This window comes from Bos indicus x Bos taurus, chromosome 14, assembly GCF_003369695.1.
Source record: "Bos indicus x Bos taurus breed Angus x Brahman F1 hybrid chromosome 14, Bos_hybrid_MaternalHap_v2.0, whole genome shotgun sequence".
In the NCBI taxonomy this organism is placed as follows: Eukaryota; Metazoa; Chordata; class Mammalia; order Artiodactyla; family Bovidae; genus Bos; species Bos indicus x Bos taurus.
The window spans coordinates 9,315,630-9,387,718 of record NC_040089.1 but is presented as its reverse complement, the minus strand read 5'-3'; positions in this window follow the sequence as shown (position 1 = coordinate 9,387,718).

Below are 72,089 nucleotides of genomic sequence, written 5' to 3'. Positions count from 1 at the left end.
ATTTATAGCTGAAGGTCAAGTGCTCCATGGATATTGAGATATCTTCTAAAGTGTAGAACAGTGGCAAACTTTGGAAGAAGCAATGAATGAGGGTGGATTTGTGGAGAGCAGAAAATGTTAACTTCATAGTGAAGTCAAAGCCACTAAGTTCTGCTCACCCTCACAATGCTGTGGGACTGGTGGACATGACCAGTTTTCTCGTCATGTGGAATCAATCACAAAGCACTATTCAGCTCTGGTGCAAAAGGAAACAAAAGTAATAAAAGCAATTAGTATTTAACTGCCATCTATGTGCTAGACACTATACTAAACATTTTTTAAAAATTGATCAGTTCATTTAATTCGTTACAAAATCTCATGAGACAGTCACCATTATTTTCTCCAGTTTCAGAAGAGGAAATTACAGACGAACAAGATTTACAGACACCCCAGTTTACACAGACTGTGAGTGGTCAAGCCAGGATTTGAATCTACAGTATCTACCTGCACTGCCGAAACTCTTAACTTCATGGTGTAGCTTCCCTTCCACTGAAAGTACCCTGGGTTTGTTGTCAAAGTTCTAGGCTTGTATTTTAACCCAGAGCTCTTAGAACAAGTGACTTAAAACTCCCTTTGCCTCAGTCTCATGTTTTATGACTAGGGGATGAGAGACAGCATAAAATAGGCCCTTAAACTCTCTGGATCTCAACTTTCTTTTTAAAACATTTGTTTTAAAACATCCCTAACTTTAAGAAGCTCACAGTTCAGTACAGAAGTAGACTTGTATACAGACAGGATGATATAAAGGTTACAAAGGAGTGGCCAATGGTTCCTGGTTTGGGAAGGAAGTCAAGGCTTCAAAGAAAAAAGGATCATTCAGATTCATTGGCTTTTGACCCCAGGTTGACTGCTTTGAATTCCATATTCACCTTTCTGATTCTAATAAATTTTCTATTTCTGTTATAACATAGGACCACAGGCACTCACCTCAATTTATCTTAATGACTTGGCTAATAATAAAAATAATATCAGCAACATTTATGTTGTTTAATAAAAAGTTAGACTTGGTAGGGCATAAGCAGAAAGAAGGTATATGCTTTTTTACTTCAACCCTTTAAAACTGCTCTATTGAATTGTTCATCCCTGCCCTTCGATAAAATCTGGGAGAATCAAATAACATAGATTTCCAATTACATTAAGCACTGTGCCTTAGTGCTCTCAGCTTCAAGATAAGATTAATTTCTCCTGGATAATTTCCAAAAGAGTTCTTGGGGAAGATACACAGGGTGATATCAGCGTAAGCTGTGTTCCTCATGAAAGAGTGGATGGCGTTCCAATTCTGATTGGCTCATTACGGGCACTGCCATGCATATTCCCTGTGAGTTATGGCTACAGTGTACACACCAGCAGAAACCAGAGTCATTATGTGCAACCAATGAAGTTTTCAGCTTCCCATCAGTTCTTCTCCTCCAGGGAGCTCAGCTGGAGCATGTCCTGTTTTCCCTGAGACTTCTTTTGCCTTTGTCCTGAAGCACCTCCCCTTCCACACTCCCAAACCACAGGCTCTTCCCCAGTCCCACCTGTTCATCTAGGCATAGGGCACATTTGAGTCAGGAGACACCCTCATGGTTATGTTACCATCACTGACATGTGGGGCAAGACAGAAAAGTAAGCATGTTTCACAAGAAGGAAAGGGAACATGGGTCTCCTTACCCCTTTGCAAGGAAACATTCACCTCCCTGAACTGTGGGCTCCACTTAGGATGACGCCAAAATGATTGCAATATGGGCCCTATATACGGGAGCCTTAATTCTGGGTTTCTTAACTGATTCTTTTGTATAATTTGTGAAAGAAGCATAGTTTTTTTTATAATTTTGCTCACTTGGAAATTAAAACAAAATCACCAATATGTAAGAGCTCTGGAGTAGTGATACAGAACTCAATTTATGGGCCAAATGATAGCATCTAGTCAATTCAAATCATATCACAGACTTAGATTATGTAAGAAAAGCAAAATGAAGTCCTCCATTTGCCTCAAGAAGTGTCGTTGTAAGGTACTAGTCTCTCTTTTGTTTTTTAAAACATGTTTGTTTGAAATAAATGAGCTGTGTTCACAGCTCTTCTCTGTTCCTTTTTTCCTAACGGCACCACCTGTTTCCTTTACATTCTATTCATGTTTTTTCAAGATAGGTGTTTTGGAGGGATCGCAATTGTTCTCCCCACCCACCTCCCCCAAATCCCCACATCCATCTCACACAAATGCAGATGACCAAATTCTAATGAGGTCTTCCCCAATGGCTCAGTAGGTAAAGAATCTGCCTGCAATGCAAGAGATGAAAGAGATGCGGGTTCGATCCCTGGGTTAGGAAGATCTCCTGGAGGAAGAAATGGCAACCCACTCCAGTATTCTTGCCTGGAAAATCTCATGGACAGAGGAAGCTGGTGGATGGGGCTGTAAGTCCATGGGATTGCAAACAGTTAGATAAAACTGAGCAGCTGAGCACACACACAGATTCTAATGAATAGTGACTTTGTAATCGATTTCCAACCCCTAAGTAGTAGAGACAGCACAGTCTGAAAAACAGAATGTGACAGTAAAATGTCTCCAAAAATGAAGAAGGGCACTTGTGGTTTCCATAAGGAAACAGACCTGTTCAAGATGCCCATGAGCCTCCCCTAATCACCAGAATCCACTTGATGTTCTGCTTGGGAGGACTGTCACTTCATCTTGCTCCAAGAAGTGTCATTGCAAGGTGCCAGTCCCTCTTGTTCTTTCTTTGAAGCCTTTGTTTCTCTTAAGGAGGGTAGTGTCACCTCATGAAATTAATCTCAGCATCAAGCCTATTCCTTATACCTTAATCAACGTGAGGTTTATTATCAGATATCTGGGGTCACAACCTTCTTCACAATTCCCTGTGCTATGGCATGTAAAACTGGGAAGGCACATTAAAGACAACCAAATCTTGATTATTTATTTCATAGGTGAGGAAATAAGGGTCCAGAGAACTTGTATTCTTTTTTTTTTTGGCTGTGCTGGGTCTTCACTGTGGCATGTGGACTTCTCTCGTGTGGCTCACCGGCTTAGTTGTGCCACGGCATGTGGGATCTTAGATCCCCAACCAGGGATCAAACCCACATCTCCTGTACTAGAAGGCAGATTCTTCCCCGGACCACCAGGGAAGTCCCAAGAATTTGTATTATTTCTTCAACCTCATTTCTCACCAGTCCTCCTGATTACTAAACATATGTTCCATCCATGTGAAATCATTGGTTTTTATCTTGGTCTATCTTACTCTAAGCCTTTGCATATGTTATTTCCACTGCTAGGAATGCTTGTCCCTACTTCTGCTTTCTCTATCAACTGTGTAACTGAAATTTCTCTTTCAGGTCTGAGCTTAGATTTCACTTGCTATGACATTCTTTTCCTGACACCCTTCTCTATTTGCCTAACTTAGGTGCCCTCTTAAATGCTGCAGGGCTTTAAGAATACACCCCCACAAATGCACCTCCCACTGTACAACTGTGTACTGGGACGGCTTATTCACGTCTTTGGTTTTCACACTAGACCATGGGCAAGGCTGTATCCTGCTTGCCTAGCACAGAGCATGATCATAGCAGGCTTTGACTCAACATATGGAATACTAACGGAAAAATCCAGAAACAGAACTCGGGGATCCTGCCTCCTTGTTCAGAATGACACTTTCTTCTCAGGACATTGAGAGTCTAATAGACTCAATATCTAAAGCTTGAAAGTGGAGTTTCATCTTCCCTTTTAACACAGCGTTCTGCACATGGGATATTCTTGAATGCCAGTATCCTGATTAGAGTTTTCATGGGTAGCATTGCATTACTATGAAAGCAAGATTGGGGAATGGATAGTTACAGAAAGCAATACATAATAGGTGACTTCAGAGGTGAGCTTGAATAATGTCTTCCCTTTTATGGCTGAGTAATATCCCACTGTATATTGTATCACGCTTTCTTTATCTGTTCCTCTGTTGATGGACATTTAGGCTGCTTCCATGTCCTGGCTATTGTAAACAGTGCTGCAATGAACATTGGAGTGCATGTGTCTTTTCACATCATAGTTTTCTCGGGTTATATGCCCAGTAGTGGGATTGCTGGGTCCGTGATGTGTTGCAGGATATAATTGGAGACTGGCGTCTAGAGAGAAAGCCACATTGGAGGTAGTTGTGGAAGGATGGCCAGCATCAGACCATAAAGGGATCTGATCAGCATGTTAAGGGAGTGGGAACAAAGATATTGCCACATTGCTTGCAGCAATACCATAGAAATGGGACTAACCCTGTAGAGGTCTCACCGTGAACCAGAAAGCGGTAGAACCAGGGTGTGACTGCAAGTAGACTGGCCTCAAAAATCATATCCTCAGCCCTGTACTGAACTATATCATTCAGTGTTGAAACCTGGCAAACCCAATCTAGTGGCAATGTCAGATGAAGTGCCCTCTCAGAGCCTTTGTTTCAATATTTAATCTATTTACCCAGATGCCAGTGTTTTCTCCAATAGCTGTTGGGGAAAATGTTGCAGTCAGAGATTGCCACCTGTTAATTACTGCACAAAAACAGCAGGGTCCAAAGTCATTATTGTGTGTCGTGGATAATTACTGCCACACAATTGTGAGGCTTCCTCTTGGCTCCTTTTCTACACAATTGTGAGAGCCTCGATCTTGAGCAGGTGATGACGATTTACAAGAATAATAATAAATGCCAGTGGGAGCACAGGTAATTAAGAGCTGTAGGCTGCAGACAATGTACTCTGAACAACCAGGAGGAACTGCGACAGCTTCCATCCAGTTTAGACTGCATCTGAAAAGACTGACCAGCAATCTGGTTAAGTTGGTTGCCTTAATATATAAAGAAGGAGGCAGATGTTTAGATCAGGGTGAGTAAATTAGTAAATGCCATTCCCGATATGGGAAATGGGCTTTCTTTCTGGCTGGGCATGCAGACGTGAAATGAGCATGACTTGGAACAAGAGACTGAGGTGAATGTAACACCATAAACCAACAGCTGATAGACATAATGAGGATGGCTAGAGACATCTGCCTTGCTGGAATGAAAGCTAAAAACCAAAATTAAAAAAAGATTTCCAAAATTCATTTAGGAACTTGGCATATTAGTGATCTAGATAGAATGAGCCATTCAGAATTTCATGTCCAAATTCAGACCTGATTGCGACCAATATTTTGGACTTATGCATTTTTTTTCTTTTTTATTGAAGTATACTTGATTTATTATATTAATTCAGGTGTATAACATAGTGATCCAATGTTTTATAGATAGTATGCATGCAAGTGTGCTAAAGCAAGTGTGCTAAGTCACTTCAGTTGTCTGTGTGACCCCATGGACTTTCGGCCACCAGGCTCCTCTGTCCATGGGGTCCTCCAGGCAAGAGTACTGGAGTGGGCTGCCATTTCCTTCTCCAATAGATAGTATGCTGCTGCTAAGTCACTTCAGTCGTGTACGACTCTGTGCGACCCCATAGACGGCAGCCCTCCAGGCTCCCAGTCCCTGGGATTCTCCAGGCAAGAACACTGGAGTGGGTTGCCATTTCCTTCTCCAGTGCATGAAAGTGAAAAGTGAAAGTGAAATCGCTCAGTCGTGTCCGACCCTCAGTGACCCAATGGACTGCAGCCTTCCAGGCTCCTCCATCCATGGGATTCTCCAGGCAAGAACACTGGAGTGGGTTGCCATTTCCTTCTCCAGTGCATGAAAGTGAAAAGTGAAAGTGAAGTCGCTCAGTCGTGTCTGACCCTCATCGACCCAATGGACTGCAGCCTTCCAGGCTCCTCCTTCCAAGGGATTCTCCAGGCAAGAGTACTGGAGTGGGGTGCCATTGCCTTCTCCAATAGATAGTATAGATGAGTATAAATTACACTCATCTGAAAAATAAAATGTGCATCTATAAACTGAGTATTATTTATACTCATATTAACTTATTATAAAATGTTGGCTACACTCCCTGTGCTATACATTACGTCTTTGTATCTTACTCATTTTATACCTAGTAGTCTGTACCTCTTAATCCTCTTCACCTATCTTGCCCCTCCCTCCAACCCATCCCCACTAGAAACCACTAGTTTGTTCTCTTGTCTCTGTGAGTCTGTTGCTCTTTTGTCATATTCGTTTATCTGTTTTATTTTCAGATTTCACATATAAGGGGAAACATACAGTACCTAACTATATGACTTATATCCAAGTTATTGCAAATGGCAAAAATTCATTCTTTTTTATGGCTAATATTCCATTGTATATACATACCACTTTGCTTGATCCATTCATCTGTTTATGGACACAGGTTTCTGCTATGTTTTCGCTATCATAAATAATACTGCCATTAATACTGGGTTGCATATGTCCATTTCTTCTCAGTTATCCAATTTGCTTGCATATAACTGTCCATAGTATTCGCTTATGACTGTACATCTTTTTGGTTTATAGTGTAATTTAAGTCACTGCAGATGGTGACTGCAGCCATGAAATTAAAAGACGCTTTCTCCTTGGGAGAAAAGTTATGACCAACCTAGACAGCATATTAAAAAGCAGAGACATTACTTTACCAACAAAGGTCCATCTAGTCAAAGCTATGGTTTTTCCAGTAGTCATGTATGGAAGTGAGAGTTGGACTATAAAGAAAGCTGAGTTGCTGAAGAATTGAAACTTTTGAACTGTGGTGTTGGAAAAGACTCTTGAGAGTCCCTTGGACTGCAAGGAGATACAACCAGTCCATCCTAAAGGAAATCAGTCCTGAGTGTTCATTGGAAGGACTGATGTTGAAGCTGAAACTCCAATACTTTGGCCACCTGATGCGAAGAACTAACTCATTGGAAAAGACCCTGATGCTGGGAAAGATTGAAGGCAGGAGGAGAAGGGAATACAAAGGATGAGATGGTGGATGGCATCACCGACTCGATGGACATGAGTTTGAGTAAGCTCCAGGAGTTGGTGATAGACAGGGAAGCCTAACATGCTGCAGTCCACGGGGTCGCAAAGAGTCGGATACGACTGAGCAACTGAACTGAACTAAACTGATTTCTTTGTTGGGCCCCTGTAGCCACTATTAAAGGTGGAATATTGATGAATCCAATTTTTACCATTAAATTATCTATTTCTCTAATTCTGTCAGTTTTTACTTTGTGTATTTAGCAAAAGTAACAGGTATATTTTATAAAATATATATTTTATAAATCTATTTCATCTGCATTTCCTTATTTAATCTTAGCAACAAAGTTGTGAGGATGATATTTTTTCTCTATTTAATGGGTGAGAAAAGGAGTGTTCCTACAATTCATACAAGTATAAACAGCAGCACCAAGACTCAAATCCAGGGACCTCCCTGGTGGTCCAGTAGGTGAGAATCCACCTTGCAATGCAGGGGACCCAGGTTTAATCTCTTGGGGGGGAACTGAGACCCCACAACACCACAGAGCAACTAAGCCTGTGCACCAAAACTAGAGTCCCTGCAAGGCAACAAAGACCCAACACAGCCAAATAAGTGAATGTTTTTTTAAAAAATACTCAAATCCAGCCTTGGCTATTTTCCACTCTTATATCATCCTCTCAACATCACACCCAGCCAACCTATTAACTGGCTGAAAACCTAAGAGTAAGCCAAACATAAAATGATCCAGCTGACAGCAGCCCAGATTACTGACCCACAAACTTATAAGCTACATTAACGATTGTTTAGTCTCTGAGTCACTAACTTTGGGGATGGGCTGAGACACAGAAACAGCTGATACTGTACTCTTGTTTATTGCCTACCTTCCCTGCATCCAAATGTCACATTCTGTTTATTTCTATACTTACATTATTTTTTTAGATTTCAGAACTATCTGTTAGTAGCATGTTTACTGCAAGTCAACGAAAAATGTTTTCCAGCTTTGTTGAGATGTAATTGACATATGTGTGTGTGCATACACAGTCACTAAATCATGTCAGACTCTTTGCAACCCCATGGACAGTAGCCTGCAGACTCCTCTGTCCATGGGATTTCGCAGGCAAAATTACTGGAGTGGGTTGCCATTTCCTTCTCCAGGGGATCTTCCTGACCCAGGGGTTGAACCCTTGTCTCCTGTGACTTCTGCAAATGACAGGCAGATTCTTTACCACAGAGCTTCAGTTGAAAGTCCAATTTACATATAATGTGTAAATTTAAAGTGTACAATATGATGATTCAATACATGTATATATTGTGAAATAATTGCGACAATAAAGTTAATTAATACATCAGCTCTGGTGGCTCAGACATCTGCCTGCAATGCAGGAGACCCGGGTTCAATCCCTGGGCTGGGAAGATCCGCTGGAGAAAGAAATGGCAGTGTACTCCAGTACTCTTGCTTGGAAAATCCATGGACAGAGGAGCCTTGTAGGCTATAGTCCATGCGGTCACAAAGAGTCAGACATGACTGAGTGACTTCACTTCATTTCACATATTAATATCTACCATTTGTGTGTATACAGTGAAAACATTTAAGATCTATTCTCTTAACAACTCGTAAGTATATAATACAATATTGTTAGCTATAGTCACTGTGCTATACATTAGTCGTGTGCTGTGTGTGTGTGCTTAGTTGCTTAGTTGTGTCCTACTCTTTGAGACCCTTTGGACAGTAGCCTACCAGGCTCCTCTGCCCATGGGGTTTTTCAGGCAAGAATAGTGGAGTAGGTTGCCATTTTCCTCCTCCAGGGGATCTTCCTGACCCAGAGGTTGATCTCACACCTCCTGTATTTCCTGCATTGCAGGTAAATTCTTTACCCACTGAGCTATAGGGGAAGCCCTGTACATTAGTTCCCCAGGACTTACTCATCTTTGTCCCCTTTGACCAATATCTCTCCCTTTTCCTTAGCTCCCAGCCTTTGGGAGGCCACCAACATTCTACTTGCTTTTTTTATGAGTTTGATTTTTTAATATTTTACATGTTACTGAGATCATACAGTGTTTGTCTTTCTGTCTGATGTATTTCCCTTAACACCTCAAACTCCATTCATGCTGTTGCAAGTGGCAGAATTTCCTTCTTTTAATGCTTGAATAATATTCCTTTGAATGGACACTTTCTAAAACTGTTCATCTGTTGACTGATACTTAGGTTGCATGCATGGCTTGGTTACTATGAGTGAGGCTGCAAGGTACATTGGAGAACAGATATCTCTTTGAGGTATCAATTTCATTTCCTTTGACTATGTACCCAGGAGTGGGATTGCTGGATCATATGGTAGTAAAACGAAAGTGAAAGTCACTCAGTCATGCCTGACTCTTTGTGAACCCCATGGACTGTATAGTTCTCCAGGCCAGAATACTGGAGTGGGTAGCTTTCCCCTTCTCCAGAGGATCTTCTCAACCCAGAGATTGAACCCGGGTCTCTTGCATTAGAGGCAGATTCTTTACCAGCTGAGCCACAAGGGAAGCCCTATGGTAGTAAATGTCAGGGGTAATTTGATTAAAAGGAATGCCAGGGTTTTCTTAGTCCTGTGTCTCTTCATTCAGTTATTTTGTCTGCTTAGTCCCTCTTAGCATGTCAGTTTGCAACTCTGCTACTGCACATGATTAACATACAGATGATTCATTTTGTTACAAGTTTTAAAAACATTTATTTCTGACCAGTAGTGGCTAGTTTGAGTGTTTGCTCCTACATTTCAAGCATTCCAGGAAATATTGCTGCCTGGTAAGGGGAGAAATGAATTCAGTAGGTCTGTTGTTTTCATTTCTCTCCACAATTATTTTATTCTTTCTTTGGGTTTTTTTTTCTTTCTTTTCTTTCTCTCTCTCTCTTTTTTATTTTTTTGAGGAATGGGGATAGCAACCAAACCTGAAGTAGCTAACAGTAGTTCAATTCAGTATATTCCTACAAAAAGATTGTTGTTTACTTATCTCTACATTGCAGGTGCTAAGTACAATTTTGTTTTTCCAAGAACTTCATGAAAGTGACTTTCCCTGGTTAGCCAAGAAACTTTTAAAATAATTTAAAACAGTTTCAAACTTAATGTCATCCTTTGTAATGTGGGTGGCTAGGAAAAAGTAGAGAGTGTTTTCTAAACTATGGATTCATTGATTATATTTTTTCTGTTTGAACTTCTCATTTCTAGCCAGGTCAGATAGCTTGATGGGGAGCCTGCTATCAAATGCTTTATCCCCAGATTTTCATCAAACCAGTGAATGAACTAGTCTGTGATGAAAACAACAAAAAAGATAGAGAAGGAAAAGAAACTGACAAGATCATTTCGGGGTAACCACTTACTGCCCCCAAATTAAAAAACTTAAGAAATACAATTTAGTTCAATTTTAAATTTGTTTTCTAAAAGAAAGGATTTTTTTTTAATTGTTAAACATTGCTTTAGTCTGCCTTCTCCACAACTAACAATGTAAGTACACCTTAGTTTGGCCAAGTCCACATAATAATTATTTTCAGACTAGGGTGTATAGTGTGTAATTGACACTGACATATATGTACAAATTATGAATTAATAATTGCACATTGTTGTTACTGTTTAGCTGTTAGGTAGTATCTGACCTAGCAGACAAGAATATTGGAGTGAATTGCCATTTCCTACTCCAGGAAATCTTCCTAACACAGGGATTGAACTCATGTCTTCTGCCTTGGCAGGTGAATTCTTTACCACTGAGCACATTAATTACACATACTATTATATATATATACACACACACACACACATATATACATATGTATGTATGTGTGCTCTTATCCACTTAGTTGTGTCTGACTCTTTGTGATCCCATTGACTGTAGCCCGCCAGGCTCCTCTGGCCATGGGATTCTCCAGGCAAGAATACTGGAGTGGGTTGCCATGCCCTCCTCTGGGGGATCTTCCCGACCCAAGGGATCAAACTCAGGTCTCCCAGATTACAGGTGGATTCTTTACCATCTGAGCCACCAGAGAAAACAGGGTCCCAGAGCAGGGAGGGAGTGGAGAAGAAATCCCTGGCCATTTCTCCCACCTCCTGTTGGAAAAACCAGAAGTCAGCCAGTGAGGGTACTCACAATGGCACCTTCCTCAAGGGTCAGCTCCTGGGGGCTGAGAAGATGTGGAGGCAATCCAGCTGGGCAGTGCTGGAACAGCAGCTGCCCAGTGCTAGAGCGACTTTGAGGAGATACCCCGTGACCAAGGGCAGAGAAGTCCCAGCAAGACAGTAGGAGGGGCAAAATTGTGTTTAGACTCAAACCCCATACCTACCAGAGACACTCAGAGGTCTCAAACAAGCCTTGTGCGCACCAGGAGACCCCACAGAGACTGAGCCAGAATTGTGTTTCAGTGTCTCCTGTGGAGGTACAGGTCAGCAGTGGCCTGCCGCAGGGGCAGGGGCTCTGGGTACAGTATACCTGATTATGGCATAAGCCCTCTTGGAGGAGGTCGCCATTAACCCCACCTGTGAGCCACTAGAACTTACACAGAACTGGGCAAACAGACTCCTGGAGGGCACAAACAAAACTTTATGTGCACCAGGACCCAGGAGAAAGGAGCAGTGACCCCACAAGGGACTGACCAGACTTGCCAGTGTCCAGGCATCCCTAGAGGAGGTGTGAGTTGGTGGTGGCCTGTAGGGGACCTTTTGAAGGAAGTCACCATTATCTTCATTACCTCCACCATAGTTTGGCCTCAGGTCAAATAACAGGGAGGGAACACAGTTCTGCCCATCAACTGAAAATTGGATGAAAGATTTACTGACACGGCCCCGCCCATCAGAACAAGGCCCAGTTTCCCCCTCAGTCAGTTTCTCCATCAGGAAGCTTCCATAAGCCTCTTATCCTTCTCCATCAGAGGACAGACAGAATGAAAATCACAAACATAGAAAGCTAACCAATCTGATCACATGGACCACAGCCTTGTCTTAATGAAACTATGAGTCATGTTGTGAAGGGCCACCCAAGACGGCAGTGGAGAGTTCTGACAAAACGTGGTCCACTGGAGAAAGGAATGGCAAACCACTTCAGTATTCTTGCCTTGAGAACCCCATGAACAGCATGAAAAGGTAAGAAGATACGACACTGAAAAATGAATTCCCCAGGTTGGTAGGTGCCCAATATGCTACTGGAGATCAGTGGAGAAATAACTCCAGAAAGAATGAAGAGATGGAGCCAAAGCAAAAACAACACCCAGTTGTGGATGTGACTGGTGATGGAAGTAAAGTCAAATGCTGTAAAGAGCAATATTGATAGGAACTTGGAATGTTAGGTCCATGAATCAAGGCAAATTGGAAGTGGTTAAACAGGAGATGGCAAGAGTGAACACTGACAGTTTAGGAATCAGTGAATTAAAATGGACTAGAATGGGTGAATTTAGTGCAGATAACCATTATATCTACTACTGTGGGCAAAAATCCCTTAGAAGAAATGGAGTAGCCATCATAATCAATAAAAGAGTCCAAAATGCAGTACTTAGATGCTATCTCAAAAATGACAGAATGATCTCTGTTCGTTTCTAAGGCAAACCATTCAATATCACGGTAATTGAAGTCTATGTCCCGACCAGTAATGCTGAAGAAGCTGAAGTTGAGTGGTTCTATGAAGACCTACAAGACCTCTAGAACTAACACCCCCAAAAAGATGTCCCTTTCATTAGAGGGAACTGGAATGCAAAAGTAGAAAGTCAAGAAACACCTGGAGTAATAGGCAAATTTGGCCTTGGATTACAGAATGAAGCAGGGCAAAGGCTAATAGTTTTCCCAAGAGAACATGCTGGTCATAGCAAACACCCTTTTCCAACAACACAAGAGAAGACTCTACACATGGACATCACCAGATAGTCAACACTGAAATCAGGTTGATTATATTCTTTGAAGCCAAAGATGGAGAAGCTCTATACAGTCAGAAAAAACAAGACTGGGAGCTGACTGTGGCTCAGATCATGAACTCCTTATTGTCAAATTCAGACTTAAAGTTAAGAAAGTAGGGAAAACCACTTGACCATTCAGGTATGACCTAACTCAAATCCCTTACAACTATACAGTGGAAGTGACAAATAGATTCAAGGGATTAGATCTGATAGACAGAGTGCCTGAATAACTACGGACAGAGGTTCATGACATTCTACAGGAGACAGGGATCAAGACCATCCCCAAGAAAAAGAAATGCAAAAAAGCAAAATGGTTGTCTGAGTAGGCCTTACAAATAGCTGAGAAAAGAAGAAGCGAAAGGCAAAGGAGAAAAGGAAAAGATATACCCATTTGAATGCAGAGTTCCAAAGAATAGCAAGGAGAGATGAGAAAGCCTTCCTCGATGATCAAGGCAAAGAAATAGAGGAAAACAATAGAATGGGAAAGACTAGAGATCTCTTCAAGAAAATTAGAGATATCAAGGGAACATTGCATGTAAACATGGGCTCAATAAAGGACAGAAATAGTATGGACCTAACAGAAGCAGAAGATATAAAGAAGAGGTGGCAAGAATACACAGAACTGTACAAAAAAGATCTTCATGACCCAGATAATCACAATGGTGTGATCACTCACCTAGAGCCAGATATCTTGGAATGTGAAGTCAAGTGGGCCCTAGGAAGCATCACTACAAACAAAGCTAGTGGACGTGACAGAATTCCAGTTGAGCTATTTCAAATCCTAAAAGATGATGCTGTGAAAGTGCTGCACTCAATATGCCAGCAAATTTGGAAAACTCAGCAGTGGCCACAGGACTGGAATAGGTCAGCATTACCTAAGAAAGGCAATGTCAAAGAATGCTCAAACTACCACACAATTGCACTCATCTCACCCGCTAGCAAAGTAATGCTCAAAATTCTCCAAGACAGGCTTCAACAGTATGTGAACAGTAAACTTCCAGATGTTCAAGCTGGTTTCAGAAAAGGCAGAGGAACCAGAGACCAAATTGCCAACATCCACTGGATTTTCGAAAAAGCAAGAGAGTTCCAGAAAAACATCTACTTCTGCTTTATTGACTATACCAAAGCCTTTGACTGTGTGGATCACCACAAACTGGAAAATTCTTCAAGAGATGGAAATACCAGACCACCTGACCTGCCTCCTGAGACATCTGTATTCAGATCAGGAAGCAACAGTTAGAACTGGACATGGAACAACAGACTGGTTCCAAATAGGAAAAGGAGTACATCAAGGCTGTATATTGTCACCCTGCTTATTTAACTTATATGCAGAGTACATCATGAGAAACGCTGGACTGGAAGAAACACAAGCTGGAATCAAGATTGCCGGGAGAAATACAATAACCTCAGATATGCAGATGACACCACCCTTATGGTTGAAAGCAAAGAACAAAACAGCCTCTTGATGAAAGTGAAAGAGGACAGTGAAAAAGTTGTCTTAAAATTCAACATTCAGAAAACTAAGATCATGGCATCTGGTCCCATCACTTCGTGGCAAATAGATGGGGAAACAATGGAAACAGTGTCAGACTTTATTTTGGGGAGGCTCCAAAATCACTGCAGATGGTGACTGCAGCCATGAAATTAAAAGACGCTTGTTCCTTGGAAGAAAAGCTATGACCAACCTAGACAGCATATTGAAAAATGCAGAGACATTACTTTTCCAAGAAAGGTCCATCTGATCAAAGGAGTGGTTTTTCCACTAGTCATGTATGGATGTGAGAGTTGGACCATAAAGAAATCTGAGCGCTGAAGAATTGATGCTTTTGAGCTGTGGTGTTGGAGAAGACTCTTGAGAGTCCCTTGGACTGCAAGGAGATCCAACCAGTCCATCCTAAAGGAAATCAGTCCTGAATACTAATTGGAAGGACTGATGCTGAAGCTGAAATTCCAATAATTTGGCCACCTGAGGTGAAGAACCGACTCAGGATAAGACCTTGATCGTGAGAAAGATTGAAGACAGCAAGAGAAGGGGATGACAGAGGATGAGATGGTTGGATGGCATCACTGACTCAATGGACATGAGTTGAGTAAGCTCTGGGAGTTGTTGGTGATGGACAAGGAATCTGGTGTACTGCAGTCCATGGGGTCGCAAAGAGTCAGACATGACTGAGTGACTGAACTGAACTGAACTGTATATATATATATATTATAAATTACACACACATGAGAGATAGAGAAAATCATGCCTATTAGTAGTAGTATTTCCAAGGTCAGCTGAAATCTTGAAAGAGCAGAAGCATAATAATGACTGAGATTATCATTAAAGGAAGGTAAAAGGATGCTCACTGATGTCATGGTCCAGACCAGGATCTTCTTAAAACCAGCCAGAGTCCTTCTCAGATTGGCCTTTGGGGTATGAAGGCAGATAACATTTGAAGATGAATCCAATTGCTATTCCTCCTTTGCCCTTAAAATATCATAGTGAAGAAATCTGTGCACTTTGGCTGGAATCCTGTTTCCCCTGTTATGCCCTGAGTGATCTTTGCGCTCTGAGCCTCAGTTTCTTTATCCATGAAAAGAGGAGCGTAATTCTGCAATTTAGCAAGCATCTACCCAGGACACATGATGCCTTCTCCTTTCTTGCCAGGTACCCTCAATCACATTGATAACTTTGGGATTTGGGAAAAGACATCAGTGCACACAGGAAAGAAAAGCCCTCTGTCTATGAAAGACGTGTTTCTGGAAGGACAAACATTCCTTGTCTGGCTCTGCCTGTCCCCTCCCCACTATACTACGAGTGCTCGGAAGGGTGTGGCTTATGATGGTGAACAGAGGTAGCCAGATTTTTTCCCCCATAATGTCAGCTCATTTGTTAGCAGCTTTCTTTTGGAGGTGGAATACTTAGCAGCATTTTTCCTTAACTGGAAACTTTAGTCCACAATTACCAGAATAACAGAAAAAGCCAGATCCACATCTAATTGCACACTGCTGGGTCATGCACTTTCCTTCCAGTCATTGCCCCACTACTTTTTTGGTTACTATTGTTTTCAATACCTGGCCTGCTTCATTCATTCTAATTTCTTAGTTCTGAATTCATTAAGTATTAAGAAGCCTTGATAATGATTATCAACTCTTTGATTCTTCAATCATGTAAAACAAAACAAAATTTCAACATGTATGTTCCCAGAGTAACATTCAACAATCCCATTGCTTCAAATATATATGTGTGTATATATATATATATATATATATATAAAATAAAGTATACACACAGTACGAGAGATAGAGAAAATCATGCCTATTAGTAGTATTATTTCCAAAGTCAGCTGAAATCTTGAAAGAGCAGAAGCATAATAATGACTGAGATCATCATAAAAGGAAGATAAAAGGATGGTCACTGATGTCATGGCCCAGACCAGGATACTCTCCAAACCAGTTTATTAACCATTGGTTAATAAAGCAATTTATTAACCATGTGGGGTTAATAAATTGCCCCACATGTATGGGATTAATAAACTGCTGACTCATCGTGCCAATATTGTACTGTATCAAGCTTGCTATTTTACGATGCTATTAACACTGGAAAATGAGTAAGTACAAGCCAATAAAATACTATCTGAGAGCTCTGGGATTTCAAAATAACTTGTTAAGCCTCGCTGAGTATAAAAATGGATCACGATGATATGCCACTGGGAGCAGGATTTTCTGCACTTGTGGGCGGTCAGATGAAATTTAGAAATTACTGCTCCGATTTCTGGATAAGAACACTACCATCATCCACTTCCCAGCAAATGTACCTTGACTTGTTAATTGCTTGACCACTCATTATTAATAATTGAAGACTTGAATGCATTCTTACTATGTAATCCAATTCCACCCTTACATTTACCACTCAGGTTAATATGAACAAGAATACTTCTCCTGAGGAAATGCATTAGTGCAACAACTCTGTGTTAAAAAATAAAAGCAAAGTTTACTACCAGTGGAAAGAAGAAATCTGTATTGGATCCAAAGGGTATATCAAGATAGTTGTAGCAGGGAGTGTGAAAAGGATGAATGGGGGGAAACGAAATACTTACTGTGATCCAGACACATGCCACACATTATGTTGGGTATTTCATCTGAATTTGTCCTATGTAAAGCTGTCAATTAAGTGTCATTCCTGGTTTAGACACAAAGTACTTGGGCTTAGAAGATGTGCAGTAATCAAAGTAATAGAGTCAAATTCCTAGCTCAGGTTTTTCCTGGGAAGATTTAACAATTAATATCTAAATAAACAGAGATGTACTCTCTACTTAGAGAGGGAGAGAGGTGGGAATAGTGGAAATTTTATAAATCAGCCTGTGATGGTTAATTTTTTGTGTCAGCTTGACTAGGTCACCAGTTGCCTACACTTCTGATGAAATATTATTTCTGAATGTGTCTGTTAGTGTGTTTCCTGTAGAGATTAGAAACTGGAACATTCTAAATAGTAGACTGAGTACAGAAGATTACCCTCCCCCAGTGTCAGTGGGCATCATCCAGTCCATTAAGGGCCTTAAGAAAACAGACAGGGAGAGACAAGGGGAATTCTCTCTCCACCTAGCTGTTGAACCAGAATACTAGTCTTGCTGTTCTGCCTGGGACTGAGACTTAACCCATCATTGCTCCTGGTTCTCAGACCTCCAGATGGAGACGGCAACTACCCCACAGCTATCCTAAATCTCTCTCCAGGTTTCTTTGGCTTGTATCTGGTAGATCATGGGAATTCTCTGTCTCCATAATAAGAGACAGTTCTTTGTATTAAATCTCCCTCTCTCTCCCTCTCTGTTTCTCTAAATAGAACCTCTATCTATCTATCTAAATATCTACATCTATGAAACTGAAAGTTTTAGTCATTCAGTCATGTCTGACTCTTTGCAACCCCATGGACTGTAGCCCACCAGGCTCACTTACTGATATATCAATTAGAGTATCGATTAGAGTACTGATATATTGATGAGTGGATATGATTTGGACAATTGGATGTGTATATCCATGGAAGTTCAGCTATATCAAAGAAAGTTCTGACAGATGATATGATTGCTCATCCACATAACAGTTGTTAAGTGCCCACCCTGTATCAGAACTACACTAGGTGCTGGGAATAGAATGAAAAATATATTGTACACGCCCATGAGAAATTCATAGTCAAATTGAGATGCAAATAGGAAAATCAATGTTCACAATCAATAGAAGATAAAAAGATAGATATGTCTATAGATAAAGATTAACACTGAAAGCAACTAATGGAACCAGGAACATGGAGAAAATAGGGAAATGAGTGGAAAGATGATGGCTGAAAATTGGTAGTACTGATCTAACGGCACGCAAGGGAGGAGCAGACCCCAGAAGGAGGAGCTGACATTAATGAATGAAGAGTTTAAAAAGGAAACCAAGGAAGGAATGATATCCTTGGAGAATAGTCACACTGGTGGAAGTGGCACATAACTTCCGAATGTCTTGAACCATAATTACTTTTCTCCTTTTAAAGATGATCGACATCTCCCAAAGGAACTCTTAGCTAAAATGCAAATATTTCCGGGAGAAAACAAAATTGTCTTCACTCAAGTGATCAGAAAAGAGTATTATCAGAGTTCTCCACTTTTTTCCTAGAGAATATTCATTTCCCATATTGGTAGGTTAAAATTTAGAATTTATCTTCTGAAGATTCCTGACTTAAAGGAGCGAACTAACTATAAACCATGGGAATTCATGAATCAACCTGCCAAAGGCTGTAGATAGTAGGTGATGCTGAAAACAAACAGTCCTCCAGGGTATGATTTGTCATCAAAACTGATCTCAAAATCCACATTTATCCTCTATATTTGTTTTTCTTTTTTCTTATCTCTTTCTCCCCTTGCACATACATTTTTCACCTCTGTTGAGAGCATGGGAAATATTTTCAGACTATATTCTGTTCCATTCCATTTCCATTGGGAAAATATTTCTTTTTATTAATACAGATGTAGAATTTTCTAGTCTGAAATATTTTTGGTTGTTCTTGGAAGCTGGGTATATCGTTTACTCACTGTCAGAACTTTTCCAGATGAATAAAGGTATGTATTTTTAACCTCATACAAACTAAGGGGGCTTGGAGGACAGTTTACAATCTGGAGTGTCAGAGCCCAGCTTGGACTCAATCACTGGACTTGAGCATCAAACTACATATGGATTTGTAAACTCTTCCTGCTGAGAAGCTAGATCCAATAAGTGACATTGGGAAATGTGTGACTAGAAAATTACTGTGCATTGCAAATTGCCTGATAGCTAAGAAGAGATAGCACATAGAGTAAGCTTAGTGTGTTGTGCATGTCTGTGTGTGTGTCTCTATGCATGTCTGTGAGTGCACACACGTGGGTGTGCTTGTGTTTTTGTGTGTGTATGTAGATTCAAACTATAGGGATGAATGAGGAGCTCTTTCTTTGGGAGGAGGAGAGGGGAATAAGAGGAGGAGAAGGAAGGGGAGGAGGAAGAGGAGAGGAAGACCTCAGAGAGTAGGGTAGGAACTCAGATAACCCAAGAGAGCACCTCTGCTGCTGCTGCTGCTGCTAAGTCGCTTCAGTCGTGTCCGACTCCCTGTGACCCCATAGACGGCAGCTCACCAGGCTCTGCTGTCCCTGGGATTCTTCAGGCAAGAACACTGGAGTGGGTTGCCATTTCCTTCTCCAATGCATGAAAGTGAAAAGTGAAAGTGAAGTCGCTCAGTCATGTCAGACTCTTCGCGACCCCATGGACCACAGCCCACCAGTCTCCTCCATCCATGGGATTTTCCAGGCAAGAGTACTGGACTGGGGAGAGAACACCTCTAGTAATCAGGTTTTCTTTTAAATTTGTTCCATAAGCTTGAAGAATATTTTGCATGTTTCAAGATTATGTTTATTATTATTGTTATTCCTATAGTTGGTGCCCAAATTTCAGTAAAATCTGAGACAGAAGATTTGGTATTATTGGTTGTTGTTGCTGTTATTGTTGTTTAGTTGCTAAATCATGTCCGATTCTTTTGCAACCCAGGCCTGTAGACCACCAGGATCCTCTGGAATTCTCCAGGCAAGAATACTGGAGTTGATTGCCATTTCCTTCTCCAGAGAATCTTTCCAATCCAGGGATTGAACCTGGGTTTTCTGCATTGACAGGCGGGTTCTTTACCACTGAGCCACCAGGGAAACCCAGTATATTGGTAGTTAAACTATATAAGGATGTTTACCTCCTAACCTCCTTCTGAGGAAACCGAAGTGCAAGTAGCCGCACTTCCATAAAGGAAACAGTGGACCTGATGTTACAGCATCAGAGATCAGAGCTCCAGGCAGGACTGAATGTGGGATGGAAAAATCATCTCAGCTTGTTCAGTCCCAGGAATGAGTCTGAAGGTCACAAGTATAACTGGGAAATACAGCGCTTCAGGTGAATGTAGTCTCACATTCAAGTTATGTAATTATGAGAGACATTCACTCTAAGTTGAACCTGAACTTGAATCACTCTCCAGTGAAAGCCAAACTTTTCTTTATTTGATGTGAGAAAATTAAGTTTCAAAGCCATCTCCCAGTTTTCTGGCTTATTGTGTATATCTTTGCTGTAAATAACCTATCTCCAAGGTTTCTGATACTGGATGGAGAGCCTGCAGACTCAGAGCACTGAAGTGATCAAGTGACCATTCCCTTAAAAAGGACTCTTCTTCAAGTGGAAATGACCATTGATGTATGATTAAAGTAATGATTTTGATGGCTCTTAAGAAGTACTGCAAAGCTTAAGCAGACAGAAAGGATTCCAAGAATAGAAAGCTATTCTAGGAAACACTTAACTCCACCCCCAGACAGTATTTTAGAAAAAGCCAACAGTTGAAAACTAGTCAGATGAGCAAAACAGAGTTGCAGTGCTGTGTATCCCTGAGTACAGTGTTTGGAATTTGGAAGTTTTAAGAATGAATTCTAGCTCTTTAATTTACTATATTTATCTTTCTGATGATAATATCATATACATATTCTACATCACATCCTGTATATGTTTATATGCGATACTTAACACATATTGTTTTTCCTCCATTTTCCTTTCCTTTCATATCTTCAACTGTTGATTCCTACTTTGTCTTCTCTAAGCCAAATGAGCTGTGTCTGTCTCCAAAATTTAGAGTCAATGAAAATGGTAAATAAGTAATCCAACATAAATGAAAATTAACTTCTCAAAGAAATATCACATAGTTTTAACTATATGCAGAATTTAAACTGATGGTATAATAATGCAAAATAAGAGAGAGAATAAGTGAATTGAACTGTTCTAAGGCCCTTTTCTTCATCAGCAGGAAAGTAGTAAAATTATTCATTTGTATTCTATTCTAATAAGGCATTTGTGTTTTCATCTCAAAAAAAATCTTTAAAAGTAAAATAATCTATAACTCGCTAATGAAAATGGGTCGAATAAAAATAAACTCCTTGATCAATCCTAAATAAGCAAATAACCAAGTAAAAACAACCAATTAATGAAATATATAGCATCAGTGGAAAATAGTATGAAGAAAATGAATTAGCTTAGAATTTCTAGAAAGTAATAGGTCTGGGCTTTGGGACAGATCTTACAATGAGAGGACAGTTTTGCTAAGATTCAATTGGTAAACTGAAGCCAGATTTGCACAGATAGAAGGATAGAACATTGCATGCAGGAAGAAGAAACCTATGACGGTACAACTGAGCTTGGCATCTTAAAGGGACAGAAAGAAAGCTGTAGTGAAGCCAAGCTGGACCATCGTGCTCAGTCCAGAGCACCTGACTGCTAATATATTCACAGCCTACGATGCTGTCTCAGAGTACTATGGGATATTTTCAGCCCTGACTTATAGAGGAGGAGATTGACATGCTGAGCAAGTAAGTGAATTGAGTAGAATTATTGCATATATTTCTTTATTAATTTATTTTTATTTATTTATTTGACTTTACCCAGTCTTAGCTGTGGCACATGAGATCCTTTGCAGCTTGCAGGATCTTTTCCTTTTTTAGTTCCAGCATACAGACTCCTAGTTGTGGAATATAGGATCTAGTTCCCTGAACAGGGATCAAACCCAGGCCCCCTGCTTTGACAGCATGGTGTCTTAGCCACTGGACTACCAGGGAAAGTCCCTGTGCATGTTTTCTTCAAATGCATGTTTTTCAGACAATTGTTTGAAACCAGTCTCTGCCACTGATGATAGCAATTTGAAAATTTGCTTCAGCCTCACCTGGGATTTCTTTGGAAGGAATGATGCTAAAGCTGAAACTCCAGTACTTTGGCCACCTCATGCAAAGAGTTGACTCATTGGAAAAGACTCTGATGCTGGGAGGGATTGGGGGCAGGAGGAGAAGGGGACGACAGAGGATGAGATGGCTGGATGGCATCACTGACTTGATGGACGTGAGTCTCAGTGAACTCTGGGAGTTGGTGAGGGACAGGGAGGCCTGGCGTGCTGCGATTCATGGGGTCGCAAAGACTCGGACACGACTGAGCAACTGATCTGATCTGATCTCACCTTACTTATTTGTAAAATGGAGTTATCAATAGCATAAAACCAGGGTAAGATGTGCTGAGGACTAAATCCTGTTACGTAAAGTGTTCAGCAAAATGGGTGAAACCTATTACTAAGGGTTAGCTCATAAAATCATCATCTTAGATACCCCATATGATAGGAAATGGTATTCTAACCCAAAGTAGGTTTCACTAAGGTCTTTGTGTTCTCTATTTCACCTCACAGTCTCCTGAAAAATAAGATGACGTTGTGGAAGACAGTAAGTGCCGTAAAAGAAGCTGGGGCAGATGGCTATGAACCACAACAGAGGAGACAAGCCAGGTCTAGCCCTAGGGAGTCAGACTTCATTAAACACTTCCCAGAGGAGGGAATGTTTGAACTAGAACTTGGAAGATGAAGAATGTTGATTTCTCCCATTTCCTCCTCTAGACTTTTTCTATCAGAGTCATTTATTTAGAACTCAGTTACATTCTTTCCTGCAAGAGATCTAAGTATGGTTTCATCTTCGAAGGAATGTAACTGCTTATGTATTCTCAGATAATTGTTTCTTATTGCCATGGCTTGTTTCACTTTTTAATCCCTTAAGAACAGGAAGCTTTTTCAGAGATAGTTCATATTTATTTTCATCATAACAAAGTGCCTGACACTAAACTGATATGATGTATGTAAAAGTTCTTCCAATGGCATTGGCAGATAGTAGGCACTCAATAAGGATAGCTGAGTTAAAGTGCATAGTTAACATTTTTATACTTACTAAATTGATCTTGGACATGATAAATTGATGGTAGATATATCACACTGGTAGCATGAATATAAAAATGGAAGGGAAATGAATACAGAATGATGGATGGGTGCAGAAATAGATGACTATACAGGTCAGGTGGTTGAATGGTTAGAAAATGGGAAAATACCAGTGGCTTATTGACTTTTCCAATGACTTTCATTGATTGGGGTAACACGTTTGAGCTATGCCGATGTTTTCAGATTTCTAAAGGATGTGGAAAGAGGCTTAGAAAATTCATTTATTTCAACTTTTCTCCTAACTGCTATTGAAATGATAAATGCTTGTTCTGTTCTCTGAGACTTTTGGTCCCAGGGCAACATCAATTAACTAGGATACCACATCACATATTTTTTCAATTTCTCCAGCCTCGCCATCTTTCTTTTTTAAAAATTTTTATTGGAGTACAATTGATTTACACTGTAGTGTCCATTTCTGCTATACAGCAAAGTGAATCAGTTGTGCAAGTCACTCAGTTGTGTCCGACTCTTTGTGACTGCCCTGGACTGTAGATGGTCAGGCTCTTCTGCTCATGGAATTCTCCAGGCAAGAATACTGGAGTGGGTAGCCATTCTCTTCTCCAGGGGATCTTCCTGACCCAGGGGTTGAACCCAGGTCTCCTGCACTGCAGGCAGATTCTTTACTGTCTAAGCCACCAGGGAAGCCTGAATCAGTTGCATGTACTTCTCCATATATCCACTCTTTTTTAGATTCTTTCCCCATACAGGTGATTACAGAGTATTGAGTATATTTCCTTGTGCTTTCCAGTGGGTTCTTATTAGTTATGAGCTTACAGTATTTAAGGAAGAGAAAAGTACACTGTTATGAGCTGAATTGTATGGCACCCCACTCCAGTACTCTTGCCTGGAAAATCCCATGGATGGAGGGCCTGGTGGGCTGTAGTCCATGGGGTCACTAAGAGTCAGACACGACTGAGCAACTTCACTTCACCTTCATCCTGACCCCACAAATTCCTATGTCAAAGTCCCATTGGATTTGGAACCACAATACCTTGGAAAGCAATAAATAAATTAAAAAAAAAAAGAAAGCAACTGTATTTGGCAATAGGGTCTTTAAAGAGATGTTAAAATAAGGTCATTAAAGTCTTCCCTGTCTTTCTTTTCTCCTGTCATAGAAAATGATTCAGTATATCAAGATAGGAGTAAACAATCTCCCAAGAAGTATAATAACATAGAAAATCTTTTACAAACAGAAGGTAAAGTTGATTGATTACTCTCTGAGCCACCAGGGAACTCCCCTTGATTAGAAAGAGTAGCTGTTAATGTCTTGATTTCTCTGAAAATCCATGTATGAAATGGAATCATAAAGCCAACTTAGACATCTTAGAGCAGGGGTCCCCAACCTCTGGGCCACTGACTGGCGCCTCATGTCAGATCACGAGCAGCATTAGATTAGAAATAAACTGCATAATAAATGTGATGAGCTTGAATCGTCCCAAAACCATCCCCCTGACCCCCTAGTCTGTGGAAAAATTATCTTCCATGAAACTGATCCAAAAATGTTGGGTACTGCTGTCTTATAGCATTTTGCAAGCTACATGAATATGCTCATATATTGTTTGACTTTTATTTATCATCTCTAGCTCAGCGAGGTGACGTGATTGACTGAGGTTCACACATCTGAAAGTCAAATGAGAAGCTAGGATCCTGAACCCTGCGTGTTGTGATTTTTCTTCTACAAAAGTACTTAGTGGCCTTGTCTCTCATGTTCCAGAATCTGTTATCAACGGGAAATATACCTCCTGAACCAGAGACAGTCTGAGAATCTGGATTTCACTTTTATCCAGTTCTGAGTCCTCAAGTTCCCCCAACAGCAAGACTGCAAGTGCTAGCTCGGGACAATGCACATGTTAATATGCCCGATTTCAGTGATATCCAACAGACTATGGCATTTTAGGACGGCGAGTGTGAAAGCCATGTCCAATGGATCACTTGTGTGCTAAAGCATTTCCAAGAACTTCCATATCTTACAGCAACAGTTCTCCAAATTAGTGGACATTAAAATCCCCCAAGGAATGTCTCAGTCCCCATCCTGAGAGACTGTTCTGGGTTTAAGTCTTATTGCCGTCTATGGGGTCGCACAGAGTTGGACACGACTGAAGCGACTTAGCAGCAGCAGCAGTCACATATGTTTGGGGGCTGTATTAGTCTGATGCAGAAGATCCCAGGTGTCCTTTATGAAAACTTATTTGCATAATAATGGCCAACATGACATTTATATCCTTCCATTTCTTTGTCCTTGCCTGTTTCTTCAGTCTCAAATCCCGTCTCTTCCTACTTTGGCACTGACGACCCACCAATGCCAAATTGTTTATGGACTCAAAACACATTCTCTTCACCATCCATTCCTTTGTTCAGGTCAACATCTTACCACCTCCTTCCAGCCTTGACAGAAGTTCCCTTTCTCCTCTTCACATACTCCCATGCATTCCTTAGGACCCAGCTCAGCCACCTTCCAGATGTACCCCTCACTAAACACCCACACTATTTTACAGTAATCTATGAATTGCTCATCACCCCAACTAGATGACAGTCTCCCTGAGGTCAAAGGCTGCATTTCTGTCATCTCTGCTTTGTATCCTCTGAACCTAGAATAGAGCTTGACACAAGATGAATTATTTATGAATTAAATTAGTGTTTTTCAACCTTGGTTATAATCACAATCACCCAAGGATCTTTAACAAAATACACATGTGTAGGCTCCACATCCAAATATCTGATTTTAATTAGTCTCTGATGGTACACCAACATGGTTGATTTTAAAACTGTTTTGGCGGGGGGGGCGTGGTTCATGTGCTCCCAGAGTTAAAAACCACCAAATTAAATTCAGTTTGTTTTTAATTCTGGCCCCTGTAGCTTACCCAGATGTCAGTCCTCCATTCCCATAGTTTCGGAAGTTCCTTCGTAATTTTTTTAACCATAATGCCATTCATTTAATATTGTCATGTGTTTATCTTTTCTACGAAATTCAATTCTACTAATTCAAGATCCTAAAGATCAAAGACTGTGTCCATCCCATTAACAATTGCATATTCAGTACATGGGTTTCCCAGATGTCACAGTAGTAAAAGAATTCACCTGCCAGTGCAGGAAATACAAGAGACATGGGTTTGATCCCTGGGTTGGGAAGATTCCCCTGGAGCAGGAAATGGCAACCTGCTCCAATATTCTTGCCTGCCTGGAAAATTCCATGGACAGGGGAGCCTGGTGGGCTACAGTCCTTGGGGGTCTCACAGAGTCAGACATGACTGAGCACAGCAGCATTCAGTATATAACACAGACTGCCACAAAGCAGAGACCAAAATTAAAATTGTGTAAATAAATGACATGGCTAAACCCCCAAATATGTAAATATTTTCCTTATTGGGTAAACCCATTAAGCAAAAATTCATGAAAGATGTGTGTACTCAAGGAGGAGGATGGGAGAATTTCTTTCACACTCAATGGAAGAATTTCTCATGGTGGATCCCAGCTGAAGAGCACTTGGAGATTCTTTTGTGTACTTGGCTTTCCCATTGGGCAACTGGCAAATGAAGACTATCTCTAGAGGCTTTCCTCTTGGCTAAGAATCATTTTCCATAGCTTTCCAGCTCAGAAGTCCACCCACAGAGTCAGCCAAACATCCCAGGGGCCCTAGCAGTTGCTGGAGAACCAGTTCCTGCCCAAAGGCCATCCACATCTCCACAAATAACCTAATTTCATCCCTTCTTATGGCTGAGTAATATTCCATATATATATATATATACCATGAGTGCGTGCTAAGTCACTTCAGATCAGATCAGATCAGATCAGTCGCTCAGTTGTGTCTGACTCTTTGCGACCCCATGAATGGCAGTACCCCAGGCCTCCCTGTCCATCACCAACTCCCAGAGTTCACTCAGACTCACGTCCATCGAGTCAGTGATGCCATCCAGCCATCTCATCCTCTGTCGTCCCCTTCTCCTCCTGCCCCCAATCCCTCCCAGCATCAGAGTCACTTCAGTCATGTCCAATTCTTTGCGACCCCATGGACTGTAGCCCGCCAGTCTCCTTTGCCCATGGGATTTTTCAGGCAAGAATACAGGAGTGGGTTGCTCTGCCCTCCTCCAGGAGATCTTCTCGACCCAAGGATCAGACCAGTGTATCTTACATCTCCTGCATTGGCAGGTGGTTCTTTACCACTAGAGCCACCTTCGACATCTTCTTTATCCAATCATCTGCTGATAGAGTTAGGACATGATGCTTCCATGTCCTGGCTATAATCAACCTTCAAAAACCAGTTCACAATGCATCTTCCAGGAACCTCTATTGATTTTCCATTTTACTCCAAACAACACTTCCCTTGAGCACTCAAGTGGGAAATACCCCATTGCTGATGGCATGCTTTTCTCACTGTGCGAAAAGAAAGCATGAGGAGTAGTAGTGCTTGCCACCATACCTTCTACCTGGTGTGGGCTTTCCTTTGCACAAAGGGGCCTGCTCACCATGCCCTGTACTCACATGGTTTGTCATCACCGAAGGAGCCCTTTGTCCTATTTTAAACAAAGACCTATGCGGCAGCAGCCCTCCCTTTTGCTTCTATAACATCTTGAAGCGCCCCTTGATTATAGCACTTGGGACTCTGATTAGTATTTGTCTTCTATTTCTGCAAGTACCCTGTGGGTTTGTTGAGGTTGAGGACTTAGCCTTACTAATCTCTGTGTACTCTCAAGTACACTGCTTGGGTCAAAGGAAGCATAAAAAGGATTTGTCAAATCAATGAAATAGTAAACGTAGAGAATCTCCAAACGCATTGCTAATGTCCAGCCCACTGACTCACTCAATCACACATCCATTCATTTATTTTTCATTCATTTATTTTTCATTCAAGTATTTTCAATTATATGAGCCACTCTGGGCCTCAAGGAAATAATGATCTCTCCTCTGATTATATCATTTGAAAGTTGAGAATCAAAAGAGATAATGTTATAAAGATACCTTTCAAACAGTAAAATAGAAAAAGCCATGTGGGTGAGAAAGATTTTCAGACATGTATTTTGACATTGTTTTGTCCATGGAATTTTGGCATATGTGAATATTACAATTTAAAGCAGCAATAGCCATGCAGATTTCACAAAGCTAGGTATTTCACAGAAACAAAATTCTGTGGTTAGTTAAATTTTGAAAACAATGCATTTTTTAAGTTAATCTTTTTAATTGAAAGATCTTCAGAACCTTTGATATGGAAAGGCCATCATTCTACACCTCTAAGGGGTGATAGATTGAGCAGATTCTCCAAACTTAATTGACCAGAGAATCTTATTGATCATAAATTAGCTAATAAACCAGTCCCTCACCCTCCAACCTACCCCCACAACATATTTTTGACAAAAAGTCCAGGAAAGGATTCTGTCCAGACACATTGTCCCCGGGAAATTTGGCACCAAATTTCACCTGGCAGAAGGAAAATCCTTCCAGGTTTTTAAAATAAAAAAATTTCAGAAAGCTAATGAAAATCTCAAAAGAGGCAGTGGAGTATATTAGATTATTTCCCTGAAGCTCAGTAAAGCCACAATATATTTTTAAACAAATTTAGTTTTATAACCACAACTGTATTTTGAAATATTTGAGATCCAATGCAGCCACAGTTTTCCAGATCACCTTTGCCCTTCACTGTATTTCTCCATCTTTCTTAGCTCTCAACCACTTAAAGATGAATTCTTTGCTGGGTGAAGCCCATCTAGAAAGTTATTGTAAATGGACTTGTTTCAACAAGATACAGCTACAGGAATCATTGCTTTGTGTCAAGCCAATTTACTCAATGTTTTCCCCAGATATGTGTTCAGTCAGTTTCTATCCTTTTGCTCATGTCATCCCCTCAACAGAAATGCTCCCTTTTTTAATTTTATTTTATTTTTAAACTTTACAATATTGTATTAGTTTTGCCAAATATCAAAATGAATCCGCCACAGATATACCTGTGTTCCCTATTCTGAACCCTCCTCCCTTCTCCCTCCCCATACCCTCCCTCTCGGTCATCCCAGTGCACCAGTCCCAAGCATCCAGTATCGTGCATTGAACTTGGACTGGCGACTCGTCTCATACATGATATTATACATGTTTCAATGCCATTCTCTCAAATCTCCCCATTTTTTATTTTTGGCTGCACCCAGCAGTATGTGGGAACTTCATTCCCCGGCTAGGGATTGAACCCAGGCCCTCTGCAGTGGAAACATAGAGGCTTAATTTTATGCTTCATTCTTCTTTTTCCTCTTTTCTCCCCGTATTTTTTCTGTACTCTTTCCATCCACCCACCTCAAAATATTTATCTGATACTGTGTGAGGTGATCAGGATACCAACACCTAACAACCAAGATTTATTCTTTGGTTTCAAGAAGTTTAAGTAAATGAATATGTTGAGAGACTGAATATACAAATAAACAATGGCCAGACCATATGTTAAAACAGAATTATGACCCTAAACCATAGCAACCTTCCCAAGAAGTCAGCCTCTTCTCTATACTAAACAATCCTGAAAGCCAGTCCATTATAAGTCAGATGGCAATCTCTAGTGATGTTCCAGGAAGCTAAATAATAACTTCTGTAATTGGCCCCAAATAGCCAAGACAGGATTAGTAACCAAAAGCTTTCCTAACTTTTGTCCGTGTTTCTAGCTTAGGACCAAGCAGAGAAGGCCAAATATGCATCCCTTTTCACAAATCACATAGGATGCCCATCCTTAGTTAGCCCACCTACAGTTTCACCATGCCAATAGTCTCTGCTCAGAACACACCTGAAAACTTATTTTTTCCCCACTGTGAAGTTTTCCAGTTTTCCCACTCCTCTGCCTGCCTTTGAGTCTCTGCCAAAACCAAGTAATGGAGGCTGACTCCTTTGCTCAGAAGAAATAGCCTTTGCTTCTCTCATTTGGTTGTTTTTTAATTCCAAAGTGTGAACAATAAAATTTGCAATGCAATATACTCAACTCGTTGTTATACTTGCCTCTTCTGTAACAGTGTTCACTGTTGGTGGGGAAGGCATTTTCATGCACATTAGCTGCCCATTCAGAAAACTAAGATCATGGCATCCGGTCCCATCACTTCATGCGAAATAGATGGGAAAACAGTGGAAACAGTGTCAGACTTTTTTTTTGCGGGGGGGCTCAAAAATCACTGCAGATGGTGATTGCAGCCATGAAATTAAGACACTTGCTCCTTGGAAGGAAAGTTATGACCAACCTAGATAGCATATTAAAAAACAGAGACGTTACTTTGCCAACAAAGGTCCCTCTAGTTAAGACTGTGGTTTTTCCTGTGGTCATGTATGGATGTGAAAGTTGGACTTTGAAGAAGGCTGAGCGCCAAAGAATTGATGCTTTTGAACTGTGGTGTTTGAGAAGACTCTTGAGAGTCCCTTGGACTGCAAGGAGATCTAACCAGTCCATTCTAAAGGAGATTGGTCCTGGGTGTTCATTGGAAGGACTGATGCCAAAGCTGAAACTCCAATACTTTGGCCACCTGATGCGAAGAGTTGACTCATTGGAAAAGACCCTCATGCTGGGAGGGATTGGGGGCAGGAGGAGAAGGGGACAACAGAGGATGAGATGGCTGGATGGCATCACCGACTTGATGGACATGAGTCTGAGTAAACTCTGGGAGTTGGTGATGGACAGGGAGGCCTGGCATGCTGCGATTCGTGGGGTCGCAAAGAGTCGGACACGACTGAGCGACTGAACTGAACTGAGCTGCCCATAGCCTTTGAACTGACCACAACCCTTAAAATGACTTGACGGATGAGTCTCTCATCTCTCAAGTAGATGATGAGCTATCCAGTGGTGGGTACTGCATTAACACCTTCTCCTCTTGATGTCCAACACAACGTTTGCAGAAAGCAGGTATTTAGTTGGAAGAATTAAAAAGGAATAAAGGAATAAGCCCTTGAATCATCAAGACTTTTACATGGATAGAGCATTTTCACATACACAGTTGACTCTGCTCTGAAAAAAAAAGTCTGTGAGTTGGTTACAATCTCAAGCTATATTTTAGATATAAGGAAGTTGAGTTTCATTTCAGTTCAGTTCAGTCACACAGTCATGCCCGACTCTATGCAACCCCATGGACTGCAGCATGCCAGGCTTCCCTGTCCATTACCAACTCCCAGAGCCTACTCAAACTCATGTTCATCACATCGGCGATGCCATCCAACCATCTCATCATCTGTCATCCCCTTTTCCGCACCTTCAATCTTTCCCAGCATCAGGGTTTCAGGGGGTGTTTAATAACATTCAAAGTGAGAATGATAAAGCAAGTGATAGGTATTGAAGTTTTGGGTGCCTAAATCCCTTAGTTTGGGGTTCTTTTTGTTTGTGTGTGTGTGTGTGTGCACTTTTGACCACACTGAACAGCACATGGAACTTCCCTGACCAGGGATTGAACCCATGTCTCCTGCAGCAGAAGCACAGAGTCTTAACCACTGGACCACTAAGGAAACACTAAATCCCTTAGCTTTCTATTTCTTCATTGCTGATCATTTTCAAAACTGCTTTAATAGAAAGGGAACAGGTAGTTTGTGGAATAGAGACTATATTTGATGCATTTAATACTCACTTCCTTTTTAAAAACTCCGTTGTTATCCCCCAGAAACTAGCCCCGACCCAGGTTTCATTTACTGCAGCAAAAGTACAAATTGTGAAGGCAAAGACCAATAATGTTGGTTGAGTTGCTAAGATACCCAGAGCATTGTTAAATATGCCAGGTCACTATCCTACAGAGAGACCAGTAATATGTCATGTCTCCATAGTAACTTGCTATGAACAGGATGTGAGTTGAAAATAGAGGAAACTATGAGACTGTTCATCAGTAACAGTTAAACCAGAAGAATGCTGAGTAACAAATCATTTGATAATGTTAAAATCCTCAGAAAGAAATAGTTGGCAAAGCATGAGCTTTGGGATCTAAGAGACTGGGTTGAAATCATGACTCCCTCTATTGAACGTTATAAGACCAAGATAAAAATCTCTAAACTGTATGTTCCCAAGCTGAGAAGTAGAAAATGTTGTCTTGCCCTACTTAATTCTCAGGGAGTTGTGAATTAAGGGCTGAACAGGTATAAAATACATTTAAAGAATCATTAACATAACTGTCTTTAAAAATGCACATAGTCTTACATAATCTGAGAAAGTAAATAAAAGTCCATCCTCATTTCTCAGTGGTTCATACTATGCAGCAGAATTTTCTATTTGCAGTAGATTATCCTTTAAATTTTGCAAGGTTGGACTGATGTTAAATTAATTGGTTGTTGGCTGGAAAGAGCATACATTTGGAGCTTTGAACCTAAATTGCAGCCCATCATTCCCCTAATGATTTATATGATCCTGAGCAGGTCGTCTGGTCTTTTAAACCTCAATTTCTTTATTTGTAAAGTAACAGTGGTAATATTAAGAGGTACCACCCTTAGACTATGACAAGTGGGGCCCTGTCTGAATCCAGTGCCTCAGTGGGCCCAGTGCTTTGGAGTGGTTCCTTGCAGTTTTCTAAGTCCCCTTCCAGTGCCTAGAACCTGCTAAGGCCAGCAGTGCAACACAGACAGAGGATCCTAATCCCAGACCAGGACATGTGGACCTCGGTCACCACTGCTCCAATTCAGAGCACTATCTGACCATCTTCCTTGCATGGAGTCAACCAGATATCCCTAGTTGTTCTGGAATTTGTACCTGAGAAGTCATCATAGCACCTGCCTCAGTTCCAGGAGCATTGTCTGGTGAACAGATCGTTCCACTGGCCAGGGTGGTTGTTCTTTCACAGGATGGGGCAAGATTGAGCTGTAGGAACCATACTACATGCTGAGTTAGAGTGACTGTCACTCATCTTGAGCACAGGACAAGTTCAGGGCTCTAGGCTAACAACTTGTTAACAACAAGTTAACAACAAGGGTTCTCCCAATTCTTGAACTTGAGCCACATATGTAAACCCAAGCATCAGCTCTCACCTGTACATGTGTCAACAATGGAATATCTTCCTGCCTACACATCTCAGGGTGGCTGGGATAGATGTATGTATTTTTCACCCCATATCCCCTCTGCCGCTGACACCAGGTCATCCACACCCTCACAGGCTCTGAGCCACATGTCAGGTGTCAACATGCCTGTCCTGCAAGGTCTTTGGAAATCATTGCTCTGCAACATCAAGGAACCCTCCCAACTGTTGCATCTCTGATCCATGCAGTGCTCTCCCCAGCATGGGTCTTAATTCATTCTGGATAAAAGACAAACATGTACTGCGTAAACTGGACTGGATCTCTTGCCCTGCCCACATTCTTTCTTGTTGGTTGCTATTTATGGGAGGCAAGAGCGTGCTCAGCATCAAAAAATAACACATTCTAGGGATGCAATGATTAGGGCCCTAAGAGTTCAAGAGAAGGCATGGTTGAAAGATATATTGTTCTACCTTTGTGCTATGAAATTCTAAACAGTTAATACATCATGATCATAAACTAAATTATCATTCAAATTTTCCCGCTTGATTTCAGTAAGATGTACATGTGTGGTCATCATATGGGAAATCACCCAAGTCCAAGATCCGTGAATGCCTTGGAGAATGATGTATCATCAGTAGAGTTATAACGAGTTGTTGTTGTTATTGTTTAGTCAGTCGTGTCTGACTCTTTCAGGACACCAGGGACTGTAGCCCACCAGGCTCCTCTGTCCATGGGATTTTCCAGGAAAGAATACTGGAATGGGTTGTCATTTGCTTCTCCAGGGGATCTTCCCAACCTAAGGATTGAACTTGTGTCTCCTGCATTGCAAGCAGATTCTTTACCTCTGAGCCACCAGGGAAGCCAGCTATAACTGGTAACCAGCTGTAAATTACATTAGGGAATTGCACATGCAAAAGGATCCTCATATTCCAATACAAACAGAGTCCAGAGAACCATGACATTATGAGTACGCTACATTTTACTTGCAGTGGGTAATATGAAGTTTGGCAATAATGGCACATTTGACAATAAAGATTGTAAAGCGATATCTTCTAGACATTAACATAAAGAGATGGTGCCCATCTACTATGAAGATCTTTATGTACAATGATGAAACAATAAACAAATACATAAATACACATCTCTAACCATTACTCCAAATCTTCTTTGATAAAACACTGTGCTTTAAGTAGACCCATTAATTTTATAATATATGTTTTAACTAAATTGCATATGTAGACAAAAATCCCACCAAAAATATTCACACAGGGCCTCATATATTACAGGGTGACCCTGATACTGACTATGCTTTTGCCAGAGGATATTAAAAATACTACTACTAATAAAGCAAGTTAATAAGTTGTTCCTGACACATGCATCACCCCCTATAGCTGAGAAAAAGCTGACTCTTCCCATTTTTATGTCACTTATCTTCTTATTCACAGTGCTGGGGACACAACACAGCATCTGCCTCCTGACATGTGTCTATCATCTTCAAGCACTATGAACTTCAGGACAGTGGCACATACAATTCTTTTCTGAATCCCCAGCACTTATCATAAAACCTGGTGCTGCATAAGCAGTCAATGAATGTTTGATGAATGAATGAATAAAAAATGAATTAATTTATAAATTATAAAGTGAGATAGAAATGGAAATATTATTACAGTAATATTATTTCCTGGCAGGATTATCCTTTAGGATAAGATAAGCTAAAATGCTGAACTGCTGAAAGGATGCAAAGATACAGAATTCATTTTTCCAAGGAAAAAAAAATAGCTTTATAAAATATTCAATAGCAGCCACCTTAAACCAAATGTTCCTTTGAAACTTAATCATCCTTAGAATCAGCTAGAGTGTCCTATAAACATACAGATTCCTAGACCCCATTCCAATTCTACTGGATCAAGATCTCTGGTCTTGTGCTTGGGGAGGAATATGCACACTTAAGATGTTTTCTAGTTGATATTTGAAACTTATTTCTATAGACTACTATTTTCAGTGTGAGATTTGCTATTCAGTTTCTGAATTGAGCAAATTCTTAAACCTTTGATTAGAAAGGAAATAGAATTCAATATTGGGAAACTCCGTGAATCATAAATTGGTATGTGTATCTCAATACCCACAGTAGATTTTTAGAAGCTATTATAGCATTTCTTATTGCTTTGAAATAACTAGATTTCTTACATTTTATAGTTATTGCATATGATAATACTTTTCTTATTGTCTATAGTGTAAGCTCCATGAGGAAATGAACTATACATATTTTGTTTATCACTGTGAATACAGCTGCTAGCACAATTCCTAGCCTTTGTAAATGTTTGAGTGAATCCATGAGTTAGTAAGTATGACTGAATGAGTCGAAAACAAATGAAGAAAATACCTTCATCTGATGGTAATTCTACTACATTTAATCCATTTTTTACCTTTTGTTAGATGAAGATATTTTTTCCTGCTGGCATTTCTCTTTCTTCTCAATTGTTCCTCAAGAAAGGAAAAGTGCTTTCCTGTAACTATATCAACACGGCCCACTGACTCCACATGTTGTCTAGCAGATTGATGATCCACGGCTGACCAGTTGCACACTTACAGTCTGCCTCTTCCTTGATTTTCCTACTTCTTCTGTTTCAGGTAAGTCACATGACCCAGATTCCAAAAGCTGCCACAGGAGCTAACCCAAGTATAGAGGGGAATTAACTTCCTATGGGTCAGAATTTGAACAGTGGGGCAGGAGAAAGGAGGGAGCCTACAGTTAATATTCCCTCCAATAGATTTCTTCCATAACACCTTACTGTTTAGGCAGAAAGGCACAAAAATGCCCACATGACCAGATCAGTTCAGTTCAGTTCAGTTCAGTCGCTCATTCGTGTCCGACTCTTTGCGACCCCATGAATCATAGCACGACAGGCCTCCCTGTCCATTACCAACTCCTGGAGTTCACCCAGACTCACATCCATCGAGTCAGTGATGCCATCCAGCCATTTTCTCCTCTGTCGTCCCCTTCTCCTCCTACCCCCAATCCCTCCCAGCATCAGAGTCTTTTCCAATGAGTCAACTCTTCACATGAGGTGATAGATACACCTTAATAGCAACAAACTAAGTCTCTTCGTGGCTCTGAGGAAATATTGTCCAGTGTGATTCAATCAGTTCAGTTCAGTCATTCACTCGTGTCTGACATTTTTTGACCCCATGGACTGCAGATGCCAGGCCTCCCTGTCCATCACCAACTCCCGGAGTTCACCAAAACTCATGTTCATCGAGTCAGTGATGCCATCCAACCATCTTATCCTTTGTCATCCCCTTCTTCTCCCACTTTCAATCATTTCCAGCATCAGGGTCTTTCCAAATGAGTCAGCTCTTCACATCAGGTGGTCAAAGTATTGGAGTTTCAGCTTCAACATAAGTCCTTCCAATGAACACTCAGGACTGATCTCCTTTAGGATAGACTGGTTGGATCTCCTTGCAGTCCAAGGGACTCTCAAGAGTCTTCTCCAACACCACAGTTCAAAAGCATCAATTCTTCGGTGCTCAGCTTTCTTCACAGTCCAACTCTCACATCCATACATGATCATTGGAAAAAACCATAGCCTTGACTAGATGGACCTTTGTTGACAAAGTAATGTGTCTGCATTTTAATATGCTGTCTAAGTTGGTCATAATTTTCCTTCCAAGGAGTAAGCGTCTTTTAATTTCATGGCTACAGTCACCATCTGCACTGATTTTGGAGCCCCCCCAAAATGAAGTCTGTCACTGTTTTCCCATCTATTTCTCATGAACTGATGGGACCAGATGCCATGGTCTTAGTTTTCTGAATGTTGAGTTTTAAGCCAACTTTTTCACTCTCCTCTTTCACTTGCATCAAGAGGTTCTTTAGTTCTTCACTTTCTGCCATAAGGGTGGTGTTGTCTGCATATCTGAGGTTATTGATATTTCTCCCAGCAATCTTGGTTCCAGCCTGTGCTTCATCCAGCCCAGCGTTTCTCATGATGTACTCTGTATATAAGTTAAATAAGCAGGGTGACAATATACAGCCTTGACACACTCCTTTTCCTATTTGGAACCAGTCTGTTGTTCCATGTCCAGTTCTAACTTGCTTCCTGACCTGCATACAGATTTCTCAGGAAGCAGGTCAGGTGATCTGGTATTCCCATCTCTTTTAGAATTTTCCACAGTTTATTGTGATCCACACAGTCAAAGGCTTTGGCATAGTCAATAAAGCAGAAATAGATGTTTTTCTGGAATTCTCTTGCTTTTTTGATGATCCAGCAGATGTTGGCAATTTGATCTCTGGTTCCTCTGCCTTTTCTAAATCCAGTTTGAACATCTGGAAGTTCATGGCTCACGTATTGTTGAAGCCTGGCTTGAAGAATTTTGAGCGTTACTTTGGTAGTGTGTGAGATGAGTGCAATTGTGCTGTAGTTTGAGCATTCTTTGGCATTGCCTTTCTTAGGGATTGGAATGAAAACTGACTTTTTCCAGTCCTGTGACCACTGCTGAGTTTTCCAAATTTGCTGGCATATTGAGTGCAGCACTTTCACAGCATCATCTTTTAGGATTTGAAATAGCTCAACTGGAATTCCATCACCTCCACTAGCTTTGTTCATTGTGATGCTTCCTAGAACCCACTTGACTTCACATTCCAGGATATCTGGCTCTAGGTGAGTGATCACACCATCGTGATTATCTTGGTAGTGAAGATCTTTTTTGTACGGTTCTTCTGTGTATTCTTGCCACCTCTTCTTAATATCTTCTGCCTCTATTAGGCCCATATCATTTCTGTCCTTTATCGAGCCCATCTTTGCATGAAATGTTCCCTTGGTATCTCTAATTTTCTTGAAGAAATCTCTAGTCTTTCTCATTCTATTGTTTTTCTCTATTTCTTTGCATTGATCACTGAGGAAGGCTTTCTCATCTCTCCTTGCTATTCTTTGGAACTCTGCATTCAAATGGGTATATCTTTCCTTTTCTCCTTTGCCTTTCACTTCTCTTCTTTTCTCAGCTATTTGTAAGGCCTCTTCAAACAGCCATTTTGCCTTTCTGCATTTTTTTTTCTTGAGGATGGTCTTCATCCTTGCCTCCTGTACAATGTCATGAACCTCCATCCATAGTTCATCAGGCACTGTATCTATCAGATCTAGTTCCTTAAATCGGTTTCTCACTTCCACTGTGTTAACTGTAAGGGATTTGAGTTAGGTCATACCTGAATGGTCTAGTGGTTTTCCCTACTTTCTTCAATTTAAGTCTGAATTTGGCAATAAGGAGTCCATGATCTGAGTCACAGTCAGCTCCCGGTCTTGTTTTTGCTGACTGTATAGAGCTTCTCCAACTTTGGCTGCAAATAATATAATCAGTCTGTTTTGGTGTTGACGATCTGGTGATGTCCATGTCCATGGGTAGAGTCTTCTCTTGTATTGTTGGAAGAGGGTGTTTGCTAGAGTGCATTCTCTTGGGAAAACTCTATTAGTCTTTGCCCTGCTTCATTCTGTAATCCAAGGCCAAATTTGCTTTGTTACCCCAGGTGTTTCTTGACTTCTTACTTTTTCATTTCAGTCCCCTGTAATAAAAATGACAGCTTTTTTGGGTGTTAGTTCTAAAAGGTCTTGTAGGTCTTCATAGAACTGTTCAACTTCAGCTTCTTCAGCATTACTTGTCAGGGCACAGACTTAGATTACTGTAATATTAAATGGTTTGCCTTGGAAATGAACAGAGATCATTCTGTCATTTTTGAGATTGCATCCAAGTACTGTATTTCAGAGTCTTTGGTTGACTACGAGGGCTACTCCATTTCTTTGAAGGGATTCTTGCCCACAGTAGTAGATATAATGGTCATCATAGTTAAATTCACCCATTCCAGTCCATTTTAGTTCATTGATTCCTAAAATGTCGACGTTCACTCTTGCCATCTCCTGTTTGACCACTTCCAATTTACCTTGATGCATGGACCTAACATTCCAGGTTCCTATGCAATATTGCTCTTTACAGCATCGGACCTTGCCTCCATCACCAGTCACATCCACAATTGGGTGTTGTTTTTGCTTTGGCTCCATCTCTTTATTCTTTCTGGAGTTATTTCTCCACTGATCTCCAGTAGCATATTGGGCACCTACTGACTTCGGGAGTTCATCTATCAGTGTCATATCTTCTTGCCCTTTCATACTGTTCATGGGGTTCTCAAGGCAAGAATACTAAAGTGCTTTGCTGTTCCCTTCTCCAGTGTGATTAATGCATCATTTTTCATCTCTTCCTACTGTTCCACTACCTCACTTTTTTTCCCCTCCCTCTTCTCACCCTATTGTTGTACTTCTCAAATAAAGCATCCACACAAAATTCCTGCCTCAGGGTTTACTTCTAGGAAACCCTGCCTCAGATTATTGGTAACAAGAGTGGTTCAGGGACTTCCCTGGAGGTACAGTGGTTAAGACTTCACCTTCCATGCAAGCAGTATGGGTTCCTGGTTGGGAAATTGAGAACCCACATGTCTCATGGTCAAGAAATCAGAACATAAAAAAAATAGGCAATACTGTAACAAATTCAATAAAGGCTTTTTAAAATGGTGCACATCAAAGAAGTGTTTTATAAAAAAAATTTTTAAAAAAGTGGTTCTGCAAAGCAGACTGTTGGACAGGATTTGGGAACTGGCTTTCTCACTGCTCAGAAGGTAACAAAATCCCCGTTGCTAGAAGTAGGTGGGGTGCAGTGGCACATGAGTCCTGAGACTTTCATCTGTAGTTAATGGAATAAAGATGAGGCTTTGGGATTTTGAATACTTGTGATGCTTAATCAATTTGGTAGCAAAGTATAAGAATTGTGAGCAAAGTGACTTTTGGGAAGGAGGTGAGTACAAGAGACCTTGCCAAAAAACAAAACAAAACAAAACAAAAAAACAAAGATCCAGTGCTTCTAATTGCTGACTTACAGCATAATCTAAAATCTGGAATCTTTATGATGCATTCAAAGAGACGTTCATCCCTTGAAGCTAGAAGACAAGTAATGCAGTGAATCCGATTGCAGGGGTAATAACTGCAAAGAATATTAAATCAACAGTCTCAACAAGTCTCTTACATCAAAACTAGGGCCCTAATGGAGGAAAAAAAGGACTATTTAGACCCGGAATAGGGGTATTTGTATAGACAAGTCTGAAAATCTTTGAACTCCCTAATCCTCTGAAATCTTCTCATGGCAAGCTTTTTATTCTTTCCAAATGAGAACTTCTCTCACAAGAGTCATTTGAAACTGGTACCTTGTGAGATTATGCTTGATCTCCCATCACATACATTGTGCTTCTAGTCTAATAACGAGAATCAAGTCCAGGGAAGCCCCAGCAGAAATAGTCTACACACTAAAAGACCTGCAGGGTCTAGCTAATATGTCCTGGCAGAAAGTAGAGGAATACATGTGGAACTGGGTCTTGCTTATGGTAATCCAAGTAAAAATATAACACTAGGTAGGGGAGAATGCCCATTGACATGTGAATACTTACCCAAGATTTGAAATTCAATATCTTGACTACTCCAAATAGATGTCTTATACGAATGGTTCCTCAATGCATTGACTTAAGGATGACTTATAGTCAAACAAAATGGAAGTGCCAACATTTCTTTGGCATAATATCAAATGAGATGTTTTCATTAAATTTGGTTTTTCCATCAGCCCAGACCAACATATTTGCTGCCCTTGTGGACAAAGAGATCCTGCTTCCCTGGTGGCTCAGACAGTAAAGAATCTGCCTGCAATGCAGGAGAATAAGATTTGACCCCTGGGTCAGAAAGATCACCTGGAGAAGGGAATGGCAACCCACTCCAGTATTCTTGCCTGGAGAATCCCATCAACAAAGGAGCCTGGTGGGCTACAATCCATGATTGCAAAGATTCAGACACAACTGGGTGACTAACACTTCATGGCTACAACTCAGGTTGCTATAACCACCACAGTGAACATGACAAGGAACCACACATATAGCATCACCTGGAAAAGAGGGGCTGGCACATCAGCATAAGGGCTGGACTGTACCCACAGGGTCTCTAGTCTGTCTCACCAAAGGACAGCTCTTCCATTTGCCTGGAATCATGCAATGACCTGGGAAAAAAATGCTTCACAAGATGACATTTTTTTTTCTACAAGATTTTTCCCCATTACTCTTCATTGCATCCAGGCTAATAATGAGGTTACATCTCAACCCACTCTAAGTGAATACAATCCCTACTCTAGGGGAAATGGCCTCCACCAAAATAATTGTAGTACTTGACTGATACGTGCCACAGGGACTGTGGGGAATCCATTGATCTAGAGAGCTCATCTGTAACTCAAGAATTATGGTCTGGGAAGGACATGACATAGTTGGTTTGGCTGATTCCTTCAACTTTGTTGAATTCAACAGTGATGACTTACAGCAAAGGAACTGAAGATGTCATAGTACTGAGGAAAAATTCAAAATGATCAGGGAAGTAGGGATGTTTCAATGGATTTACTATATGCAACCACAAAACAGCATTCACTAGAAAAACCCAAGGATGCTTCTTCTACCAAGGCAATATGGAACATAATGAGGGGGCAAATGCCATCTTTATGTGTTCAGCAGAGACCTTGCTCTGTAGATTGGTGAAAGTGAAAGTGAAGTCACTCAGTCATGTCCAACTCTTTGCAACCAGATGGACTGTAGCCCACCAGGCTCCTTCATCCTTGGGATTTTCCGAGCAAGAGTAGTGGAGTGGACTGCCATTTCCTTCTCCAGAGGATCTCCCCAACCCAGGGATTGAACCCAGGTTTCCAGCATTGTAGGCAGATGCTTTACCATCTGAACCACCAGGGAAGTCCTAAAAAAGATTTTAAAGTGAAAGTCGCTCAGTTGTGTCTCACACTTTGTGACCCCATGGACTTCTCCAGGCCAGAATACTGGAATGAGTAGCCTTTCCCTTCTCCAGGAGATCTTCTCAACCCAGGGATTGAACCCAGGTCTCCTGCATTGCAGGCAGATTCTTTACCAGCTGAGCCAAAAGGGAAGCCCAACTGGTATTTGAGGCCAATTTCTAGTTTGGAATTGCCTACTTAGGGAAAGTCACTGATTTATTTGTCCTTAAATCCCCTTGAGCAGGTGTTGGTAGCTAAATAGGTGCTCAACAAATTCCTCCAATTTCCCTATATTTAAGCCAGGATACTAGAAACTATCTGAGCTACAGAGTTGAATTTAGATGAACTCTAGGCTCTGTATTTTTTTCTTTCTTCTACATCTATTTTTAAAACACTTACATTTTTAATGTATTTCTCCCCAATAAATTTTTATTTCCAGAATAATCTGCTTAAAATAATGTTCCCTACATGACCTCATGGCTGCCTATACATCTCTGTAATTCTCTGTTTTTTTCCCTTTGGCTCTGGATAGGAAAGAAAATAGAAACTTTGAGCTCTTTGGTCCATTAAAAGCAAAAAGAAGAAGCCACTGGAGTTCTTCTTTAGACTCTCTTCACTGTAATGGATGAAACTTTCTCGTTATTTTAAGCAAAGCACTACAAGGTGGTATATTTCTATGAAGCTGCACTATTTTGAAGGATGTCCAGGAGCTTTTCTTATTCCCTCAATAAAATCTCTTCCTACTTAAATTCTATTTATAATGACTCCCTCCATTCCCTCACCAAATGTTTGAATTTCAACTTATCTCAACACCTGAAAGCCCAGCTGTCTTTTGAGACAGAGAAAACCAGCCTTTTTAGAATCTGAATTGTCTGCTCACAGGACAGAGGAGAATTCAGGCTTGCTTGGCTCCCAGTGGCCCACCAATTAGGAACTTCTCAAGGTGGAATGTAAGTCTTTTTCCTATGTCTATCCCAGGCCAGCACTGGGCCAGCAACATAGGAAGCACTTGGTGAATCTTGGCTTGATTGTCCTTTGTGAATTAGACTTCTTGTAAATGTTTAAAATCAGCAGCATGTCATAAATAAGCATAACCAACTTTTTTTGAGTGCTTCCTGTGTTCTAGGGGCCTTACGTGTATTCTTTCATCTAACCCTCATAACATAATATTATCCCTAATTTTTAGATGATAGAAGAGAGGTACATTGTGGTTGAATGATCAGCCCATTACATGTAATGACGGTTTCAGCTTTCTAAATCTTAGGTTAATAAATGTGAGTTAAATCATTCATTCAATGAAGTATTCTTCAGCACTATACTGTGTGCCCAGAACTGTGCTGTGTGGTCAGAAACAGTGGCCCAAGACAAACCTGATCCTTGACTTCATTGAGATCACAAAGAATCAGTGATGACCAATGCCTATCATAGTCAGAGGTGCTGTTCAGCAGTCAATAAAACTAATGCCACCACTGCTAGTCATGACAACATCGTAGATTTGTGTAACCCTTTGAAATTTGCAAGTACTTCTGTGGGAATTAATGCATATATCCTGATGCAGAACAGACATCCTCCTTCTTACCTTAAAGATGGGAAAGTGGTGGCTGGCACAGGTTTGGGACTTGATTAAGGATCACAGAATTGGTCAATGGGAGAACCATGACTGGAATTAGGGATATAACTGTGCAGGCCAGATGTGAAGAGTTAAACTCCTCTGTTTGTGCACAAATAAAAGTGGAAATTGATTTACAGATAGTTTGCAGCATGTGGCGTATCAGAAAGAATACTGGATTTAAAGTCCTGCTACATCAATGGCCTGTGGTCTTGAAAAAGTCACTTAGTTTCTTTGTCTTTCATTGCCAGGTTTGGGAGATGAAAACTGAGCTAATTCAACTGGTGTATTCCTTCCCTCTGATCACACAGACGAACTAGAGAAGAATATGTAACCTAACCCAGTCCAATCACAGTAAACCTTAGAGAATACTACACATTTTGAAATAAGGACACCCTATTTTCTGCTGGATATAAAATCGAAGGCATACAGTGCTAAGGAATTATTGGCAACTGTATAAGGAAAATCAAATTCAGGTTGCAGCCTATCCAGATGAAGGCAGACCAAGGAGACAAGGAGCATACAAAAGCTTGATGACACTTATATGTGTCTCTGTATCATGCTGTGCCTGAAGCTGGAATTGCCAAAATACTTTTCAGTAACGTGAACATCCCATAACCAGTAACTGGTGTTTCTCACTTTAAACCAAGGTCTGCATGATTTAAAAGCTGCTACACTGCAATGTCAAGAGGTTCCTAGCTTCAAGTGTTCGTGGACTACGCTTCACATATGACAAAATCAATTTTCTCATGAGGTTAAGTTTCCTCTTGCCCTGCATAAAGGACTGCCTATTCTGTTAATTGTGCAAAACAAGAAAAGCAGGGAGGGATTTTTTAACTCATTGACTTCTGCCCAAAGCAAGAGGTATGGTCTATGGTCAAATGGTTGTTTTGGTAGATTTAACAAATCCTACAATTTCAGATTTAGGGCTGAGGATATCAGGTGTATCTTCAGTTCAGTTCAGTTCAGTCGCTCAGTCATGTCCGACTCTTTGTGACCCCATGAATCGCAGCACGCCAGGCTTCCCTGTCCATCACCAACTCCCGGAATTCACTCAAACTCATGTCCACCGAGTCGGTGATGCTATCCAACCATCTCATCCTCTGTCATCTCTTTCTCCTCCTGGCCCCAATCCCTCCCAGCATCAGAGTCTTTTCCAATGAGTCAACTCTTCGCATGAGGTGGCCAAAGTATTGGAGTTTCAGCTTTAGCATCAGTCCTTCCAAGGAACACCCAGGACTGATCTCCTTTAGAATGGACTGGTTGGATCTCCTTGCAGTCCAAGGGAAGAAGACAAGAGTCTTCTCCAACACCGCAGTTCAAAATCATCAATTCTTCAGCGCTCAGCTTTCTTCACAGTCCAACTCTCACATCCATACATGACCACTGGAGAAACCATAGCCTTGACTAGACGGACCTTTGTTGGCAAAGTAATGTCTCTGCTTTTGAATATGCTGTCTAGGTTGGTCATAACTTTCCTTCCAAGGAGTAAGAATCTTTTAATTGTATCTTAGATGAAGTTAAAGGGTGAGTGAAGAGATGGCGTAGAACTGTTTAAGCTTTAAGATTACTCTGTAGTTACTCAACAGTTTCGCCCCTCTTTGTGGCTCTGTGAATCTACAGTCTGAGTGATGGGGAGAGTTGACCCAGGACCCACTGCCATCCAGTGCCCGTGTGACTGTGGACAAATCCCTTCACATTTCTGGGATCAGTTTCCTCATCATCTGCAAAGTGAATAAATAATCCCTAAGAACCTATCCAGCTCCCACCAACTGAAGCTCAGATTTTCTGGCATATGCTTGAAGATTAGGGCTTCCCTTGTAGCTCAGCTGGTAAAGAATCTGCCTACAATGCTGGAGACCTGGGTTTGATTCCTGGGTCAGGAAGATCTCCTGGAGAAGGAAATGGCAACCCACTCCAGTATTCTTGCCTGGAGCATCCCATGAACAGAGGAGCCTGGTGGGTTACAGTCCATGTCAAAAGTCAGACACGACTGAGATTGTACATGCATGTGCACACATGCACACACACACACACACACACATGCCTGAAGGTCACAATTTATGCCTGCTTCAAGACTCAGAATGTCCACACTAGAAAAGATGCATCCAACTGCTTAATCTATCAAATAACTGAGGAATGAAGCAAGAGCTGCAAAGAGAAATGCTCTAATTTGTTACTGAGTAACAGATGGATGAAAACCCAACATATTGACCTGGAATGTGATAACCTGTTCACATTTGACAACAAGAGCTTAGTGCTTTCAAAAAGTTGTCAGATTGAAGCTGAGGCAGCCCAGAGTCAATTTCTACATAGACTGCCACAGTACATAGCAAAGAGCTGAACGGTTCCAGGGTCCCTTCAGGGTGTGAGATGAATGAAAGAGGCCCTGGAGATGGAGCATGGCAGGGAGCACAGCCAGGGGAAGCAATGCTCTCTTCAGAACCTCAACTTTGGAACTGACCTTGGAGTTATCTAAGAAGTCAGCAATATTATATGTGAGTTGTGTTCAGGGCTTGGAGTCACACCGCCTTGGTGTGAATCCCAACTCTGTCACTTATTAGCTGGAAAATCTTAAATATGCTGATGACTCTCTAGCCAGTGTCTACAGCCTAGGTCTGCCTTATACCCCTGACTTGTGTGTCCCACGGGAATGCCCCATAGAGAGCTCAAATTGGATTCGAACAAAATGGAATGGATCATCTTCACCCCACATTCACACCCACCGTTCTGGTCACTGTTACATTATCCCATCTAACAGCCTTAATGGACCTTATAGTCAAGTCTCTCAAGTGCAAGCCTTGCCTGACCACGATGTCTGATTGGCCCATGATACAAACAAGAAGCCATGTTTTCTTAATGAATCCCTAAACTCACAAAAACCAAGAGTGTATGAAGATGAGGAGGAAGAGGAGAAGAGTAGCAGATGATGCAACAAGAAACACAGAAAGGCAACTGAGAGAGCAACAAGCACACAGCCTGAAAAGCTGGGAATGGAATGCGTGCTGCCTGGTAACTTGTTTTCCTGCATTTGCATCTCAGATCCTGAAAACAGACTCTGGGTGCCCCGAGACATATTTTGTTGCTATTTCTGGCAGCACATTTACAAATTAGAAAATTATAAATGCAAACTTCAGCCCTAGAGGGTCAGTGCAAATGAAGGAACAGTTCATAAACTCCCAATACTGATCTCCCTATTAGCCTGTGTGAAAACAGAGGCTCAAGGCTCGAACTGCAGCAGGAAACTGACTGAAAGCCAAAAGAGGAGGCTAAGACAAGGCAAATTCCTCTTATGATCGGGAAAGAGCACTGCAAATAAGCAGAACATCTGGGGAAAAGAGAAACTCCTTGACTACTCCTAGAGCACAAGGTTGGAATAGAAATAATGAGCTTAGAAAGAAGAGTAAATTTTTTCCAAGTTATAGAGAGAATGACAAGGTTGTTTTTTAGTTAAAAAAATGCAAAAAAAAAAGATAAAATTTAGTCATAATGACAAAATTATATTTTGGGGTGCATAAATAAGAAACAAGATTCTCCCTTAATCTAAGCTTTTTGGCACTAAGGTTTGAGATCCTATTGTAAATGGTCTTAGAAAGTGTCCTTTTCTCACATTATTGTACCTAATGAATATCTTACCATTTTGGTGCTTCCTTATTAGCCCTATTCATTATTTTTCATGGGTGTAAAGCGGCTCATGATACTAGGTTTAATTTAATTGAGCCCCAACCCACTGGAAGTCCTGTATGTTGCTTCTACTCCTCTTGTTATTTGTATGACTGCAATAAGATTTACACATATCCATCTTAGGATATTCATGCTATGAAGTGACCTTCTAGAGTATAAAACCATCTAAGTGGAACTGCATGTACACGAGTTATGCACATTTATTTTCATGTTCTCAGTCACTGAGTTGTGTCTGACTCTTTGCGACCCCATGGACTGGCCATGGGATTTCCTGGGTAAGAATACTGGAGTGGGTTGTTATTTCCTTCTCCAGGGGATCTTCCTGACCCAGGGATCAAGCCCATGTCTCTTGTGTCTCCTGCATTGGCAGGAAGATTCTTTACACTAGCACCACCTGGGAAGCCCTTTATTTTCATAAAAATTGCAAAATACCCCCTTGAAATTACTGTAACAATTTAAACTTCCAACAGCATATATGAGTGCCCATATGCATACTGTCTTGTCTACCTGGGATGTTTTCAATCTCTTAAATTCTAGTCATAGGTGTAAAAATATTTCTTAGTTTCAATTTTTATCATAAAATTATTAGATGAAGCATGTTTTTATATTTAAAAGCATTTATGTTTTTGAAGCCTTTCCTTTAATAGTCTTTGTGTGTGTGTATGAGTGTGTGTGTATGATTTTTAAATTTTTTTAAAGTGGTAAAATTTACATAATATAAAACATACCATTTTAACTATATTTAACTGTAGAGTTCAATGGCACTAAATACATTATATTGTGGTACAACTCTCACCTTCATCTATCTCCTAAATTTTTAACCTTCCTAAACTGAAACTCTGTCCCCATTAAACCAGGACATGGAGGCAATCTAAAAGTCAATCAACAGAGAAATGGATAAAGAAGATGTGGTACATTTATACAATGGAATACTACTCAGTCATTAAAAGGAACAGAATCGTGCCATCTGCAGAGACGTGGGTGGACCTAGAGATGGTCATATAGAGTGAAGTAAGTCATAAACAGAAAAACAAATATTGTATTCAACTCAGTTCAGTCACTAAGTTGTGTCTGACTCTTTGAGACCCCATGGCACACCAGGCCTCCCTGTCTATCACCAACTCCCAGAGCTTGCTCAAACTCACGTCCATTGAGCCAGCGATGCCATCCAACCATCTCATTAACTAAAATATGTGAAATCTAGAAAAATGGTACAGATAACTTATTTGCAAAGCAGAAATAGAGACATGGACATAGAGAACAAACAAGGGAGGAGCTGCCAAAAGGCAATAACCCCACCTCCAGGCTTACACATAACAATATCTGCAAGTTCTAAAACCCCCAATAAATGAAAGATGAAACAATCCTCATTCCAGAGAGACAATCAGGATTTGAGACCCTTTGAGGCCATATTAAAGGAGTGCACACACTCTAATCTTAGCAGCAACCCAACCCTTGAACCAATTTCTATAAAACTCCTCACCAAGGCCTCCTGGGTTGGGACACATAGTTTTTCAGGGCAGGAGCCCACTGTGTCCCCATTTGCTGGCAAAGCAATAGAGCTATCCTTTTCTACTTCACCTAAAACTCTGTCCCTGAGATTTGATTCAGCACTGGTATACAGAGAGGCTGAGCTTTCAGCATCAGCCCTGTCTAGTTGATCTCCCTCTGGAAATAGGGTGAGTACTGTGTAAAGTCTGTAAAGCTAATTCCGAAGTATCTCAGCTACTAATGATCTAACTGTGCATTAGGAAATTAATAGAAGGGTGCTTTTGCCGAAGTACAGGAGGAATCAGAAACAACAGAACCCAAAGCCCTTACAACATAGCCTGCTCCACCAGTTCAGGTTCTTCAGCCTTTAAAGAACTTATTGTTGGGACAGCCATTGACTGGATATTCAATACCCTGGTAGACCTTCTATTATAACCCCATGTCCTAGCCTTAATTGACCTAGTAAGTGCCTCATTCTATGTGCAGGAGGGGACTTTGGAGGATTTGAGTTGAAGGTGCTATACTGAGAGTATTGTATAAGAAAACCAAGGTTTTCTATAAGTTGATGTCAATTTCCAGTGGAGTGAGGAAGTTATCAGTTGTACAAATCTATGTTGTCAGCAAGATCTTTCCAGGGAACACAACCATAAGGAGTAGGATTAGATCCAACTTCTCTGAGGTATAAAAATGGCACAGCAATAAATTCACATGCAATCAGCAGGAAACATATAAGTGATGTTGGCATATGTTAGTAATCGGGTATAACATTACTTTGACAAACCAGTGAGCTACATTCCTTTGTAAGATTCTAGTTAGTAACAACTGAGTAGTGTAAAGCTTTAATTTGACACACACTTAAACTCATCTCAGGCTCTCTGGATACCAAGCTTTTAGTAACAACACTTGTTTCGGACTTCACCCATCAGTGGACTGAAGCTGATAATGCACTGCTCTCCTGGTGAGAATTGGCTAGAAAAGTTGGAACCCACCATGGGGAAGGAAAAAATTATTGACTCCAGTTGAAAGGGACTGGAGATGATAGTGTTGACAGCTGATGCCTGGTCCCCATTGTCAGAGCCAAGCCCAGTCTGGCAGGTTGGCAGCTATGTGAATCAGCCCAAAGTTGGACCCTCAAACCAGAGAGACCAGCTGTGTTGTTGCTGAGGCTTGCCAGAGAAGCCAGAGTTGGTTCTAATCAACATGGCAAAAACAAAGAAGCCAGTAAAAAAAGAATATTCTTTGTTTTCAGATATGGAAGACTTTTAAGCCTGTAGCAGTAGATTCAGTAAAGAGGTAAAGTGAAAGTCACTCAGTCGTGTCTGACTCTTTGTGACCCCATGGTCTATACAGTCCAGGGAATGCTCCAGGCCAGAATACTGGAGAGGGTAGCCTTTCCCTTCTCCAGGGCATCTTCGCAAGCCAGAGATTGAACCCAGGTCTCCCACATTGCAGGAAGATTCTTTACCAGATGAGCCACAAGGGAAGCCCAAGAATACTGGAGTGTGTAGCCTGTCTGTTCTCCAGTGGATCTTCCTGACCCAGGAATCAAACCGGGGCCTCCCACCTTGCAGGCGGATTCTTTACCAACTGCACTATCAGGGAAGGAAGAGGTAAAGGATAGCAAACATTTTTAAGAAAAGGAATCCAAGGTAGGACATAGCAAAGGAATTTAGAGTAAAATTTGACCTGGATTGTCCTAATTGGTGACATTTTATTTTTCATTTGATGCTGGCTACATGAGAACCATAGTATTTTATTTGACAAACATGTACTCAGTGATCCTAGGTACTAGGCACTGAATTAAGTTCAAGGGCTACAACTGAAAATGAGACAGTGCCCTTCCTTCATGCATTCTTGAGTTTGTTCAGAGAAACAGGTAAGAAATTTGCAATGACAATGCTGTGTGACATCACAGTAACTCCTCTACCTGTGAACCTTCAAGTTGGGAGATTTCAAAGATGTGAACATGCATTTGCATGTCCAATCACTTAGGTTAGTTCACACGTCTGGCTACATTGTTGTGGTGACCCAAGGACAAAAGAACAGATAAAACCAAGGAGGGTCTTGGAATGCAGGAACAGAAAAACAGACCCTTATCATCTTTCCTTCCCACGTGTTGTAACTATTAATGGATTTCAGTCCTCTTGAGCCGTATATCTTGTTTTCCCTCCTACCCCATAGGGAGAAGGTATCTGCTTTACTCTTCCCTCCACCCAGTATATGTGCTTCATCCAATCAGCAAATGACCCTCAAGACCCCTATCCCACTCCTTGTACCCTGGATATAAAAGTGGACTAAGGACCCCTGTTCAATATTAGTTCTCCTTTGAGCTGGCCCACTGTTCTAACAGCGTCTCCCATTCTAATAAATTTGCTTCCCTCTCACTCTGTCTCATGTCTAGAAAATCTTTTCCAGCCCATGCCCAGACCAAGACAATTGTCACATGCAAGGATCCTCTACAAGTGGGTGTGATTTTGTGTACTTTATGCTACAGTACTGTTAGGGGAAGCACACTGATTGAAACCGTCCGCCCTGGCCAGACACCACAGTAACCATTTGCATAAGTTGTTTTACTACAGGAGGTCCTGGTAAGGAACACGGAACTAATAAGCCTCCACCAACTGGAAGAGTTCGGGAAAGGTCAAAAGGAGACATCACATGTCCGACCACCTCCCAGAATCCTTCTCTCTGGCGTCCACTTGGCTGAACAAGGCATGCACCACCAGGAGGGACTCTGAGCCAGAATGGTTGGCTAAAGACAACCCAGAAACTAATCCCATCACCATAAAACTGGAGACTGCGAGCCATGTGGCAGAGCTGGTCTCCTGGGTTCCCTTACCCTGCTGCTCTCCACCGGGGTGCCCTTTCCCAATAAAATCTCTTGCTTTGTCAGCACATGTGTCTCCTCAGACAATTCATTTCTGAGTGTTAGGCAAGAGCCCAGTCTCAGGCCCTGGGAGGGGTCCCCCTTCCTGCAACAGTACTGTATAGAGTTCAGTAGAACAGTATGTTTGTTTCAAGCCCAGGATGTTCAGAAGCAAACATAAGCAGAGGTGATATTGCCGACTGTGTTAGTTGGGTACCTAAGCTAACCGTTGGATGTACGAACAAATTGGACTCAGGAAAGCACTCTCAGAATGGATCTCATTCGTATGGAGGAGACTTACTGTATAGAGAAAATATATAGTGTGATGCGAAGCCTGAAAAAATTACCAAAACATTGCTTGGGTGATCAAGGAAAGCTTCTCAGGGGAACTGATCTCCTCATTGAGAGCAAAATGATCAACAGGAGTCAATTTTCTGGAATAGGGTTTGGAAGTGTTCTTTAGGCAAAACACAAAGTCTACATAAGAGAAAGCCAGGCACATTCAAGGAAATGCACAGCATTCAGTGTGATTACAGCCCAGTATATCTGTGTGTGTGCAAAATGTGTGCATGAGTGAGTAAGTAAACACTTCCAGCACACATAAACACTTCCACAATCACGATTTAGAATGATCGGCCTGGCTGAAGAATGGAGAAAGGGTTAGACATGGACAGACTAGAGACCAAGAATCAATTTGAAGACTCTTGTGATAACCCCATACAGAAATGACTGTTCACTTGAACATGCATAAAGGCAGTAGAAAGTAACACATCGCCTCACCTAGAGGTTCACACAAACAAGGCACTGAATAATTTGTTGAGTAAATAAATGAATGAGGCTCTGGAGCCCATGCTCTGCAACAAGAGAGGTCACCCCAGTGAGAAGCCTGCAAACCACAACTAGGGAGCAGGCCCTGCCCCCTGCAACTAGAGGAAGCCTGCACACAGCAGTGAAGACCCAGAGCCATCAAAATAAAATAAATAAGGGTTTTAACAAATTAACAAATGAATGGGTGAATGGGCATATATGGAAACGGGAATGGCTTCTAGGTATAAACAGATTTAACCCAAACTGGCTCAAAGAACTGAGAAAATTCTTTTAAAAAAAAGTTTCTTTAGCTGTGTAAACTGTATCTCCACAACCACAGAATCCTAGACTTCTTAGAGCAGGCATGTCAGACTATGCACATTGGAATGCTCAATGCTTTCATGCATCACTGGGGCATGATTACATAACACCCTGCACGCCTTCAATCTGCCTTTGCAGACCTCTTGCTGTTAGTTATGAATCACTGCAAGCTGACATAACATTGCATTTCCTCCTTTGCCATATGTCTCCAGTCCTTTGTCATCATTGCTCATCCCTGAGCTAACCCTCCCTTCCTTCCTTTCCATTAATTTGCATGACTAAGATGCCTTCTCAAGCAAATGAAGCCCCTTGTTCCCCATGCCTGCTGTAGCTGCCTCTGCTGAAAGCCCTCTCCTGAGCTGTGACCTTGTTTCACTTTGATATTTTCCACTTTATTAACTCTGTAAATGTCCTCAGATGGGCAAAGTCATTTCTCTCCATTAACGTTCAGCAATATGGCCACATGTTCAGATGGAGACCCTATTAAGTGGCCATCCCTGGAAACGGAGAGATGGACCATTGAATGAGAGGGCACCAATTATTCTAGGTAAATTATTTGGCTTCTGCTGCTCAAGATAACTATTATCTGGCTTGAGGCTGTCTACTCTACCTAACCTGAGTTTGCAGCACCTTAGTAGCGTCAATGTTTCCTGTGAAGTCTTACAGGATTGTAAGGCTTGAGGGCAGGAATCATATTCAACAAATATTGGAGGGCTTCCATGCACCTGGTTCCATGCCAAGGGCTGGGTGAATAAGTTAGAAAATAGGCATGATCCCAGCCTTTATGGGGCTGAAAATTGAGTAAGGAGATGAATATCAGTCATGCAAACAGACAAAGATAATAATCATCTATAGGGATGCTCTTTTAAAGTATAGTAGTAAAGAAATGACTTTTGCCCTGTGATCTGAAGGATAAGTAGGGGTTAAGTAGCTGAAAGAAGAATGGCGGGGAGGGGAGAATGATCCTTGTTCTACCTTCTGAAGCTATTTTAAGTAAATTTGTCCTCCCTTCCATACAAAAGTCCTCCAATTACATGTACATGTATCAGATCCATGTATGTTTGCTTGTTTTCTCTTTAACAAAATAACGAAAGCATGCCAAGTCCAGCTCCCATTCTGATCATTTCTATCATCCTACTCTGGATTGTTCCTAATTTCTTTTTACTGACTTTTCTGATTGAATTTGCTCAGTGTCAATTTGGGAATGAGGTTAATGTAAAGAAACCAACATTTCTTGACTACTAATATGTCAGGCACGGTATTAGGGACTTTACACATGTTCCTGTTTAATCTTCCAGTGAGTGAATAGTTATCAGTCTACTATATAGATGATTAAATGGAGGCTGCAGAACGCATCCAAGACCACACAGGGATGGGTGGTAGAACCCGGTGTTTCTGACTCTTAAGACTTTATTACTTTCCTCCACAGCCATGAACTTGATCATCTATCTGTGTAGCCTAGGATGGCATCACATTTGGCTTCTCATGGGCAAATAAAATGGCAGGGCTTTCTGCATGCGTGCACATGCATGTATGTATGTATGTACACTTTCATTCCAGGACTCCACTATCTGCTGTGGCAACTGGCTGTTTAGATTCTAATTCAGTGAGACTTTTTGTTTAGCCCTATGAGAGTTATCCTGCTGTGCTTCAAAAATCTTCCCAGTCTGTTGAGAAGTTTCAAGTATTGATTCCCTTAGCATGTTTCTACCAGCTTTAAGTAACAGAGTATGGATGCTTTCTATGTTCTCCATTAAGTCCCTAGTGTTAAAAGTGAGCCAAGGAGATCATACATATTGAGAACCAGAAATCCTGTATTTTCTATTACTAAACTCTCAACTTCTTTTCTTTGTTCTCTGTCCTTAGAAATCCAAATCTACAGCCTCATCGAACTAACTGAAGTTGTCCCAAATCCTCAGTGCCCTCTCAGGATATTTCTTCTGGACATACATCCTAGCGTGTCCTCTTTATCACTGAACTCTTACTTGTGAATCAGGAAAGATTCTTTTCCAAAGACCCCCACCTTCAAGGTGAATTAACCGTCCCTGCTGTATGTTTTCTAAACCCAGAAATTTTCCCTATCATGACACTTATACACTGTATAGTAACCTGATTTTTTTCCTGGCAAGACTGAGAATAGTATTACGTTACCTATTCATGAAACCTGGCCCAACGCACAGCATATTTGAAGAGCTCAGTGTATGTGGGTGGAATTAAAATGACTTTGACTAAATCAGGCTGGGTTGTATAGGGCTTGCCTGTACTTCCTGCATAATGACAAAGCAGGAAATGGAAAATGAATGCCTTACAGACTGTGCCATCCTGTGACATTGATCAGCAGGTCCACAACAAGGGCAATACTTCTGCTCTTTCCTAGTTCGCTGTGTGATACTTTCTGTAGAAGTCTCTGCCTTTCATACTTTCTAAGGCTTCCTCTCCATCGCTATTTAATGCCTCAGGGAGTAGTGACCCTGAAACTAGCTGGCCAGCTCTGCTGCTACATCAGCAAACACAGAGAGCAGCCCAAGATTGAGCACAAAATTCCCCAGTCTTGAAGAAGCACGAATTTGGCTTCCTACGCTGCCAATCACTGACTCTGAAACCGACCGAAGCCCCGAGGGACATCAGGAGAACAGGAAAAGTGAGTCTGGAAAATGACGTGGCCACTAATTCCTAGATCCTTCAAGCCCTATGACCACGATCAGATTTAGCGTCTACCAAAATAGCTGGAGCATCTAAGCCAGATTCTTTCCCTTACTCAATATTGCATAACCCTTACATCCTATTACAGCCCAATATCACTATGCAGATTTCAAAGATGGAACACTAAAGTTTCAGAAAGTCACTTCCAGGCAAACAGCAAGGCACGGGTGAAGCGGGTAAAGGTTCCCTGGAGTCACCTCACCCTCACCTTGGGGACACTCAGGAGACCTCATAAAGACCTCTTCTTTGCCTGACCCCTGGAGCCCTCTCTTATGTCTGCATCCATGTCTTGGTTATGATTTTCCTTTTACCCAAAATCAGTCCTCTGATCTACATCTGTACGTATGGATGTATCGTTAGCTCTAATTTATTGATTCTTTTGCTAGTCACTTTACAAACTTCATTTTTGTTTATCTTTATAAATCCTGGCAAAATATGTATCATTACCCCTTTTCTTTCTCTTTTTTTCTTTCCTTTTTTGGCCGTCCTGTGTAACATGTATCCTTGGCATTGAGAGTGCAGAGGCTTAACCACTGTATAACCAGAGATGTCCCTGGCTCCATTTCCTAACTGAGAAACATGAAACATGCAAAGATACAACTTGCCCAAAAATGTGGCTAATGATGAGCAGAGGCAGGATTTAAATCTAGGCTGTGCAAGCCAGAAATGCAGCTTTTAATTGCTGAATGACACTATTGTACTAGTTGAGCTATTGCTCATCCATGAAGCCTTTCTTGACCTCCCCATCAACAGAACATTCTCTTTTGAAAAGGGGCCATTTTTGAAGAGTGGGAGCTCTGGGATCAGAGTGCTGAGACCTAATCCCCAGCTCTGTCAGTTACTAATTGTATCATCTCTAGCAAGTTACTTGAGCTTCCCTGGTGGCTCAGTGGCAAAGAATCCGCCTATGATACAGGAGACTCAGGTTCAACCTGCGGGTTGGGAATATCCCCTGGAGAAGGGAATGGCAACCGACTCCAATACTCTTACACAGGAAATTCCATGGACAGAGGAGCCTGGTGGGCTACAGTCCACGGGATCTCAAAGAGTCGGACACAACTGAGAGACTAAACAGCAGCAGCAGCAGCATGTTACTTTTTTCCACTTTCTGTCTGTATAAGACTGAAACGTTCACAGTACCTACAGAAAGAGATGATTGTGTTGTGTAAATTAATTCAGGTGTGGATCACAATAAACTGTGGAAAATTCTGAAAGAGATGGGAATACCAGACCACCTGACCTGCCTCTTAAGAAATTTGTATGCAGGTCAGGAAGCAACAGTTAGAACTGGACATGGAACAACAGACTGGTTCCAAATAGGGAAAGGAGTACATCAAGGCTGTATATTGTCACCCTGCTTATTTAACTTGTATGCAGAGTACATCATGAGAAATGCTGGGCTGGAAGAAACACAAGCTGGAATCAAGATTGCTGGGAGAAATATAAATAACCTCAAATATGCAGATGACACCACCCTTATGGCAGAAAGTGAAGAGGAACTAAAAAGCCTCTTGATGAAAGTGAAAGTGGAGAGTGAAAAAGTTGGCTTAAAGCTCAAACATTCAGAAAACAAAGATCATGTCATCTGGTCCCATCACTTCATGGGAAATAGATGGGGAAACAGTGGAAACAGTGTCACACTTATTTTTTCTGGGCTCTAAAATCACTGCAGATGGTGACTGCAGCCATGAAATTAAAAGATGCTTACTCCTTGGAAGGAAAGTTATATCCAACCTAGATAGCATATTCAAAAGCAGAGACATTACTTTGCCAACAAAGGTTCGTCTAGTCAAGGCTATGGTTTTTCCTGTGGTCATGTATGGATGTGAGAGTTGGACTGTGAAGAAGGCTGAACACCGAAGAACTGTAGCTTTTGAACTGTGGTGTTGGAGAAGACTCTTGAGAGTCCCTTGGACTGCAAGGAGATCCAACCAGTCCATTCTGAAGGAGATCAGCCCTGGGATTTCTTTGGAAGGAATGATGCTAAAGCTGAAACTCCAGTACTTTGGCCACCTCGTGCGAAGAGTTGACTCATTGGAAAAAACTCTGATGCTGGGAGGGATTGGGGGCAGGAGGAGAAGGGGACGACAGAGGATGAGATGGCTGGATGGCATCACTGACTCGATGGACGTGGGTCTGAGTGAACTCCGGGAGTTGATGATGGACAGGGAGGCCTGGAGTGCTGTGATTCATGGGGTCGCAAGGAGTCGGACACGACTGAGTGACTGATCTGATCTGATCTGAAAGCATTTAGAAGAACGCTCAGTGTATCGTTAAGTACATATTGAAGGTAATAACATTACCATGTCCACTAGTGGTGTATTCCGCTCTCTACTGTCTGCTCTGTTTTTCCTATAACCCTGTGAGGTAGCTGAGAGCAGAGATCTTATTTCATTCATTTTTACACTTCCACACGTGAAGACACAGAGTAGGAATTCAATAGACGTTTGTTAAATGAGTGATAGAATGAAAGACCAACGGGGTTCACTTCCTCCTCTCACCAAGCCTTGCTTTGCCCTACATCAGGTTTCTCGGTAATCTGTCCTAAAGTTTAGCAATCTGATCATGCACTTTATGAAAAACAAAATACCTGGATAACAATTAACTATTAAGCTACCCAAGGCGCCTCCCACCTCATCCCACATACTGTAGTGACAAAGAGGTAAAAGTTGCTAAGTCCCCTAGGAAGACACAGAGGAGGGTAAGGAGGAAAAGGAAGAAAGGATGGAGGGAAGGCAGGAAGAGACCCGTCCAAGTTGATGCACCAGTGGTTTATTCCTTTTGACTTTAAGCTAATGATTTAGTGCTAACTTTGGGCCTAAACAGTTCTAAACTGTCCAAACTAAACAGACAGTTCTAAACTGTCTACATGTCCTAACTCATTTATTCTTCACAAAAGCTGGAAAAGGTAGATAATATTATCACGCCCATTATATGGATGAAAAATCAGAGGAACAAAGATGGTGACTTACCTCACCTGATCATTAAGCACAGAGCCTGAGCATTATGGCTCCAGCTAACATACTATGCTACCCTGTCTCACAAGGTGTGCTGTGATTAGAAATGGTTAAGCCACCAGTGGAAACAGTGGCTGACTTTATTTTCCTGGGCTCCAAAATCACTGCAGATGGTGATTGCATCCATGAAATTAAAAGATGCTTGCTCCTTGGAAGGAAAGTTATGACCAACCTAGATAGCATATTAAAAAGTAGAGGCATTACTTTGCCAACAAAGGTCTGTCTAGTCAAGGCTATGGTTTTTCCAGTGGTCACATATGGATGTGAGAGTCGGACTGTGAAGAAAGCTGAGCACAGAAGAATTGATGCTTTTGAACTGTGGTGTTGGAGAAGACTCTTGAGAGTCCCTTGGACTGCAAGGAAATCCAACCAGTCCATCCTAAAGGAGATCAGTCCTGGGTGTTCATTGGAGGGACTGATGTTGAAGCTGAACTCCAATACTTTGGGCACCTGAGGTGGAGAGCTGACTCATTTGAAAAGACCCTTGATGCTGGGAAAGATTGAGGGCAGGAGGAGGAGAGGACAACAGAGGATGAGATGGTTGGATGGCATCATCGACAAAATGGACACGGGTTTGGGTGGACTCTGGGAGTTGCTGATGGACAGGGAGGCCTGGCATGCTACGGTTCATCGGGTCGCAAAGAGTTGGACACGACTGAGGGACTGAACTGAACTGAACTGAAGCCACCAGAATGGCTGAGATAGAGAAAAATGGTTGAAAGAAGTAAGACATGTAACGGTCATATCCATGGTCTTGACCACATGTGTTTGTGTGCATGTTTGGGTGTGTCATGACATTAAGTCGCTAGCATATTTGCTTATATGCTGGTTGCCTTATTAAATTGCAGGATCCAGGCAGGCAGAGAAAATGTCTCGTTAGAGTTATCATCTCCCAGAACACTTGTTATATTTCATTTACATACTGTGCATTCAATTAAAGGAAAATAGTCAGATATTCCATCAACTAACCATATGGATATATACTCCCCAAATGAATAATATGTATATTATTCTTCTTACATATATGCATTGTGTTAACTTTTTTGTGTTTCCTCTACCTAGTTGAGTCTCTGCATCTCAGCATTCTGAAGAGCTGACTCAGGAAATTATTGATAATCCATCCTTGATGTACCGTTTCATTGTTGTTGTTGAAAGTGTTAGTTGGTTAGTCATGTCTGACACTTTGTGACACCATGGACTGTAGCCCACCAGACTCCTCTGTCCATGGGATTGTCCTGGCAAGAATACTGGAGTGGTTTACGACTTCCTTCTCCAGGGCTTCCCAACTCAGGGATCAAACCCAGATCTCCCACGTAGCAAGCAGATTCTTTACCATCTGAGCCACCAAGGAAGCCCCTGTTTCTTAAATACTAAAAATAAATGATGGGTTTCCCTGGTGGTTCAGTGGTTGAGACTCTTGCAATGCAGGGGACATGGGTTTGATCTCTGGTCCAGGAAGACCCCACATGCCTAACAGCCAGAACACCAAAACATAAAACAGAAGCAATATTGTAACAAATTCAATAAAGACTTTAAAAATGGTCCACATCAAAAAAAAAAAAAACCTTTAAAAAATAAAAAATTCCCAATTTTTGTGTGACCTTGGGAAAATTGCTTTTCTGGGACTTACTTTCCTCAGCTAATAAAATGAGAAGATTGTTTAAACACAATTCCCAATTCTATGATCCTATCATTTAAAGAATATGTTTATTTTTTAATCTTTTAAATTTCAGGTAAAGAATAAAAGGCCAAGAAGGTGTCCTTTAATTATAAATATAAATCATAGTGTTCTGTGTACATAGATGTCAAAATACAAAGCTGGCTTCCATGAGAAACCACTCTCTCTTGCCACTGCTTAATGAAGACACCAGAGTGTTGAGGGTTGGAGAGCCAGAGGCAGCTATTACAGGTTATTAACTTCTTTCCAGTTAAGGGCACACATTCTAATTTGCATTTTTGAATATGCATGAACAGATTTCAGTTGAAAAAGAATTTTGCCAGTTGTGACAAGGCCCTCACCGAAACTGTGACATGAGTGTTAAGTGATGAGGAAGTAGAGTTTCCTTTTTCAACACAAAGGTTGAAGAGCCCTCAACAGATCTGGCAAGTTTTCTTATTGGCTCTGTGGGTGAGTGTCTTACTTGGTAACAACGATCTAAAACAAAATCAGTTTAGACTGGCTTCCTTTGGCACTGGGGCTCGTTGTGACATGGCTAATAACTTCTGCTTTGCATAGTACTGGAAAGCATACTGAATTCAGGGCTGAGGGACTAGGCTACAGATCACGGAACTGCCATTAATTGTCTGTCTTCCTAAGCAAAACCATTAAACATCTTAGAATGTAAAATTTCCAATATGACATCAGAGCAAGAATGCCAAAGCAATGTGACTTAAGGAAAAGATGATACCATAAGTATGAGAACACTTTGAAAACACTGAAAGATCATCAAATACAGTGGAATTCTATTAATATAGAAAAATAAGATTGAACTCTGACTGCCCTTCAGAATAGACTGGAATGAAAATAATATTATTGTGCTTAGTTGCTCAGTCGTGTCCCACTCTTTGCAACCCCATGAACTGTAGCTCCCCAGGCTCCTCTGTCCATGGGATTCTTTGTCCTGGATTCTATCCAGGCAAGAATACTGGAGTGGGCTACCATTACAGATTATATATTCAAAAGATATGTTAGCTTGGTGTGGACAGTAAAATGTGATCCATCATAGATGGTCTACAAGTGTTGTGACAGCAGAAGTTCAGACGAGATCAAAATGCAGATCACTCCTGGTTACGTAAATGCCAAGGCATATCACAAGGCCTTCTGCAAACCCTACCACGATGTCTCATTAAGGTCACTAAACATTAAGACTCACTACCACCCTAGGCCACACATGACATCAGATTCACTTACAAAGATCCAGGAAAGCCAACACTGTGGCACTGCAGGAGTCCTTGCAGAAGAGCGGTATCTTGGACCCTCGTCCAACCCCAGATGAAGATTCAGGTGCCAGGAAGCCAGATCCACACAGAGCAGACATGAGAGCCTTGGTTTAACGTGTCATGTCCCATGGGAGCCAGTATCTCATAATAGTTCCATAAGCATGGGTTCCTGGGTCACCCCAAGTATGTGCCCAGTTACAAGAGGCACTGTACTCAGGGTGGCTTCAAGCCCATCAGGTATGTATAGTTCTTATAGTTCAGTTGCATTTTACCATGCAGAAGATATTGTACCATAATAATCATTGCCTGGGAACATAGCTGACATTCTTGCCCTTATTAGGTTCTAGGAAAACACAAAAGAACAGTTAACTGGTGTTAAAATTCTTATGCAGTAGGGGGAAGTATTTATTTTGAGCTGCTTTAAGAAAAAAATTAGTGAGTTTGAGGACCAGTGAAAAGAAATTATCCAGTGAGAAATAAAAGAAAAAAGAAAAGAAATGAACAGACTCTAAAAGACCTGTAGGACACCATCATACATGCGTATGCTAAATGTGTAACAGGAGTCACAGAGGAGAAGAGAAAGACGGGGGTGGGGGTGGGTAGGGGAAATATTATTTGAAAAAATAATGGCAGAAAACTTTCCAAATTTGACACAAAGCATTAACTTAGACATTCAAGAAATTCAACAAGTCACAAGTGGACAAACTCAAAGAGATCCATGTCTGTTAAATAGATACATTATAGTCAAACAATCAAAATACAAAGAGAAAGAGAGTCTTTAAAGCATCAAAAGACAAGCATCTCGTCATATACAAGGCATCCTCCACAAGCTTAACAGGTGATTTCTTGTCAGAAACCATCACAGTGAAAAAGCTGTGGAGGGACATATTCATTGTGCTGAAAGAAAAAAATATCACTAAGAATTCTATTTCCAGCAAAATAATCTTTGAAAAAATAAAGGAAAATTAAGACTTTCCCAGAAACACAATAATTGGGAATCCTTTCTAGAAAGCCTGCCCCATGAGAAATACTAAAATGAGTTTTTCAGGCTTAAATAAAAAGACAATAGACAGTAAGTCAAATAATATGATATTTATTATTATATTATAATATAATATAGCACAAATTTTATTTTTATTTGTAACTTTCCTAATTTAAAAGTTAATTGCACAAAGCAATAATTATAAACAAGTATAAATAAGCTTAACATGTATAAACATATATATGTTTATCATATATAAATAACATATCATTTCTATGATAACAATACACAAAATGAGGGAGAAATAGAGTTGTATTGAAGCGAAGTTTTGTATATTGTTTAAGTTCTTTTAAACTGAAATTATACTGTTTTAAATTAAGACATTAATTATAACCCCCAAGACAATAACTGAGAAGATAGCTCAATAAATCTGGTAAAAAAAAAAAAAAAAGAGAGAGAGAGAAAATAAAATTTAAAAGTTTGTTTAACACAGAATAAGGTAGTAATGGAGGAAAAAACAAAACAGTCATAAGACGTAGAGGAAACAAACAGCAAAATAGCAGATGTAAATCTTACCTCATCGGTAGTTATGCAATATGTAAATAAGTTAAACACTCAAATCAAAAGGCAGAGATTGGCAGAATAAATACAAACGAACAAAAAAGCATGATTCAACTATATGTTGTCAGAGATCCACTTGAGATACAAAAATACAAATAAGTTGAAGAAACAAGGAGTGAGAAAGATGCATGGTGAAACCATAACCAAAAAAAAGCCGAAGTTGCCATAATGTACTTTGGAGGCAGTAATTGTTACTTCACACAGAAAGGACATTGTGTAATGAAAAGTACTGATTTATCAGGAAAACATAACAATTATAAATATATTTTCACCTAGAAAGAGAACCCCAAAATTCACGAAGAGAAACATCTTCAAAGGTCCCAATTTACTTTTCAAACAATGAAACCCAAACTTCTGAACCTAGACTACTAGATAATGCATGCTTCCTTGTTCATATTCCCAGTTTTTTCTCCTACTTTTTTCCTTACCATACAATGCTCCTTGCATAAAACCTACCTTTAATTTCCTTAAAGTTTCTATTTTCCCCCTAGCTTTTGCACATTTTCTTGCTTTTGCCAGGGATGCCCTAACCATCTTGCATCTTTCAAATCTTAGTTCAAATGCCAACTCTTAAAATAAGCATTACCCGATCCTCCCAGGAACACTAAAATATGTTCTCCTGTGTGTACCACTGGTTTTTACTTTTATTTCTAAGTCTGACTTGCAATGATTCAGTCATGTTTGTCCATTCCACTAAAACCTGAATTTCTGGAAAACAAAATCAGTTTCTAATAATCTTTGTTAACACGGAGGCTAGAACAGTATTTAGCACAGATTATGTTCATGAAAATAAATGTTTCCTGGATACATGAATAGCAGAGAGCATATGAAAATACCATAGACTGAGCAGCTAAAACAACAGAAATGTATTTTCTCACAGTTCTGAAGGCTGGAAGCTCAAAATCAGGGTGCAGATTCCTGAAGCTGACGAGAGCACTCCTCACGGTTTGTAGACACCTACCTTGCCACCACGTGTCACTTGACTTTTCCTTGGTGTGTGTGCATAAGGAAAAAGAGAGAGGCGGGGGTCTCTTCTTCTTATAAGGCCACTGAATCCCATCTGATTAGGACTGCACCTTTATGACTTCATTTAACTTTAATTACCTCCCCGAAGCTCTATTTCTACATATAGTCACTTTTAATAGCACGACTTCAATATATGAATTTTGAGGAAACACGACTCAGTTATTAGCAATGCATAATAGTATATTCCATTATATTCATGCGTAATGGTAATAAGTGAAAGTATTAGTTGCTCAGTTGTGTCTGATTCTTTGTAACCCCACGGACTGTAACCCACCAGGCTCCTCTGTCCAAGGAATTCTCCACACAAGAATACTAGAGTGGGTTGCCATTCCCTTCTCCAAGGGATCTTCCCGACCCGGAGATCAAATCCGGCTCTCCCTAGACTACTATTAACTCAGCCAGAACCCACTCCTCACTATGTTGTCTCATTTTGCAATGATGTCTTTTACCTTGCTCTTTGAGCTGAGTTCCCAAGGTCAGAAAAATGTTGACTTACCATTGGCAATCCATAAATCAGCATCCATTTCCCCAGTTTTCTTGATTTACATAAGGAGCCTCTTGTCCCAGCCTGACAGCAGTAGAAATAGAAATGTACCAATTAAATGATTGTTCTGCTTATCAAAATCCTCATTGGAATATATTGGGCAGGAAGTAATTTTCTCCTCTCTGATTTTCATGAATATACATAGGATTGAAGCACTGAAATCAAATACACATTAGTCAGATTCTATAACCAATGTGAAGGTGAATCTAATTTATCTTTTTTTAAGATTTTAGAGCCTGAGGAAAAAGAAAGAATAGAAAGAGATTACAAAGTCATCAAATATTTACATAATGCTTAACAGTTTAGAAAGAAAATACTTTTTCCTGGAGAAGGAGATGTTTTAGCTATTATTACTCCACAGATAAGACTCCGAAATGATAATTTTCCCCTGAGATAAGTCAGCTGTTAAATCACCAATAGATTCAACTAACTCCATCCACTAATGTTAGAGTCTGTGTTTCTTCTATCACTAACTGCCTGGAAAAGTCAAAAGCTTGATTTTTTATTTTGTTCTGCACTTTACTCATTATTTTGACACACGTTAACTTAATCTATATGCTCACAACAGTCCTGAGAGTTTGGCACAAGAAAATTGAGGATGAGGTTTTTTGGAGAGACTAACTTTGGCCACCTCATGCGAAGAGTTGACTCATTGGAAAAGACCCTGATGCTGGGAGGGATTGGGGGCAGGAGGAGAAGGGGACGACAGAGGATGAGATGTCTGGATGGCATCACCAACTCGATGGACGTGAGTCTGAGTGAACTCCGGGAGTTGGTGATGGACAGGGAGGCCTGGCATGCTGCAATTCATGGGGTCGCAAAGAGTCGGACATGACTGAGTGACTGAACTGAACTGAACCCAGGGAAGACTCTGATGGTTAGAGCTTAATTCTGTACATCAAGTGTCTGTGGTCATGGAATTTGGTGTCCAATGCACATCCCATCAGATGACTTCCTGTCCTCTCCCTTCGCCTGTCTTTCCTCTTCTGGTGTCTCTTCCTCTTGAGCTGAAGCTCAAGTCCATGGATCTCTGGGAAATTGAAGGTAACCACCACACTGGTTAGGCTATCCCTCTCTGGGCTTCCTTTGTCCCTGATTGACTGGGATCAATCAGGGACACTGCTGCACTGATCATTCCATAGGACAACATTGTGTTTGTAATATGTTCCTCCCACTGGGGCACAAGTGCCTCGAGGACAGGAATCCTAGGTCTTGCATCTCCTTTACACCTACACTTGACATAGGACCTGGATCAAAGCACGTTCTCATTGCATAGTTCTTGAATAAATTGGGATGGGGAGGCATATTTAGGAACCACCTCCCTTGGCAGCCCCTCCTCAGACTGCTGTCTTCCTAAACATGCAGATGTTAAGAGACCAGCACAAAAAACACAAAAGACATTAGATGATATTCTTAACCTCTATTCTGTATTGTATTCATTAAGGATTCTTCCTCTATCTTGGTCTGTTTTGGCTGCTATAACAAAATAGCATTGACTGGGTAGCTTAAAAGTGAAAAGTGAAAGTGAAAGTCACTCAGTCCTGTCTGACTCTTTCTGAGCCCATGGACTATACAGTCCATGGAATTCTCCAGGCCAGAATACTGGAGTGGGTAGCCTTTTTCTCCAGAGGATCTTCCCAACCCAGGTCTCCCACATTGCAGGCAGATTCTTTACCAGTTAAACCACAAGAGAAGTCCAGGAACCCTGGAGTGGGTAGCCTATCCCTTCTCCAGGGGATCTTCCCAACCCAGAAATCCAATCAGGGTCTCCTGCATTGTAGGTGGATTCTTTACCAACTGAGCTATGATCTGTTTTGGCTGCTATAACAAAACATCACAGACTGGGTAGCTTAAGCAATAGAAAATTTTTCTCACAGTTCCAGAGGCTGGAAGTCCAAGATGAGGGTGCCAGCATGGTCAAGTGAGGGCCCTCTTCTGTACTGTTGACTTCTCATTGTATTTTTACAAGATGGAAGGGGCTCTCTCAGTTCAGTTCATTTCAGTTCAGTTGCTCAGTCGTGTCCGACTCTTTGCGACCCCATGAATTGCAGCACGCCAGACCTCCCTATCCATCACCAACTCCCAGAGTTCACTCAAACTCCCAACCCAGGTCTCCCACATTGCAGGCAGATTCTTTACCAGCTGAGCCACAAGAGAATCCAGGAACTCTGGAGTGGGTAGCCTATCCCTTCTCCAGGGGATCTTCCCAACCCAGAAATTGAATCAGGGTCTCCTGCATTGTAGGTGGAGTCAGTGATGCCATCCAGCCATCTCATCCTCTGTCGTCCCCTTCTCCTCCTGCCCCCAATCCCTCCCAGCATCAGAGTCTTTGCCAACGAGTCAACTTTTCGCATGAGGTGGCCAAAGTACTGGAGTTTCAGCTTTAGCATCATTCCTTCCAAAGAAATCCCAGGGCTGATCTCCTTCAAAATGGACTGGTTGGATCTCCTTGCAGTCCAAGGGACTCTCAAGAGTCTTCTCCAACACCACAGTTCAAAAGCATCAATTCTTCAGCGTTCAGCCTTCTTCACAGTCCAACTGTCACATCCATACATGACCACTGGAAAAACCATAGCCTTGACTAGACAGACCTTTGTTGGCAAAGTAATGTCTCTGCTTTTGAATATGCTATCTAGTTTGGTCATAACTTTCCTTCCAAGGAGTAAGCGTCTTTTAATTTCATGGCTGCAATCACCATCTGCAGTGATTTTGGAGCCCCCCAAAAATAAAGTCTGACACTGTTTCCACTGTTTCCCCATCTATTTCCCATGAAGTGATGGGACCAGATGCCATGATCTTAGTTTTCCAAATGCTGAGCTTCAAGCCAACTTTTTCACTCTCCTCTTTCACTTTCATCAAGAGGCTTTTTAGTTCCTCTTCACTTTCTGCCATAAGGGTGGTGTCATCTGCGTATCTGAGGTTATTGATATTTCTCCTGGCAATCTTGATTTCAACTTGTGCTTCTTCCAGCCCAGTGTTTCTCATGATGTACTCTGCATATAATTTAAATAAGCAGGGTGACAATATACAGCCTTGAGGTACTCCTCTGGAGCCTCTTTAGAAAGGTACCAATCCCATTCATGAAGACTCCACCTCTTTCACCTGATGGCTTATGCAAACCTCTTACTTGCCTCATTTTCTTCCTCTGCAAAATGAAAGTGACATTATGGTTTTCAGAAGCGTAATTTGTCGCACATTGAAAGGCTCATTAGTATTAATTTTCTTCTTTCTTCACACTAATTGCCTTTCCATGTGGTTTCAGGGTCTTCTACTCTTTTTCATTTATTGAATTTTTTCCTGTCTCTGAACCTACAGCACACTGTCTGGAACCAATATAATACTAATTAAAATCCGGTGGGTGTACATGTATTAAATTGACAACCTAATTTTAAAATTATATAGAGTCATAAAGATTAAAGAGACTTATTCATACTTTTAGACATGATGGCTTATTATAAAGCTACAGTAAATAAAACTATAATAGAAGCACAAGTGTAGACTAATGGACTAAAACAGGAGTTTTTTAAAAGATCCATACATTTATGACAAAAGTGATAGGTCAATGTGGAAAGAAATTATTTGTTATAAAAGGTGCTAATCAATGGGATATCCATGTGGAAACTAAAAACCTCAATTCCAGGTCCTCTGTCGATCCACATGTGAAAAAATAATAAAATTTCTAGAAGATAATACTCGTTTGATCTTAGGGTAGGCAAAAATTTCCTAAACAGAACATGAAAAGCACTAAGTATAAAGGGAATATTGACAAACATAGAGAGTATTTGTATTAAAAACTCCTGATGTTCATAGGATACCTCTAGGAAATGAAATGGCAGGCCAGGGACTGGCAGAAGATCCTGTACATGTGACTAGCAAAGGACTTGTACCAGAATATATATATTTCAGAAATTAATTGTCTATAGACAGACAGCTAATGAGAACATACTGTATAGCACAGGGAGCTCTACTTAATGTGCTGTGGTGACCTGAACGGGAAGGAAGTCCAATAGGGAGGAGATATATGTATACGCATGGCTGACTCTTTTGCTGTACAGCAGAAACTAACAGTGCATTGTAAAGCAACTATATTCCAATAAAGATTGATTTTAAAATAAAAATAAATTTAAAACTATAAATAAATAAGAAAAAGACAAACAACCTTATGGAAAACATGGCAAACAATTTGAGTAGACATTGCAAAGAAATGATACATTCAAATGGTCAATGAATGTGAAAATGTATTAGTCATCAGAGAAATGCAAATAAGATCACAATGACACAGCATCTTGTAATCAACAGAATGACTCAAATGTAAATCTTCTGATAACAATTGCTGATGCAAATGTAGAACAACTGGGATCTCCAGTCTTCTGGGATCCCAACTACATTGGGAATCTAGTTATCACCACTTTGAAAATTAGTACTATTTGTTGAGGTTGAACAATATAACCTTGATAATGTTGAAATGTCATTCCTAGATGTTAACCAAATGAAATGAGTGCACATTTGCCCAGGAAGGCATGCAGAAGATTGTTCAGATTAGCAATTGAACAATACTCAAGAATCAAACACTGGGAAGAAAAACAAGATTTCATCCATAGTAGGAAAAATAAAGTGGTATATTTTTACATAGCAGTATCACTCAACAATGAATATAAAAAATTACAGATACATGCAATAACCTAAGTGAATCTCGTGAGCATAATATTAAGCCAATAAAGCCAAACATAAAAATGATCAATGTTGTATGATTCTTTTTGTATAAAATTCAAAATCTGACAAAACTGATCTATAACAAAAGGAGTCAAGATAGTTTTTACATTTGTGGGGGACATGAGAAGATGTCAAATGTAATAGAATATTTTATTTCTCACTTTTGGTGATAGCTATACCAGTGGGCTCCTTTTGTGATAATTCACCAAGCTATAGAGTTATGATTTCTATGTTTCTCTTGAATGTTATATTTTCATTAAAAATTGTAAGTGTTTAAGTATTTTACCAGGCCAGTGGCATGTATGTGTTACTAGCAGTGATGATTACAGAGCAGAACTAGAAGGAACCTCATAGGTTTTCTGGTTCAATTCTCTCATTTTATCCAGCAAATCATTAAAGGATGAGTTGTAAGAACTGGGCTTCACTTGTCTCTCATTTTGTCAATATCTAAAAGAGGAAATATTTGGTGACATATTTATATGACTATTTATTCCTTGGGAGCTCAAATAAGGTCATCAATTCTTTTTTGGAAAAGAATCAGTAATCAGTAGTCAGCTACTTTGTCCTAGACTACTAGTCAGACAATCATTCACCTTCTGGAAAACCCTTTTATCCTGCCTCCGTGGTTCATCTGACAGTGGAATGTAGACATGCAGAAAATAAAGGAGAGAGAGTGCTGAAATATTTAATTCAAACAAAACATACGCATTAAAAACAAAGGAAAATATTAATGCTAGCTAAATATATAAACGGAGAAAGCAATGGCACCCCACTCCAGTACTTTTGCCTGGAAAGTCCCATGGATGGAGGAGCCTGGTGAGCTGAACTCCATGGGGTGGCTAGAGTTGGACATGACTGACTGAGCAACTTCACTTTCACTTTTCACTTTCATGCATTGGAGAAGGAAATGGCAACCCACTCCAGTGTTCTTGCCTGGAGAATCCCAGGGATGGCGAAGCCTGGTGGGCTGCCGTCTATGGGGTCGCACAGAGTCGGACACGACTGAAGTGACTTAGCAGCAGTAGCAAATATATAAATGAAGACAGAACAAAAAGAAGTATATTGGCAAATGAAGAGATGTGATTAGAATAAATTTACTATGAAAGAAGAATGCTGAGTTTACTTCGCAAAACAAAAGCTAAACTTGTGCTACATATTTAAAAAACGCTTGCTGAAGTAGAAAGAATGGCCAGAACACTACCAGGTAAATGCAGATCCAAAGGAAGAGGCAGGAGAGCTGAAATAAATAATAACAGATAATAGATTTAATTCCAGCTTCAGTTCAGTTCAGTTGCTCAGTCGTGGCCGACTCTTTGCAACACCATGGACAGCAGCACGCCAGGCCTCCCTGTCCATCTCCACCTCCCGGAGCTCACTCAAACTCATGTCCACAGAGTCGGTGATGCCATCCAACCATCTCATTCTTTATCATCCCCTTCTTCTCCTGCCCTCAATCTTTCCTAGCCTCAGGGTCTTTTCCAATGAGTCAGTTCTTTGCATCAAGTGGCCAAAGTATTGGAGCTTCAATTTCAGCATCAGTCCTTCCAATGAATATTCAGGACTGATTTCCTTTAGGATGGACTAGTTGTATCTCCTTACAGTCCAAGGGACTCTCAAGAGTCTTCTTCAACACCACAGTTCAAAAGCACCAATTCTTTGATGCTCAGCTTTCTTTATCATCCAACTCTCATCCATACATGACCACTGGAAAGACCGTAGCTTTGACTAGATGGAGCTTTGTTGGCAAAATAATGTCTCTGCTTTTTAATATGCTGTCTAGGTTGGTCATAGCTTTTCTTCCAAGGAGCAAGCATCTTTTAACTTCATGGCTGCAGTCACTGTTTGCAGTGATTATGGAGCCCAAGAAAATAAGTCTGTCACTATTTCCATTGTTTCCCAATCTATTTGCATGAAGCGATGGGACTGGATGCCATGATTTTTGTTTTTTGAATGTTGAGTTTCAAGCCAGATTTTTCACTCCAGGTAGAAAGCACTAAATTGGATAAAATAGGGCACTTTATTAAAACAGTTTTTATTTCCAGGTAGAAAGCATTAAATTGGATAAAATAAGGTACTTTATTAAAACAGAATTATTGCACTGTTCGCTGAATATGTACCTGTCTTTAATAAGCCAAAGTCAATGCCATCCAAATTTATAAATCTAACAGAATATAAGAAACAAAGATAGAAATATTATAACTACTCAAGTAGCTTAATTCAACTCCTTCGGCCCATATTAGGTCAATAGGCCTAATGAAGTAAGCCAGTGAAGTAAGTCTATAGAAGATCTAAGTAACAAAATAAACAAATTAAAGCTTGTTTATCTATGACTAATTTAATGCTCTCAAAATAGAGATTAGAGCACATCCCTTTAAGAGTCTATGAAACCAACACAATTCTGCAAAGTAGTTATCCTTCAATTAAAAAATAAATAAATTTAAAATAAAAAGAGTCTGTGAGACCTTTATGAAAACATATATTAGCATGCAAAGAAAACCATAAATTTTAAAAAATAAAAGAGTACAAATAAGTACCTGACCACAGGGAAATAGGGAATACCCTGGTGGCTCAGTGGTAAAAAAAAAAATCCTCCTACCAATGCAGAAGACATAAGTTTGATCCTTGGGTTGGAAAGATGCCCTGGAGAAGATGGACAGGTCATGGTGGAGAGTTCTGATAAAAATGGTCCACTGGAGAAGGGAATGGCAAACCACTTCAGCATTCTTGCCTTGAGAACCCAATGAAGAAGTATGAAAAAGCAAAAAGATATGACACTGAAAGATGAACTCCCCAGGTCAGTAGGTGTCCAATATGCTACTGGAGAAGAGCAGAGAACTAGCTCCAGAAGGAATAAAGGGCCAAGCAAAATGGAAACAACAC